Below are 72,089 nucleotides of genomic sequence, written 5' to 3' on the forward strand. Positions count from 1 at the left end.
AGCTTGGCTATTATGAACAGTGCTGCTATCAAAATGGGTGTTCAGGTGTCTCTCATGTATCCTTAGAGATTCTTGAGAGTGAGTCAGATTGGCCCAGCTCACACCCTTTCATCAAGTCTATTCCTTGGCCAGCCTATGAAATAGGTGCTCTTGGGTCATGGCCACCCCAATCCAAGAACCCATGGCTAGGGAAGGTTGACACATAGTAAGGAACACATGTCTGGGGTCAGCACAAGTAAGCAGAAGGCACAGAGGTAAAGGGAGAAGTATGAGATGGAGCCACCATGGCAAGAAATAGAAGAGGAAGATTCCATGAGGAGGGGAGGATTTTTCTCCTGGCTTCCTTATTTCCATCCCTGGGAGGAAAATGAGTCCTGGTAGCAGACAGTGAAACCATCTCTTCATGCTAAAACCACGTTTTCATGGCAAATTGTGGAGGGGGGAAGGGATTTGATTTTGAATTCTATCTTTAAAAAATAATACTAAGCCTTATCAATATAACAAAATTTAGGTTACCATTTCAACCACACATGAATTCTGATAAAGAACAGAAAATGAATTAAATAGTGGATACTGGGGTGTAATTTTTCTGACAAACCCTTCACCTCAGGTTTGGCTTTCATAGCATGAGAGCAAAAGGGTCATTTAAAAAATATTCTAGGGATTTACCAGTTTTTCCTAAGGCCTCCTCGGATCTTTTGATATTTAAATCTTTCTCTTTTGAAGTGCTCACCATGTCATTTTTCTTATCGCTTTTTTTTTTTGACTGTTAACTCTTCTTAGGATAATTAAAATATTGAATACCACTTCTGGATATCTACCCAAAAGAATCAAAGTCACTTTACTAGGGATATCTGCATCCATCTTTATCACTATTCACAGGAGCCAAATTATGGAATCAGCCTAGGTGCCTATCAACAGATGAACAGACAAAAAATGGGGTACATATACACAATGGAGTATTATCCAGGTATAAAGAAGAATGAAATTATGTCTGTTGCAGGAAAAATGGACAGAAGTGGAAATCACCACGTGAAGTGAAATAGGCCAGTCCCACAAAGACAAGTATCACGTGTTTCCTTCCATATGTGGAAGGTAGCGGGGAAAGGATATGAAAGTAAAAGAGGCCATTAGGGATGTAAAAGGGGAGAGGCAAGAAGGGAAGAGTGGGAGGCAGGGTAAGAAAGAGTAATAGAGGGGATAAATATGAGCAAAATACATTAAATGTATGTATGGAAATGTAATGAAACATCTTACTTTGTATAAATGACATACTCTAATAAAAAAATTTTAAATATTGAATAGCCAGTGTCAATACAGGCATCAATCAGACCCATCACCATGACAACCAGCATGGCTGCACCTGTGGACTCCAGCAGAATGATCAACATTGACTTCTCAGGCTGCTAGATTCTCACGGGTTTGTTCTTTACGACATTTCAACATCACTTCTGTCAATTTCAGGGAATATTGAGTCTTAAGTGAGATTGTCATTCAATCATTTGCACCAGGTTCAGTAAGTGAGACACTGATTCTCCTTGACAGGTCTCACTGGTTGTAAGAAACAGCAATTCATTCAAGGCCCTGTGATGAGCACCCAAAACATGGGGAAGGGGGTGTCCCCAAGAGACTGAGTCTCCAAGGAAGTCGACGTGGTAGAAAAGGATTAGTGCTGCTGTTGAGGAGGGAAGATCACTTGCTCATGAAAATTTCCAATAGTAAAAGTCGCATAATTATTGAGGAAAAAAAAAACTTTTAAAACTTTTTCTTCTCCACATAACTTCGTGGCCACAAGAATTCAGACAACAAATACTCAACAGCCAGAGCCCCTGGGATTTTGTTTTGAAACCAGCTTGCTTGGGTTGCCTTTCCTTGAAATCAGTAAGTATTGCCAGAGACAATGTGAATTTATAAACAGGGTCACCAGATGGTTTCAACAGAAATGTCATACCCAATGGGAAAAAAAAGTGGGATGAGTATGTATGAATCTAGAATTTTCCAAATTGTTTCCCAAACAAAATGTTCAGATATCAACCTGCATGGTCAAACTAGACATCCTGTTTATGAGATTTGAGACAAGTTTCCTACTCAGCTACATCACCACCCAGCAGCCAATCTGTGATGCAGGTAAGAGACTCACCTACTAATCCTGTGATGGAAAACAGTAATATGCACAGGAGGAAGCAACAGAGGAAGGGACGTGTTTCTCCATCTTCCCTCATGTTCTGATCTCAAGAGCTCAGGAGTCAGGGCTAGGATGGTTTCAGGTAAGCGGAGCTCCCTTGTCCCCAGTTTTGAGGCACAAGAGTAAAGACTGTGTTCTGCAATGTTGATCCACTTGAATCAGACAAAGTTTTGTCCAAATCAAAAACAGCTCTGAAAATGAACTTGGGAATTCTGTAGACTGCACAATTTCCTTAATTAAATCTAAAAACATGTCCTTTCCAAGCTGCAAGTCAGACCTTTTTCATTCTTAGAGAGAAAAAAAGCAGCAGAATCCAAAACTAGACATCATTAGCTCTTGAAAAAGTGTAGTGCGGCTGGGGTTGTGGCTCAGTGGTAGAGCACTTGCCTAACACGAATGAGGCCCTGGGTTTGGTTTCCAGCACTGAATTAAGTAAAATATTTGTTTAAAGTATAGTGAAAAATCTGAGATCCTGAGACAAGCTGGTACAGATGTAAATCCTGGTTCTGTTGCTTACTGACTGCATGATCTTGGGTAGGTCACCTAACCTATATGTGCTTCAGTTTCCTCACCTGAAAAGAAAGACAGTAATATCTACCTCACTGGGTTTTTGTGTTACAAATAAGGTACTTTTGGGATCCAACACATAATGAATGTTTAATAGTTCTTGTGACTCTAATCCAGTGGTGAGTAATCTATCATTTTTTCCTGACCAGGCATTCACTATCTGTTTATATTATAACAGTCCCTTGGGTTTCCACTGGGAAACCCACTCTCTTCTACTCATAGGATGGTTCATGTGGGACTAAATAAAACCACTGACCACTCCAGAGCTAAATCTAGGTATCCATTTGCTATGTAGGTCTTAATAGAGCCAACAGCCTGGATGCTTTAAGCAACAGAAATTTATTTCCTCACCCTTCTGGAGGCTGAAGTCTGAGATAAAGGTGTATTAGTTACTTCTTCATAGCTGTGACCAAAATACCCAAAAGAACAGCTTAAAGGAGGAAGGACTTTACTTTGGTTCATGGTTTCAGAGGGTTCAGTCCCTGGTTGCTTGGCCCTGTGTGCTTGGGCAGAGCATCATCAGGGTGGACAGAGTGTCATGGAGGAGAGAGCATCACGGAGGAGCATGTGACAGAGCAGCTTCCTTACCTTATGGTGGACAGGAAGCAGAGAGAGTGAGGAAGGGACTGGGGACCAGGTATAACTTTCAAAGCCGTGTCTTCAGTGACCTACTTCCTCCAGGTAGGCCAACCTCCCAATGTTTCCAGAACTTCCCAAAATGACTCTACCAGCTGGGGACCAAGCATTCCATGCATGAGCCTGTGGGAGGCAGTTCACATTCAAATCATTGCACATGTATCAGCAGGGTTGGTTTCTTCTGCATCCTCGCTCCTTGGCTTGTAGATGGCAGTCTTCTCCCTGTGTCAGCATACAGGATGTGTGTGTGCACGCACGTGTGTGTGTGCATGCGTGTGTGTGTGTGTGTGTGTACATGTGTGTGTGTGTGTGTGTGTGTCTGTGTCTGTGTGTCTGTGTCCTAATCTCCTCTTTTTTTGAGGGGAAAGGGGTGGGACTCAGAACTCAGAACTTCAAGCTTGCAAAGCAGGAGCTCTACCGTTTGAGCACACCTCCAGTCAATTTTGTTTTGGTATCTTGGAGATGGGATCTTGAAAACTATTTGCCTGGGCTGGCCTGTGATCCTCTCAAGTAGCTGGGGTTTGAACTTACAATCTCTCACTTGCTAGGCAGGTGTTTTATCACTTGGGCCACATCCCCAGTTTGAACTCATTTAATCTTAATTAACTCTTTAATTAAGATTCTCCATTCTAAATTACATTCTAAGTCATATTCTAAGCTACTGGGGGTTAGAATATCAAGCACATAAGTTGGGTGGGGGACAAATTTCCATCCATTACCATCTGTGATGCAGACCTGGCCAAAACATTCCCCTCTTCCTAATCAAAATGATTGACTCTACTGTGTGACCCAGTCTGGCCTTGAACTTGCAACTCTCCTTCCTCAGTCTCCCAAGCACTTGGATTATAGGCATGCACCACCATGCCTGGTTCAATGTTTTAATTTAAAAAACAGATAATTTCTTCATTTGTATGACTGTGTATTATGAAAGTAATCTGGGAGTTGTTGGAGTCACCATGAAGCAAAGACCAATATAGAAAAAAAGATGATAAAAGGACTGAGTTCTGATGTCATTATCTGAGCCCCTAGACCCAGCTGAGCCTGAAGCAAGGCCCATGCCCTTTGACAGGTCAAAGTTCTAAACTCCCTTTTGTAGCTTTTGAACCAGCTTGAGTTAAGTTTTTGTCATTTGCATCCAAAGAAGTCTTGATTGGTATATCCCCTTCCTAATTAATAAGGGGTTTGTAGATCTTAAGGAATTAAGAAGACAAGGAGAGAATCAATAAACAGAGCTGGAAAATGGGGAAAAAATATTTATAGAAAAAAATTCAGGGAGTAATCATGAATATATAACACAGGAATCAGTAGGCTTCAGAACAGATGTGTCACCCTTTAATCTCACCTGCAAAAAAAAAAAAAGCTACATATAAAACAAAGTTAGAGCACAGAGCACGGTTGACAAACTCTAGTTCACGGGCCAATCTGACCTGCCCATTCCTTTAAGTACTGGCTAAGGCTATCTTTGACCAAGAGCATCAGGATGGAGGATGGAGAGTTTGCAAAGTCTCAGACATTTTCTGTCTGGACTTTAAAAAAGAAGTTTCCCAACCCATAGCATTAAAAATAAATAAGTAAAAACGAAAACACCTTCAGGGTTAAATAAACAGCATCACTCCATCCCATGGCACATCAAAATAGAGCACACTCCCCTAGTCATGCTCCTGCTAGTCTAACTGGGTTGCAGACCATGGAACCTCTCCATGGCTCTCGTTCTTTCCATGCATACAAAGCAAACATGCACTCATGTACCCAATTCTAACTTGTTCCACATGGTATTCTCTGTCTTGAAACTATTGTGTGACTATTGTGTCAACTCCTATAGTAAGCTCCAAATGATAATGGCGAGATGGGACTTGGGACAGGACAGATCATGGAAAATTTATCACCTTACAAGTGACAGTGTCTAAAAGCCAGGCCACAGCCATCCTGGCATACATCCCCCCCAGTCAGCACATTCAAATGTCACCAGACCTCCTGGTTCATGCACATCCATGCTTGAGCCAAAACCGTGAATGACTTTCACACTAGTTTAGACATTTTTAGTTCATCTTAAGCTCAATTACAGCTAAACCAATAATGGGCCCCAAACATCATGATTGGAAAATCAACAACCAAGCTGGCTAATTGTATTTGCCACTTCTTCATCATATTAGAACAGTCGTAAGTACAGCTCGATCCTCCCAGGGGAGAACCATTCTCAAGGCCAATTTCCTTAGCGTGAGACTTTCATATTGCATCAGTTTGGAACTAATGTGTCTTGGGAAATAAACTGTCAGATCAATAATATTTGCAACTGGGAAATATTTGGAGCAAATATAGGAGTGGAGCCTGAAATGGAGGTTGACGTGATCCTTACCTGACACTGGAAGCTGGACTGACTCAGAATTTCTAAGATTTTCCAAGGGCTCGATTTGGAGGAACTGTTCACATCCCTGCCAAGACATTAAAAAAAAGACTTGTTATATTACTTTGCGACTCTTTCCTGGGAAGTTCAACACATTACTGCTAAATTGGAAAAAGCAAATGGTATTTAGTAAGTACCTTCTGTGTTCCAAGCTTGATGCTTTGAGCAATGCATGCAGAAATAAGCAATCTCTGTAGGAATCTATAAAGCGAGTTCAAATTCTGGATCTGAAACTCCCTAAGTCAAGTTCTTCACTCCTCTGGGTCTCAATTTCCAAATCCATACAATGGAAATAATAACAGCTACTTCCCCAGGCTGTGTTAATGATTGAAGGTAAGGTATGCCTAGCCTAGTGCACGACACACAGGAAGTGCTCAACAAATGATAGTTACAGCTGTGACTATAAGTACCTCTTTTAATTGCAATTAGTTTGCGTTTGAAGTTAACAGAAAAAAGTAGCTAGTTTCTCTTATTTTTTTTCCTTTGTTCCCACCCTTTTGGGAAATTCCCTTGATCTAAATTTCTGAATATTTTTGCCCTCTCCCCAAATTCATATGGGAAACCTGATCCCCAGTGTGATGGTGTTAGGAGGTGCGGCCTTTGAGAGATGATTAGGTCATGAGGACAGAGCCCCCAAGAATGAGATCAGTGCCCTTATAAAAGAAGCCCCAGGGAACTGCCTTGCTCCTTCTACAATGTGAGGATACAGTGAAAATGTCCCATCTGTGAACCAAGAAGCCCTCACCAGACAGTGAGTTTACCAGCACCCTGATCTTGATTTCCCAGCCTTAGAACTGAGAAATAAGTTTCTGGTGTCCATGAGCTACCCAATTTATATTTTGTACCAGTAACTTAAAGGGACAACAATCTTAACCTAGCATTCTGTGAGTATCAGAACAAGATTAAAAAGTCAATAAAGAAAGTAGAAGAGGACAAAAACCACAGAGTGAGAATATTTAACAATTCAAAGCTGGGTGCACTGACTCAAGCCTGTAATCCTAGCCACTCAGGAGGCAGAGACCTAAAGGATCATGATTTAAGGCCAGCCAGGGCAAAAAGTTCACAAGATCCCATCTCAACCAATGGCTGGGGGTGGTGGCACACACCTGCCATACCAGTTACATAAGAAAGAACAGATGGAAGGGTCATGGTCCAGGCGTGCCCAGACAAAATCACAATAAAAAAAAACAAGAGAGCCCCTGCCTAACAAGCACAAGGTCCTGATGCTTCAAAACCCAATACCACCGAAAAAATACATGAATAAAAATAAAGAAGCAACTATATAAGAACTGACTTCTCAAGACAGATGAAATGAAGACAATGAAAGGAAAAAAAAATCCAAATTAGAATTCTATATGAATGAGAGACATCCTTAAACGTGAAGGTAGAACAAAGATATTTTCAACTAAATAAAACAGAGAATTTATCACCAGCAGAGCCAATTAAAAACAAATACTAAAGGAGACTCCAGAAGAGTGGAAAAATGACTCCAGACAGAACATAGGAAGGACTGAAGAGCCACCAGAAAAGTATCTGAGAAAATTCAAATGAATATTGAAAACTGTATCAATGATTCTTAAAAGGTTTCAAATATGTAGATTTAAATGAAAAATATGAAGACAAAAGGCAAAAGAAAGATAATTTATAGTCATAAATATATTGTAATAGGCCTTAGCACGGTCTGAAAAGTGGTAAAAATATTGATTTATATTAGATTCAAATGAATAAGGGAGACATGTCTTAATCTCCGGGGTAGTTACTAAAAGAAAGTATGATTAACAGGTTAATAGAAGAAACACCAATTTAATTTAAAAAGCTGATTGGTCCTTGTGAAGGTAAAAATGGAGGAAAGGAAAATAAAAAGCCAGTGACACAAACAGAAAAAATACTAATATCATAGATATAAAAGCAAATTATCAGTAATGCATTAAATAAAATAGATGAAATATTCCAATTAAATTTCAGACTACATTAGAATAAAACATTGATGTGCTTCCTACATGAGACATACCCTAAATAAAAAAACAAAGAAAGTTGAAAGTAAAAAGGGGGGAAGCAAAAGAAAGCTGGAATAGTTATACTAATATCAGAGCAAGAAAATGTGAAGGCAACAGACTCTAGTATGCACACAGAGAAAATTTTCAGTGAAAGAGTTAATTCACCAGGAAGATAAAACAATTTTATATTTGCATGTACATAACAGCCATCTTTCAAAATATATAAATCAAGAATTTAAATAAAAAGTAGATAAATCCATAATATAATAGTTGAATATTTTAAAACGCTTTCTTACTCAGAAAGTAAATAAAACAAGTAGACAAAAAGTGGTGGGAATGTAAAATACCTAAACAGTACAATTAGTGAATTTGACTTGTTTGATCTTTATATAATGTTACCAAAGAGTGGAGAGCTACATTTGTTTTAAAACAATCAAATATAAAGGGGTAGGATGTAGCTGAGTGGTAGAGCACTTGCCTCATATATGCAAGTCCCTGTATTGGAAAAAATGTATATATACATAAAATAGAGAAAGAGAGAGAGAGAGGGAGCTGGATAGATAGATTGGTGGATAGATAGATTGATAGATAAATGAACAAGGCAGATAGATAGATAGATAGATAGACAACTAGATAGATAGACGGGTGGATGGATAGATGATAGATAGATTGTTGGTGGTACTGGCACTTGAACTCAGGGCCACAAAGAGTACATTCTTAAAAGAGCCAAATATAAATCTTAGAACCTAAAAATACAAGACCTGAATAAAAAATTTAGTAGAATATTTAACAGAGATTGGATGCAGCTTTTTAAAAAAGGATTAGCAGAACGGAAATAAATGTCCACTTTTCAAGTCACACAGAACACTTCCTAATTAATCAAACCCCGGATCACAAAGCAAATTTAAACAAATTTCAAACGATTCATATTACTCAGAACACATATTCTGGCCACAATGCAATTATGCTGGAAATCAGTAATGATAACTAAACACCTTTATAAACTCTGCTTGTATGTGGATAAGGAATCACAAAAGAAATTAGGAAATTTTTTTAACTGAATGTGGTATGCAGAAAAATCTCTGGTTTGACAAAAGCTTACCATTTTCAATGGGTAAATTAGGAAAAAAAGAGAGAGGATGAAAATCAATTGTATAAATAGCTATCTCAAGTAGTTTGAAGAGAACAAATCAAACTCAAAGAAAGCAGAGGAAGAAAGTAATAAAGATAAAAGGAGAAATCAATAAAATAGAAAGTAAACTTACAATACAGAAAATCAGCAAAGCCCAAAATTGGTTCTTTGAAAGTTGATAAATGCAAGAAAGATTCAAACAAAAAAAAACACACCTTACAAAAAATTGTCACAAGAAGAAACACAACATCAGAATACTTCTGTATCTGTTTTTAAAATTGAGTCTGTAATTAACTTCCCCACAAAGAAATCTCTAGCCCTGGATAGCTTCACCGGGTGAATTCTTCCAAGTATTTAAAAAAGAAACAATCTTGACTTTACCCAGCCTCTAATAGGAAATGGAAAAAGATGAAATGCTCCTCAATTCATTTTTTTAAAGTCAGCATACTCTCACTACAAACACACAGATATCAAAACTTGGCAAGGAAATTACAAGAAAAGAAAAATTATGGCTAACCTCTCTCATGGAGCCAACTGCAAAAGGCTTCAACAAAATACTGACTCAAATGCAGCAGTGAAAAGGATTTTGTGTCTTGATCAAGTTTGGCTTGTTCCAAAAATACAAAGTTAGTTTCATATTGGAAAAGAATGATTATAAGTCCCCACATTAATGGAGTAAAGAACAAAAGAGCACAGAATTGTCTCCATAGATGAGGAAATCATCCAAGAAATCTAGGAATAGTTTGGATAAAGGGTAGCTACAAAAACAATCACACATTAACTATGAAAGATTGACAATTTGCTCTGTGAGGTTGAGAACAAGTTGAGGAATTACCTTATCACCACTTTTGCTGACCAGATCAAAATCTGTAGACTCTATTTGGCCTTGACCCTCCAGCAGTCTCTACAAAACCATGGCAGTCCAGTCCTACAAGAAAGCTGTGGCCAGCACCTTTCTGTGTCTTCACCACTAGTGGACTGTGGGTTTTATGGCAGCCACACCTTCCCACAAAGATCCTTGGCAATGGGCAGGGGACATTTTTAAGTTCCCAAATATCTTCAGTAAACAGAGGAACTATTTACTGTTCCTCTGCCTCAACAATTGCTGTCTGCAGTTGCTTCTTTTGTGACCCTTAGAGTCCTTCCTTTTGCTAGGCAAGCACTCTACCACATGAGCCATGCCCCCAGCCCTTTGGGCTTTCATTTATTATTCAGATAGGGTCTCACACTTTTGCCTGGGACTTGCCTTGGACAGTGATTCTCCTACCTCTGAGGAGGTAGAAGATTTCAGGCATGTGCTGCTATACCTGACCCTAGATAACAAATTTTGATATTAGATTTTTCTCTGTCCAAATTATGTATCTGATTTGTCCCCTCACTGGACACTAAGTGATACAAAACCTAAATAAATGTAGAAGTAAATAATTCTCATGGATTGGAAGACTCTATATTATTAAAAACAGTCATTCTCCCTAAACAGATCTATAGATTTAATGAAACTCCAATCAAAATCTCCACGGGTTTCTTTTGTTGTTATTCTCAACAATATCCAAGATGATCCAAGAATATACAAGACCATCTTGATTATTGACCAAGTTGAAAGATCTATACCTCCATATTTGAAGACTTTCATAAAGATTACAGTACTTAAGACAGTGGGGAAAATGGTGAAAAGATAGACAAATCGGTCAATATAAGAGAATATGGAGTCCAGAAACAGACCCACAAAGTGTATGGTTACTTGTGTTAGGGCAAAGACATCAATCTGTGCAATAGGGAACAGATGGCATTTTCAAAAGTTGATCTCTTTATTTATCATGCATTAATAATACAGGGTATTTTATTATGATAATTCCATGCATACAGTATACCTGAACAAGTTCCCCCTCCATTATATTCCCATTCCCTCTCTTTCTCTTCTCCCCTCTTTCAAACAGTATTTAGTGGGTTTCATTCTGCTGTCTTCATATGCATATGTGCAGTGTACCTAAAAGCTGACACTTCATTGTGAGGAGCCGACAGGTGTACCAAATAAGCTGCAGGTTGGAGTTTGGCACAACCCCAAACCACAGAAGGGAGCAAGCATATTTATGCCCAATAAATTGCATGCTTGAGTTGGCACAGCCTCAGCTGCAGAAGTGGGCAAGATGCAGTACAGCTGTTTTTTCCTTTAATGTTTATGTTCAGAGAGAAGCTGTCACAAGTTCCTCCTGTTCCTGAGGTTACAATTGTCATGCCCCCTTGCCAGAGAACTGCCTTTCCACCTCATTTGCCACTGTATATAGTAAACTCGCTGGAGGTAGAGAGGGCTGGTGTGTCTCTGAGTGTCCAGCCTACCAGGCCCTAGCTTTATGCATGTTTGGTCTTCGGTCTGTTGTCTTTTCTGGCATCTCCCATCACCCCTAGTTAGGTTTCTAGGACAAGTTTGTGCAGCATGTGAGAGCTGATGCCTGAACAGGGACCTGAGAGTGAGGTGACATACAAGAGGTGGCACCTAAACAGGGACTTGAGAGCAAGGTGATGCTAGGACAGGAACTAACTATGGGGGAACTTAAAGCCTGAGATGAAGAGACACTCTCCAAGGAGCACGTGTGTAAGAGATAAGAAACAAGTAAGGTGGAGGGGGAGAGTGAATTGAATACAGCCAGGTCCTTAGACAGGGTGAGTCTAAGGACCAAGAACTCTAAGCTTTAAAAAAGCTATGCTAAAAATTATAAGGTAGAAATTAGAATTATAAGGTAGAAATTATATGGTAGAAAAATTATAAGGTAGAAATTATACAATAGAATACAGTAGAGACTTACGGTAGAGCGGTAGAAGACTTACGGCAGAGCTGCAGAAGTAAGAAGTAAAAAATGTTCCTCCTTGGTAGCCAAGCCAAGATGTGGGACTCACCCCTTAAAGCAGTCATACAGGAGTGTGAGAGGCAGTAACAAGGTGCTGTGGGCGGTGGAAGCGCTGAACCATCAGCCCCACCTTAAAAGCAAAGTTCAGTCCAGAGATTCTGATTTAGTGTCAGAAGGACACTCTGGCTCATCTAGCACTGGGAACCATGTATTTGGGGATCCTGCCACAGATTTCCTGCTCTTTCTAAGAGTCCCTTGCAGGAAAAGATACAGCTGGTTTTTTATTTTACCCTGTGCTTGAGACAGGACCCTAACGACCCTGGCATGCAACAGACATTTCATGACCAGGCCATCGACTGGTGCCAATGGGCCCAGGACCTGACTCCCCAAGCGGTGTCAGAGGGGAGGAATGGGATTTGCAGAGCACACCGCCACTGCCAAGAATAGGCAGCCCAAGAGGGACTGAGTCACAGGCACCAGTGGAGCCACAGTGCTCAGCCCCGGCCAGGCCCAGACCCAGTCTTGCACCACTGCTGCTGCAGGAGCACTCTGGAATAGCTGGTGCAAACCTGCCTCTATCCCTGTTTTGTGAGCCATTTGTGCTCACATTCTAACCTCCCTGGCCCACTTGCTGACAGTAATGCTTGGGCAGATAGCCTAGTCTCTGGGTTCTCTTTGGGCTTGCCCACACAAACTGCCCTACCTATAGAAGCTGCCAACTCAGTCATGCTGTGTACCACCAAAATGCTTCAGCCTTGCATAGGCAATTTATATCTATGCCTCTGCACACACTGGTGAGGACACTAAGCATGTCATCACTCATTGTTAGGCTATGTGGGGTCGAGGGCATGTTTGTGTTTTTCCTGAAGATGAAGAACACCCAGTGTGGGTACCATCACAGTTTATCAAGCCTCATGAACCCTCTGGTCCCAAAGATGAGGAGGCTGAGACTGGAAGACTCACCCCGGGACAGGGAGCTGCTAAGGCTGACTCTCCACTGACCAGAAGGTGGTCAAGGAAACAGCCACCGGCGAGACAGACATGGAACAGTGAGCCACCCACCTGGGGTCAAATTAAGAAACTAATAGACATGGTGATGATGGTAACCAGTAGCCTGGGGATGGCTGGGAATCCCACAGCCACATTGCTGGTGGCATTAGTCATAATTACAATATAGTGGGTATTGTCCAGGGCGATGCACACTGGACTTTCAAGGCCACCCTCCCAATGGTGCAGCCTATCACCTGGTAGAGCCACCCTGTATCTATCTTTACCTATGATACAGTGCACATGGGAGGTCATTCCTCAGGACATTTGGTGCCTCAATATAGTGACTATAGCTTTACAGGAAAAGCTATCTTATGGGCGCACGAGAATGAAGCAGCGATACTGTGGACTTATGGCTATTAAGACAACAAATATTGACCTGCAAAAGGCCTATGATGATGTTGTTTCTCCAGCTACTATTGCAAACACCATCCTGGATGAAGTCAAGGGGTTCAATCCATTTACGTTGCTAAAGCCCTCCTTCTGGTATTGTTTACCTGTTTTCTTTGGGTTTTTTTTTTTAAGTCAAATGCTGAATGGTGTGAAGACAATTCCTTGGATTAAGGGACAGGCTTCATCGCGAACACTTAAGAAATTAAAAAAGGGGAAGATGTGGGGAGCTGACAGGTGTAGCGAATAAGCTGCAGGTTTGGGTTTGGCACAGCCCCAAACCGCAGAGGGGAGCAAGCATAGTTATGCCCAATAATTTGCAAGATTGAGTTGGCACAGCCTCAGCTGCAGAAGTGGGCAAGATGCAGTACAGCTGTTTTTTCCTTTAATGATTACGTTCAGAGAGAAGCTGTCACAGGTTCCTCCTATTCCCAAGGATCACAGTGTCACGCCACCTCCTCCCCCGAGAAATGCCCCTCCACTTCGTTTTTCCTCAATACTGCAAGAAAAAAATTCTGAAAAGTAAACCCGGACTAGGCAAAGAATTTTTTTCCAACAGGACATAAGAGTCGCTGAAAACCAAGTACAATGATTGATAAATTCGACGAAAGTGAATTGATAATCACTTTATCAATTAATGAATTGATAAATTCATTAAAGTGAAGAACTTCTGTTCATCAAAGTCATCAATAGAGAAACTGCCTGCCACACTCTTCCACAGTGGCTTTACCATTTTATATCCCCACTATTAATGCATGAACATTGTGATTCCTCCACACCATCACCATCGCTTGTTATTTTATTATTATTGCTATTATTATTATTATTACTATCATTGCCATCCTCATGGGTGTAAAGTGGTGTCACACTATACTTTCGATTTGCAATCTTCTAATGACTCCTGAGAACAAGGATGCAGGTCTGACACCTGCTACAACACAGTAAAGCCTGAAACCATGATGCTAAGTGAAAGAAGTCAATCAAAAAAGGCCACATATTGTAGGATTCCATTTATGTGAACTGTCTGGAATAGACAAATCCATAGATGGCCATCAGGTGAGTGGATACCAGCAGCTAAGGGGAAGAGAGGAACAGGGAGAGACTGCTTAATGGATCCAGAGTCTCTCCTTGGGGTAATGAAGACGTTTGGGAGTGGATTGTGATGCCTGTGCCAATGCTGTAACTGTACATGTGCACTGTAAAACAACTAAAACAATGTACTGTGTGTTCGCTGTATTTCACCACAATAAAAATGACTCATCAAACAGAAACGAAGGGTAAACCGCAGGACGGGGGCAGATGTCCACCATACACGCAACAAATGTTTCAGAGTTGGAATGTTTACATTCAAATATGCAAATTAATGACAAAAGGCAGACAACTCCTTTTATAAATGGCAAAAAGCTTGAACAGGCCACTCAAAAGGAATATGTATACCATTTGGGAGCAAGAAAAGGTGTCCACTGTTTGGGGGCTGGAACCAGTAGGAGGAGGGAAAATACAAGGAAAGAGGGCAGGAGAGTGAATATGGTGGAAATACTCATATGTAAATGGAAATAAGAGAGCTGTTCCTATTCCAGGAATGGGGGAAGGGCATAAAGCAGAATGGTGGAGGGGCGACTTCAACTATGACACACTGAAAGAACGTTTGTAAATGTCACAATGTACCCCCAGTACAACAATAATAAAAAGAGGGAGGGAGGGAAGGAGGGAGGGAGGAAGGAAGGTTGGTTAGCGGGAAGGGAGTAGCACTGAACACCGACAGCACTGGCAAAGTCTGGTTCTTAATTGGAGGTGTGTGTGTGCTATGACGACTCATTGCTTTGTACACATACAACTCATGCATGTGGTGGTTGACTGTTACTCCTCCACGGAAATGTTGCATTTAGGGAGTGGCAGACTGGCTCAAGTGCACCTGCCTAGCAAGAGTGAGGCCCTGAGTTCAAACTACAGTACCACCAAAAAATACATTTAAAATGTTTCTTTTTTAAAAAGTGGATGGATAAGCAAACTTGTACCTCCACGTAAGCGAATGCTACTCAGCAATGAAAATGGAACAAACTACTCTTACATCCAAGAAGTTGAATGAATCTCAAAGGCAGTATTCTGAGTGAAATATATCAATCTCAAGTTACATATTGCACAATTGTAGTTATATGAAAATCTCAAAAAAACAAAAACCTTCAAGATGGGAATTAGGGATGGGAAACACAGAGTGTCTTGGGATCATGGAGCAGTTTTTTCTGATTGCGATGGTAGCTATCCAAATTTACATATGTGTTAACATTTATAGAATTGTATATTCTCCACTCCTCCCTCAAACTCAGCTTTATATAATTTTTAAATAAAAAAATAAAATGCAGGCTTTGGAGTCAGACTTCCTGGGTTGGAAAAGCTTGCTAGCTACTTGTCCTGAGCTAGGCTACTTAATTTCCTGGGGTTGACAGTGACACCTCTCTCACAGAGTGTGTGTAAGCAGTAAGTGGGATAGACATACAAAGAATTTAGAACACCTGGTACGTAGGAAGTACTCAATCAGTATTAGGATACCTACCCGGCACGTGGAATTTCTGTCCTAGGCTAGGTAATCTTCAGAGTATTACTTTTCAACAACCCACATGTGCATCAGCTGATGAACAGCTAGACAAGAGGTGGTCTATCCACACAGTGGAATATTATTTGGTCATTAAAAGAAACGAAGTCCTCATCCATTATGTTACAACAAGCAGTATGGTAAGTGAAAGAAGCCAGTCACAAAAGGACATGTATTGTAGAGCCCCATTTATATAAAGTGCCCAGCATAGGAAAATGTAATAGGAACGGAAAGTGGATTAGTGCTAGCACCTGTGCAGAGGGGAGAATGTGGATGGACTGCTAATAGGTATGGGGTTCCTTTGGGGGGAAGCAACAGAAATGTTCTGGAATCATATAATGACAACAGTCATACAAATCTATGAATATACTAAAAACCACTGAATTGCATACTTTAAAGGGCAAATTTTATGGTATGTGAATTATATCTCAATAAAGCCGTTATTAAAAATATAATAGCACTTAAATATGAGCTCCATGTGCAGTCAACTTCATCTGTCTACTTTCTCAATGCCTTGTATTGTCTATAGAACCCTTAAATGTATTTTTGGGGCGCTCCTTGGAGGATTGTGTATGTTTATTCTTCCATAATAAATTAGTTTGCAAGTGACCACGGATTTTTAAAAAGCAAATTATTTTAACTTCAAAGGGTTTAAGTGTGATTGGATACAAATGAGGCTTTAAATAACCGAAAATATTTTAAACAATATTAACCAAAAAGAGGTGTGGTTTAAAGAAAAGCCATTTAATGGCTATTAATCTGAATAAATAGGTTTTAAATCATAAAGTGGCAATTAATTGACCTGTAATCACTGGCTTGTTAAACCTAAATTAAGTCATTATCTGAGACACTTTCAAAGAAAAGAGAAAGTTCCCAAAGATTTGCAGGTAGTATTAGTGAAACCCCAGAAGTCGTAATGATGGTTGGATACAGAACCAGTTGTTGAAGAAACCCATAAACCTGTGCATTACTGATTTGCCAATCTGGCTTCATAAAGACTTGCTCTTGCTACATGGCAGGTGTTGCACCAGACAACAAAGGAACAAGCAGGAAGCAGGAAGCCCAGATCTCTGCCCTCCTGGGGCTCACACGGTCTAGCTATTGGCGTTATCCAACAGAAAAGGAATACGAGACACTTCTGTAATTTTACACTTTCTACTGCCCACATTAAAGAAGTAAAAAGAGCTGGGTGCTGGTGGCTCATGCCCATAATCCTAGCTTCTTGGGAGGCAGAGATTGGGAGGGTCACAGTTTGAGGCCAGTTAGGAGGAAGTGGGTATGGTGGTGCTGTCATCCCAGCTATATGGGAAGCATAAATAGGAGAATCGAGGTCCAGACTGGCCCAGATATAAACACAAGACTCAATTAGAAAAACACCTAAAGCAAAGGGGGCTGAGGCATGACAGCACCCACCTAGCAAGCTCAAGGCCCTGAGTTCAAATCTCAGTACTGCCAAAAAAAGAAAGAACTAAATTAATTTTAGTAATGTATTTCATTTAACCAAGTATATCTCAAATACAATATCAACATGCTATAACAAATGGGATATTTTACTCTTACTAAGTTTTTATTCAAGTTTCATTCTTGAGGGTATAGCTCAATGGCAGGGCATTTAACTGCATACTAAGTCTTTGAAAACCATGTTATATTCTACATATACAGCATATATCAATTAATACCAAACAACTTACACTATTTATGTATTTCTTTAAATTGAGTTGCATCTTCTTACTTGGCAAAACTATAATTTATAACATATGAGAGGAAAGCCACCATTCCTTGCCATTATTAGAAGTTAGCTGCAAGCTGGGCACAGAGGCTCATGCCTGTAATCCCAGCACCAGGAGGGTAAGGCAGGAGGATCATGAGTACCAGGCCAGCCTGTGCTAAAAAGCAAGTTCTAGGCCAACCTAGGCTACATAGCAAAACCTTTCTCAAAAAAAAAAAAAGTCAACTGCAAAAATAAAATATATTTATTGCAGCAAATACCATTCAGTAAATGTACTGAATTCTCTATCGACATGTTGTCCACTGAAGATTCTCATGCTGACATTTTTTCTTGCTCAGTGATAGACTGACAAGTGTTAGAGATATACTAGCACTAAACGAATACTTTCTCCCAATTGCCAGCAGCTGAGTAAGCATACAAAGAAGATGATTCAACTATATTTTCTGTTCAAAGTTATCCCAGAATCATCCTGAGCACAGCCGGGGGTCCACATACCACACTTAATGCACACTGGTCCAGAGGAGACTCCCTTGAACTTGAACATCAGAGCCTCCTGCACCAGCCTGGCTCACACCCTGCACAATGCACACCACAGGCTGACAAAGAGGACTGCAGACAGGCAGCATGCATGGTCCAAGCCATCGCAACTTACCTTTCCTTGGAATGGGGATGTTAACTCTTCTTTCAAATGCAGGCACATCTGAGAGCTGATGCCTTCCAGCAGGACGCCAGGCACAAAGGCTCTTTAACAGTCAATGGAAACACCACCCTTGATGTAAACCTGGAAGACATCGTGTCCTTCGAGATGCATCCTGTTTCCATAGCAACCGTGCTGTCCTCTTTCCCTCTGCAGCTGAGGGTGCCCCAGGGTCCACACCAGAGTGTCCCTAAGACAGAGTCCCAGTAGTAAGTGTGGCTGGGATTCATTTTCAGGACCAAGCTCTGGGGTCACACAAACCCAGGCTATCACGCCAGCTCTGCCATTCTCTAGTTCTGGGATGTCAGGCAAGTGACTTACTGTCTCTACACTTGTGCTCCCAGCTGGGAAATAGGGACAAGTGTCTTGACTAGTAGAATTACTGGAAAGTAATTCTTTACATATGTGTAAAGTCCTTTGCACAGGCCTGACACCTAACAAGCACTCGGTAAGTGTTATGGTTGGTGTTACAGTTGCTGTCATTACTCAGTGAAAATCCTTCTAGAGCAACAGAGATTCAGAGAAACAAAACTTCTAGGAGATAGATTAATTTTCATGTGGTTTATGTAAAACATATGCTTGACATATATTTTATATATGCATATATAACATATCTTTAACATATTTTAAATATGAGCATTATAACTATATAACTGCATTTAAAATATGAAATACCACCTATATAAATAATTATCCCTCTTTATATAAATATCTACAAAGTAACTGACCTTATACTAATTAGTCTTTTTTTTTTTAATCGGTGGGACTGGGATTTGAACTCAGGGATCCAGACTTGCAAAGCTAGACTTTAACCACTTGAGCCACACCTCCGGTTCCACCAATCAAGTCTTTGTAAGGCTGTTGTCTTCACATTTAATGCTGGAACTTGACAGATTCAGGGAGGGGAGCTGAGAAGGCAGGAGAGATATGGAGAGGGGTGCAGTGTTGGGCTGGAGCTGTGGATGAAGTGTGGGTGATCCAGGTGTCCGTGGTGGCCCCAAGTACCTGCCTGTCCTGTCTCTTGTCCACAGAACCCTGACTCTCTTCACATCCTCAGCATTATGTGATCACATGCCCTCCCCAGCCCTGGATGCTGCATGAATCCTGACTGGTCTCAGGCAATCATGGTGGGTACAGCTTAGTGTTACTTGTGGGATACAATCCTGCCCAATGGGACTGGGGAGAAGAAAGCGGATGGAGACTCTGGAAAATATTTCCCTACTGATTAAAAAAAGAAAAACCAACAGGAGAGGACAGAGCCTCCATTCATTCAGTAGAATGGCAGTGTAGAAATGGGGGGAGGGAACCTTGAGTTCCTGGCAAAATCCAGGAGTTACTTAATTAGCCACTCTACAACTACCTCACTCCAGAATTCCTGTGATGCACCATAACCTTTCCTTGATGTGTGAGCCATTTCTGGAAGGGCTTTCTCTTTCTCTTACTTGCAGATCAAAGCATCCTAACTAATATAGCCCTAGTCCCAACCCTGTGTGGACTATGTCGGCATATGACTCTCTCGTCCTCACATGTGCCACCAACACCCTCCTCTCCATCCTCTCAGCATTCTCACTCCACCTGCTCTTCCTTGGACTCTTACCTGGAAATCCTGGTCACCCCCAACAGTCCAAGCTAACCCTTCTCCCAGAGCTTCTGCAAACCCCTGGCTCTGGCCCATGTTAATTGTTCCGTCTTCCATTCTCCCATCACATCCTACAAAATCTTCTTTTCAGCACTTGCTTCCCTAAATGTGTGTGAGTCTAACTCCCTGGCTACCTAATCCTCAGGACAGAAAGGATACCCTAGCCATCTCTGAATTCCCAGCAAAGCTTTGCTGAACTGAATCAATGTCTTAGTCATTTCCTGTGACCTCCAGCCCCTCCTCCATCTCTAAAAGGAGACCACTGAACTATTGATGGACTCTACATAGGACTCAACCTAAAGACAGAGAGGATTCAAGGACACTCCAAGCCTCCTTCTGGCTCTAACAATTTTAAGATTTTCGGATCAAGATGTTGGCATCCAGTCCTAAGAAGAATGGACAACTGTCAGCGGCTTACATTCACTAAGGATCCTGAGAGTTCCATTCACTCATTTGTTCATCCACCCAACGCTGACTTACTGTGCACTGACCACTCTGTGCCTGGCATTATGCCCTGGGGAGTTATAACGGGAGTCAGGACATTAGCCATCCTTAAGGGAACTCAACCTTTAGCAGGAAAGACAGACAGAAATGTCTGTGATACATGCTGTGGAAGCCAGAGAGACCATGAAGGCAAGTAAGAATGTCTAACTCAAGCATGAGAAGTCAGAAGATTTCCCCAAGAGGGGTGTTTTTTAAGATAATATCTAAAACTGGAGTAAAAGGAGGCTGGATAATATTCTAGGTAGCGGGAAGAGCATTATAAAAAGTTCAGAAGGGGGAGAGAGAGAGAGAACATAAGAAGCTTTAAAAGCTCAGTTTAGCTAGAACATAAGGTGGGAGGGTAGATGAGAGGATAGACAGAAGGCATATTGCGAAGCATATGGTAAAGGCCTGAGAAGTATTTGGAATTTATCCTGAAGGCAATGGGGAGCCATTGAAGGCTTTAGGCAAGGTAGAGGCAGTCAGGTTGTCCTATAAGCTCTGTCTCACTCAGTGTGGAGATGTGCTTGAGATGGGCTGGAGGCAGGAACTCTAGGTAAACAGAATACAAGGGTGTCTTGTATTCTGGGGACAGACTTGGAGGTGGAAAGAGGAAAAGCATGGCTATCAGAATTTGGAAAACTGCACAGCTTCAAGTTCTACAGACTTCTTGCACACACACACACATACACATGCACGCACGCAATTCTAACATACTATCACTGAGCATTATTCAAGAAAAGTCTGCAGAACCTTACCACATATTTTGTGGAGCAAAGACAGATAAAAAATGACTTGATCAGATAAGTTCGTGAAGTGCTGTGTTAACCAGGTATCATTATTGCAGGACATCTCAGAACCTTTAATACACCACTGTGAAGATGCTAAAGGAAATGCAAAAGGAGAGGTGTTTAAATTTAGTTGAATACAGATGCTTCTTCCTGGACTTTCCCATCATAGGAGCTAATCCCTTCATTCATTCTCTTTTCCTCACATTAACAGGCAAGTCCTGTAGGCTCTCCTTTCCAGACAGATGTCAAATGCAACCCCTTCTAACCACCTCTACAGCTGCCTTCATCATCATCAAACCATCGTCATCTCTTGCTTGCATTGTTTCAATACCTCCTGACTCAGCTCTCAGCTCCCACACCTGACCTTCCAGTCAGTTCTCCCAGCAGCAGCCACAGTGATTGAAAGCATTAAGGTGAATCTTGTTCTTGTGTACTTGGAACCATCCATCCATTTTTTTTTTAGGAATAGATTTCACATACGAGAGAAAACATGCAAGGGGAACCAGTGAAGTGGGTTCACTGGTTTGGATTAAGCAAAGTGACATTTGTAAATGCTGACAAATGTCCCTTCCCCAGCTCTAAAATGGCTCTAAAGGGTATGGTGACGAAGGAATAAATATGATCAAGATATTTTACATCTATTGTGAAAACAGAATAACGAAACCCATTAAAATTTTAAAAAGGGGGGGAGGACAAGAAAGAGTAATAAAGAGGGTGAATATCATCAAAGTACATTATACACATGCATGGAACTATCACATTGAAAAACCCCTTAGTACAATTAATGTACAGTAATAATATTAATTAGTGAACAATCACCCATCCAAAGGCTTTCTCTCTCAGTCAGAAGAGCATTCCAGTGCCTGATCCTGGCTCCAAGGCTTCTGTGATCTGACCCTTACTCAGTCCCAACTCAGGCCCTACACTTGCTGTCCCCTCTGCCACCAATGCTGGTCCTCCAGATGTAACATTTGGGTCTCTGTAGGTAAAGGGGCTGTGCCACTTTTTAATGCATCTCCCATCCCCTACATAAGTGCCAGGCAGGCACCTAGCAGGAGCTGAAAAAGAACTGGACAGATGTGTATTATAGGTATGGCTTCCAAACATCATTATTCAGGAGCACGTTAGGCTGGAGAAATACAATGGAATTCCCTTCCTCATGCTGCCTCCCAGATACGAAGAAAAAAGAACTTGCAAAAAAAAAGTCACCATTCTTCCCTTTGGTGCTGCAACTATTCACTTCCATTCATTTTACAGGGAGCAAAAAACCAAACCCCAAGTTCTGTAGGTTAATTCAAGCTTTGGAGGGTACTGACTAGTGAGTGATGGATGCCCCCAAACTGCCCTTGTCTCTCTTGTGTCTCTGGAGCAGAGCACAATAAATATTTGAGGGAGAGAGAAGTGACCACCAAGTCCAAAAGTCTTGCTCCATTATTGCCTGGAAAGTCTGATCCTTGGCCCTAATTGCTCCACACCATCCCTTCATATTTTCTAGATGATCACAAAGAGCCCACCAAGATACTAAAACCAGATTAGCCCTGGAGAAGACAAAGATGGGATTCTCAGGAATCACCCAGACTGGATTTTGCATAAAAGGGAGGTTTGAATCCACATTCAAATCTCAACACAATCTAATCCTAACCCGAGCACTGCCTTCTGCCCTGCATGTGATCTCTTGCTAGTAAGGGGACCTTAGGCTGCTTATGCACTTCCATACCTCCATTTGCTCATCCATATGGGGTGGAGAATGCTACTACATGGGTTTCTTGTGAAGACTAAATAAATCATTTCAATCTCAATATTTGCCACACCTTAAAATCACTGGGGAGATTGTAAACCTGATGCTAAGGCCACCCACCCCTCCAGACCAGTCCCATAATCCCTGGGAGTGGGGACAGAGCACCAAGATTTTCAGCTCGCTGGATGATTCCAACATGCAGAGAAACTCGGGAACCAGTGGATTAAGCTAAGTGACATTTGTAAACACTGACAAATGTCCCTTCCCCCAGCTCTAAAATGGCTCTGGGGGAATGAGTCCCTTGATGCCTGGAGATCTTTGCCACTTCTATGATTATATAAACAGAAATGGCACAGCTTTTGGAAATCAGGTAATATACGACTGTACAGACCAAGATAGGTGATGCAAATCATATGCAAATTGGCATCTAATTATGCAAATGATCTCATGGCCTTTCTGATGGTTCCTAGGCCTGAATGATTCCCCAGGAAGAGTTCAGTTGAAATACCTGCCTTAAACGATAGATACACTGAGAGGAATTTTCTGCCTCAGCTGCAGATGTTCCCAAAACAAGGCAGCTCACCTGAGTGTGAGGAAGATGGAGCAGTCCAGCAGAGAGGAAACAGCTTGTTTTTGCTCTCATCAAGAAGTAGATGATCTTTATATGAGGCTCAGTGATCTCAAACCTAGGTGCTACTTCTTCCTGTTTCAAGCAGCATATCTGAAAGCCCTGGTTGGGGTATGGTATTAAATTATTAATACCACAGCACAAGGCATGTGTAGCTAGCTTTTCATCTGTGGCTCCAAGGCACTTCATAAATATTGGTTAATGAAGCCACCCTACAGCTTTGCAAGGAATATATTATTATCCCCATCCTTCAGATGGATGAAATCCCCCTCATTGGAAGACAATGCTCATCCATTATCCCAGGGCCAGCCTTGTAAATGCTCATAGCAAACTCTACACCTGGTTTGGACAGGCAGGGGATACATCCATTCGCTCTTTGCATTCATTCATGCATCCATTCATTCATTCAACAGGCATTTCTTCAGGGCCTAAGATGGGCTCCAGGCTTGGTAAGGAAATGTTAGACTCTAAGGATAGGAATTGCGTCTTAGTCACAGCTGCATGTGTAGGGGTTACAACAGCACCTGATACATACCAAGTGCACAGCTAAAGGACCTCAGGATGCAGCCTGGGCTGAGTTTTAGACCCTGGGGCTACATGACACACTGTGATAAAGCTCAGAGGGAGATTCTATTTCTTGGGTGGACTGGACGAAACACTGGTCCAACCCTTTCTCAAGATTGTTACCTCCTAACACATTCTGCAGTTATTCTTGAAAACTACAAGAGTAGAAAAGGGGGTGGTTCAAGACCACCTGGAAGCTGTCCTGCAATATGGGGCAAGTTAATTAACTTCTCTTAAGCCTCAGCATCCTCATTTGTAAAGTGACCCACCCTCAGAGCATCATCTGAGAATTAGATGAGATAATACAGTACAGTTCAGAACCCAGTACACACCAAATGCATACACTAAGAGTCAGATATTGTTGTCACTATAATATCCACCCAAGGCCACACCAACATTCCAGCCCAGGTCTTCTCAGCACAACTCACAATTCTCTGCTTAATAAATGATCCACACCCCACGGTCATCCCAAACAGCTCTTCTTGAACCAACAGCTCCTCCTCCACCCTCCTGCCTTCCCTTCTAGCCATCCTCCTTTTGCACTTCTCATTCTAACACAGTACCACTCACCCCAATGGTCTTCACGTCAGTGCCATTGTCTCCTGAGCACATAAAAGCATTCACAATTTGCCAAGTCACTCCTCTAACTCAACTCACAGTAGTTATAAAAACATGAATCTGCGTTTAAAAAAAATACCTAACCCCTGTACTGACTGGATAGAGGTAATAATTATAGCACCTATTTGTCAGGTTCGTTGCAAGGTGCGAATGCAATCAAGCAATCATAGTGAGGGGCACAGAATGAGTACTTGTAATGATCAGTATGAATTTGTAATGATCATTCTCCACCTGTGGTTCTAAACCAGGAGTGACTTTGCCCCCTAGGTAGGGCAGCCATACTTGGCAAAACAGCAATAACAGGATGACCAGTATAAACAGTGCATATTTTTTCATTAATTTTCTATTAGGATATATTTGTTGTACAAGGGGGATTCATTGTGACAATTCCCAATAGGCTTATATTGTACATTGGTTAGCTCACTCCCACTGTCTCTCCTCCTTGATCTTATCCTCGCCCCACCTAAAGCTATTGCAAGTGGTTTCTTTGTTCTATTTCGTGTAAGTATATGAAGACCATCAACCATATTCCCTCACCTTAATTGTCTTCTTTCATCCTTCCCCCTTCCACAAGTAGCACCCACCCACATGCTGTACCTATTTTATAGTCCTGTCTTTCATTATTAATATCTAAGTCAATGTTCACAGGGGTGTCTCAATGTGTCCCCGCTGTGAGTACACTTTAGTCAGTTCAACGCCTTCCATTGCTCTCCCTGACCCATTTACTTCCACTCCCCATTTTTCAACAGTTTTCAAAACATATCCTATATCCTCTACCTTCACAGATGTGATGTTTTACGATATTGTTGATGCTCTGTCATTCTCTTTTCCTTTCCCTCCTTCCCTGAGTGCCATAGAGTCGTTCCAGTATTGCAAACATGACCTACATATGAGTTTGTGTATGATCATGCTTGTTTTTGTGTATATGTTTATTTGTGGATCTATCTTCCACATATGAGAGAAACCATGGCAGCCTTTGTCTTTCTGAGCCTGGCTCACTTCACTTACCATGATGTCCTCCAATTGATCAATGCATATTTTTTAATATAAGCATGTCCCATGTAGTATTTGCAATACACTAAAAGTTAGTTTATCTGAAACTTATATTTAACTGGAGGTCCTATATTTGACCTTAAGACCTTACTTAGGAGAGATCTGGCAAAATCTGGAGACATTTTTGGTACTGATGTTGATGGAGGATGCAAACTGCATCTACTGGGTGGAGGCCAGGGAGACTACTAAACCTCTTTCTTTCAGGGCACAGGAAAGTCCCCTATGATAATGAATTAGCCAATGCAACGTGGTTGTAGTGCAGAGAGTGAGAAAAGCTGCAGTGAGCAGTGAATCATAATAACATCGAGAGAAAGGATTGATGGGCAGAGTTTTTTACCTCTACAGCGGGCTGACTTTTGTCCCCCAAAGACAAGTCTAAGTCCTAACCCCCAAGACCTGCAAATGTAAATGTATTTGGAAATGAGGTCACTAAGGATGTAATTAAGGATTTCCAGATGAGCTCATGCTTGAGTTAGGGTGAGCCTTAAATGCAGTGACTACTGTCCTTTTCCATTGAAAAGAGAGGATGACTGGAGACACAAAGACAAGACCACATGAAGATGGAGGCAGATGTAGAATTTCAGGGCCTCTCACCCAGAGTTGACAGCAGTTGTCAGAGGCTAGAAGAGAGGCATAGACCAATTCTCCTTCAGAGCCTCCAGAGAACCAACCCCACTGACCACTTGATTTCACACTCCTGGGCTTCAGCATTGGGGAAGGATAAATTCACATGCGTTAACCACCAAGTTTTCAGTACTTTGTTATAGCAGTTCTAGGAAGCTATTATTATAACTCCCTACAAATTTCAGCCCAAGAACTTCCTTTGTTTTTCTTTCTCTTTTTCTAATTGTAATTATTATGAAATGCCTCAAGCCTACAAAAGAAAAGGGTGGGGATTAATGTAATGAGCACTGTGAACTCATCACCCATCTTGGGAAATGAGGTTTATATATACTAATGAGCCTGAAGGTCTCTGCCTTCCATTCCACTCACCCCCAGCAGGCAAATACTCCCCTCATCTGGGTATTATCACTCCCTTAAGTGCTTTTATATCTTTACTACCTAGATATGAATTCCTAAGGAACAAATCCAATTCCTTTGCCTGTTTCCAAACGCAACACATCTCCTTTGGCAGCTTGTATTTTGACTTAACATTGTTTTAGAGAGACATGCTGATTCGTGCAGTTCAAATGCATTCCTTTTCACTGTTCGACTGTGCACGTAATCACGGATCTATTGATACGCTCTTCTGTGGGTAGGCATTTCAGGTTATTGGTTCTGTTTTGTTTTTTCCAATTTTTTTGTTATTACAAACCATGCATCAGTGAAACTTCCTGTCTCCAGGTCTGCATTGTAGGAGCATATCTCTAGGGCTCTGTTTCTCAAGTGTTTGTTGCTCGAGAACCACTGGTGAAAAAAAAAATGAAATCATTCTGGTGGGTTTGTAGTCAGCACTGCTGTTTTTTTCTGTGCAAAACAGAAGATAAACTATTAGAGTGTGTCATATAGTAAGTATTGCCTCATAAAACTTTTGTTTCAATTATAGTTAAGTATATATACTGGATTGCAATATGCAACATATTTCTTACTACCAGTCACAGCCAAAATTTAAAAGAAAGGAAAAGAAAACCTTTAGAAAACAGTTCTCTAGGGCCTCACTGCACAAAGTGGGGTCAGAGGACCAGCTGTCACATCCCATGGGAGCTGCAGAGTCTCGGGCTCCATCCCAGACTTCAGATTCCCCAGATCCTCATATCTCAAGTCTGAGAAGCAGCTCTCTGGGACAGACCAACAAGAGGAATTTTCCTCTATAGACAGTGCCCATGTCTTTTTCAGTTTGGTAGGTATTACCAGATTGCTATTCAAAATGGTTGTACCAAGGAGTTCCTTTAAAGATCTGCTTTCTATGTTAAAGTTTATAGTAAGATATCATTTGATTGAAGCACTCTGCAGCTACAAATTTTGGGGTTGGGGACATTTCTTAAATCATAGTCCTTGTTTGCTGCTTTCTTGTGACTATGACATTCCCTACCCCTTCCTGGCTTTCTCTGAAGAGCACAGAAGAGCTGGGACAGACCAGGCCTCTGCTCTAGAAGAACAAGACTTCACCCAGAGATAGAGCAAGGGACAGCTGTTATCACATGGGACCACCTGAGGTGTTCCAACACCATGTCCCAGAAAGCAACCAGCCCCAGGAAACAACAGTCCTTACCAACAGCTGCTGGCTTTCCAGGGGCTGAGGACATCCAGCAGCCTTTCTCAGTGAAACTGACATTGTTTCCTGGCTGGAGCAGCCCCACTCCCGGATGCAAAGTTTAATTTGATTTTTTCAGTCGAGTAACCAAGACATTTCTGACGCACTGCTTCTCACAAGGTCCTGGCACTGCATTAGGAGAGCCATTTCCTCGGGCCTCCTCTCCACTCTGGCACTTCTCACTAGCCTGACTCACTAGTCTGCATTCACTTCCTTCTGCAATCCCGGTAATAATATGCTTCTGAGCAGGAAGTCACTGCATACTGAGAGCCTGTCATGGGCCTGTGGCTGTACTGAGCACTTGCACCACAACACAAATAGACACGATTATCCCCATTTTAATGGCTGATAGCATCATTCCAAGTCGACAATGTGTTACAGTGATGGAGGTGGGACTCAGAATCAATGGTGTCTCACCGTCATGGGGACCTGATGGCAATTGTGATGCAGGGGACACCTTTGTGATGTAATGGGAAAACTTGGTTGGTTTTCCTTGTGATCTTAGTGGCTTTCAATATTGCAATGTAACAATTTGTATCATGACCACCAAGCAAGGCCCATGGGCCCTGGTATTACTGGACTCAGGTCACCTTGTTGGGGACAGAAAGTTCTTGGTCTCATCAGAGAAAGAATTCAAACACAGAGGAGATTTAAGCTGGAATGGGTTTATTGAGGTAAAGCAAAGCAAAAGTATACTCTCAATGCGGGGAGAGAGGGTACGATCAAGAACGAGGGGCTACCCTGAGGGCCCCAAGACAACAAGCTTTCACTCGGATCTGTGACGTAGTGGGTGGTCATTCCTAGGAAACTGAATTATGTGTCATTAACTTCTGGTGCCTGGTTATACATCATTAATTCCTCCCACACATCAGGAGGGAGAGTTTTAACTGATAGTTAGACTGGAGTTTTTCATTTTCTGTGGGTTATGGGGGCTGTGGACCCACAAGACCCGGCTGTATGTCATGACTCCTTCTGTTTATGTCAGTGGGCCAGGATGTGATTTTTTTAAATCAACATCAAAGTCATCATTCTCAACCATTGGGTTTCCTAACTCCCCACCTAACCCTATGTCACTGGCTTTTGCCTGAGGACCCTCCTTTGACATTTTATGGTAAGAATAAGAAAGTACCAATATTACAACCTGCAGAATGTATTGTCAGAGGCTTGCGTGCAAACCTTGGAGTCCATAGTGGGGCCCTCTCTCAGGAAATGCTGCAGCACTAATGCACTTGATAACATGATCTGGTTTTCTACTGCTGCATAGCAGACCTCCCTCAAACAGTGGTTTAAAACAACAGCAACCATTGTGCTCTGTAGGCTCAGCCAGGAAGCTTCTGCCTAGAGTCTCTCATGCCGTTGCAGTCCTTGTGACCAGAGCTTCATCATCTCAAAGACTTTTTTGTTCATATGCCCAGTACTTGCTCTGGGAAGACTTAGACAACTGAGGCCTGGAACACCTGGGGCTCTTTGAACAACTCTTCTTCTCCATGTGATCTCTCTTTGCAGTCTCTCTTCATAGTCCTTTCAGAGCAGCACATTTCTTATATGGTGGCTGAAAATTCTGAGAATGCATCCCAAGAGAAACTGACAGAGGCCACATTACCTTTTGGTTCTAACCTAGCCTTAAGTCACACAGTGTCACCTCTACTGCATTCTATTTGTTAAGATGGTCACAAAGATACACTCAGATTGAAGGACAAGAGAAACAGACTTCACCTCTTGGCTATAGGAAATGTGTACGACTGCATGTTTTTAAACTCCTATCATCTACACATTCATCCCACAGGCAACATATACCCTTCCCAAGCACCCTCAAAGATCTCTTGATGCTATCACAACATCCAGCTCCACTCCAGGATTCTGTTGTCTAAATCATGTTCAACTCAGACTCCTTAACTGAAATTCTGCAAGTAAACACCATGAGTACAGTTTCTCCTGATCTGAAGACCTGTGAACTCAAAAGACTGACACACCCAATCTGCAACAGTGAGACAGGCATACTGCTATAGGCATCTTAAAAAGAATAAAATGGGGTAATCATGATTGTGCACACCTGTAACCCTAGCACTTAGGAGACTGAAGTAGGAGGATTGCAAGCTCAAGGGCAACCTGGGCTACATAATGAGTTTAAAGCCATCGTGGACTACATAGCAGGCCCTTCCCACACACACACCAAAAAAAAAAAAAAAAAAGGAAGGAAGTGGACACTCATGACCCACTGCAACTCTAAAACCCAAATCGGCTATGTTGCTTGCCAGGGTCTTGATTAGGGCTCAGTCCTGCACAGTTGTTGGCTCTCTACCTGGGCTCTTGGCTCCACCTTCTAAATCCTCCCTTTTCCATTGGAAATGGGAGGTATTGGCAGACAAGTCATTTTTAGCCCATTTCTTCCCTGTACTAGTTTAAGCTATCACTTGCCTCTTCTTTATATTGTCTCTGTCCGACTTAACTCTAAACTGGTGGTGCTTCCATTAGTACGATTATCCCTAAAACTTCGTGAGTTTCCTGTTAATCATATTGGGGTTCATGCTATATAAAATCACAGCCGTAATTATCTCAAGATAAATTTTTCCTTACCTTGCTCCCTTAGATGCTCTATTGTTTAAGGGAGAGGATTTACAGGACATACACTAAGATCCCAAAGGCCTATTTGCCCATTCAGAAGGTACCCTAATCTTTCTGTGGTCTCAAAAAAGGATTTTACAATCCCACTCAGGATTTGGTTTTTAACCTGAGCCCTTCTTAACTTGAGAGTTCTTTGCCATCTATAAACCCAACCAGCTCTAGTTCCTTTTTATTTTCTCCAGGTTTTTCTTGAAAATTAAAGCATTCTTTTTTTTAATTCAGTTATCTTTATCTTTGATCTTCCCATATAAATCTATAAGGAACACGTTGGTACATTCAACATTCTTCCTAGAAATCCCCTTAAGTGAAATCCGTCAACTCGGTGTATTTATTCTGTCTTCCACACTATGCAGACAATGCTGGTGTTAAACTTCCCACCACTACAGAGCAAGAGTCCCATTTCCTCCAGCTTCCAGGAATATTCCCTCACTTTTCCCTAAGCCATCACCAACCACCTCGTCAGGGCCCATCAGACTCTCACTGAACATGTCTTCAAGACCTGTCTTTCATTATTTGTTCAGTTTATGTCACCAAGATGGGAAGAATTTTGTCCATTTTGTTCGTAATGCTATCCTCAATTGGCAAGACCTACACTTGGCATACAGTAGACAGTCAACAAATATTAGTTAAGTGAATAATGAACAATGGTTTATATAGACATGGTAGAGTTTGGGCTGAAATCTAAGCAAAACCATTGCCCCCCTCCCAAAGCCCAGGCACTTAACCACTTGACTGTACTACCTCTTGACTTAGCAGAAGATTGGCTGCTAAAACTGACACATTCACCTTCATAAGGGCTTTTCAATTTGTGAGGAGGAAGTGTGAAGAGGAAGACAAAAGACCCCAGCCAATAGCAGAAGCCCAAACTCTGCCACTCGTCATGAGACCCTCTATGATTTAGCATCAGACAAAACTTCCTGATTCGTTTCTCATGACTCTTCATCTGGGTGTCCTCCTTCTTCCTGAGTGCTTTCCTCCAATCTCACTGAAAATGACAGAAAATCCATCTCAAACTGACTGAAGTAAGAAAATTAGTTTATTGGCTCATAGAACAGGATGAACTATCATAGAACTAGTTTCTGGCTGGATCCAGAAACTCAATCCATTCTATCAGGATTCTGACCCTCTCTGCATCTCAGGTGTGTGATCTTTAACATAGATTTCCCTCCAATCTTAGACAAGTTTTCCAAATGTGGTGACAAGATGGCCCCAGCAACTCAGGGTTTATAGTCTATCAGCTTATAGTCTATCAGTCTTATCAGCTTAGAAGGGGAGCTGCTTTTCTCCTGCAAAAGCAGCTCTCCTTCCCCATAGTTTCAAATGATTTGGCCACACTTCTATCACGTGCTCACTTCTTGACCAATCACTGAGAGTAGGAGAGATGGACTGTTCTGATTGCTCTGACCTGAGTCACATCCTATCTCCTATCTCTATCTGGGGCAGGGAGGGTCAGCCCATTCAGAACTTTAAGGACTGAGAGTGGGGTCAGTGGTTGACCAAGGAATACTCAGGTTTCACAACTAGAGAAAAAAGGTATGAATGTTAGTAGGAAAAACATCAGATCACCTCACATCTTGAACATCTTGCAATTCTTCAAAATATCTACTAAAAATAAGAACATTGGCATTAAAACCAAGTAATATGCAATCATAAAACAAGCCCACTACCTTTTCTATTGGGCAGGAGGAAGAAGAGGGTGTGTGGAGCTCATTTGTCCAGTTCTCCACTTGGGCTCAGGCAATGTAACTTCATGATTTGTGACTTTGGATGGTTGTTTGTTGTGCCTTAATTGTCTCATCTGTAATATGGGGCTGATATTAGTACAGAGTCCATAAAGTTGATACAGGGAAAGAACATAGCAGGACATCTTGCCCGTTGTAAGCACTCAATAAATCTTTGTCATTTTCATGTTGTTTTTGTTTGGCCGGTGGGCAGCCACCCCATGGTGATCAGGGACTCTCTGTTCACTTTCCACTCCATCCCCTCCTTCCCTTCATGATTACCATGGCAACTCTTGCTGGCAGGCAATGGGTCCTGACCCATATTACCCCGAGTTCCTCCCCACCAAACCTCGACCTATCCCGATGCCCCATAATACCTTAAGCTCTTGACTTCACCCAGGATATAAAAACTGGGCTGCCATTTCTCCGGCGCGACTTCTCCGCCGGAGGGGACGGTGAACCTCGCCTGAGAGCGCGCTCTCAATAAAGCCTGCTTAAAGCCTGCTTGCTTTATTATTTGGCTCCAATTTGGCCTTCCCATCAGCGTCGACCTAACAGTTTTCTTACAGCTGGAGAAACTAAGTCCCACAGAGAGCAAAGCACTTGTGTGAGGTTACATGGTGAGAAAGAGGCAGTGCCAAGATTCAAACACATGATCTCTGACTCCCAAATCTGTGTTTTGCCTGCTGTCCACACACAGCCACAATAGCACAGAAGATATCAAGTCCTGGACTTGGGCTTACTGGAGTCAAGAAAATATTGATGCAAGAACATGCAGCTTTTCGGCACAACCTTCAAAGGAGCCCTGGATCCTGGCTGAGGGATATTCACAGCAAGAGACCTGGGACCTACAGGGGATCCCAGCAACTCTGTCCTCAGAGCTGGTCAAACCACCAAGCTCCACTGGAAGCCTGTCAGTGAGATCCCCTTCAAGCCCAAACATTCTTTTATTGATGACTTTTTCCTCCTCTTTCATTCCTGGGATTTTAAACATACCATATTGTGATTGTCTTTCCTGCTCTTATCTTTTATTTCTCCTTCAATGACTTTGGTTTTTTTACTATCATATTATTGTTGTACTGGTGGTTTGTTGTGTCATTTACAAAAGTTCTTACAATATATCAGAGTTAAATTCACCCCCTCCATCATTCTCCCACATTGTGATTTTTTTTCAGTTGTACCGTGAAGGCTGAGATAACAAACCTAGTGGTTTGGGTAAAAGCAGCCTTCATGGAAGGCACAAGCATCTTGAGACTATCACTCACCTTTGAATTGGGAGAATGATCAAAAGGTTCAGTTTAAAGAAAATCTACTCAATATCTACAATGGCCAGCATCACACATATCCAGAAATACATTGCACAATGTCTACCATACAGAAAGTATTCAAAATCTTTACTGAAACAATGAATGAATGAGTGAGTGAATGAATGAAATCTAGGCATGCCTGCAAGAGAAAACAGCCTCATATCATTGCGATATCACGGAACAGGGATACTCAATTCAATCCACAGGAAAAGTCATGCTAAGCAGAAGTAATATCAGGGGTAGAGGTGTTTTCACTTCCAATTTGCTACCCTCTGAAGCAGACAGAAGTGATGACACTCTGCCCTATGTGTAGATGTGGAAACTGAGCTCCCAAGCCCAGTTAAGTATGCCCAAAATCCCATTCCTAACAACTTGCAGCTTGGAAGTAGCAGCCATGCCTTCACTCCTGACCCAGGGCTCGTTTCCAATACATGGAAATACCCCATCACTTCAGAGACTCTAAGAACATGCTCCCTCATCAAAGCAGCAACCTGGGGTGGTAGCCCAGAGTGAACTTGAATCAAACTCTATCAGTTTCCAGTAACCACCCTGCCACTTACCAGATGTGCGGTCTTGAGAAAATTATTAACTCTATCCAAACCTCTGTTTTTCACCCATATGTGAATAATAATAATACATAAACTCCTAATGGACTTCTCACGCTTTATTTATCCTTCCCAGGACCTGAACTCCTCTTGGAGATTTTTCCCTCTGGGGAATCTTTGCTCCCCATTCTCAGACTCTGTGTTTCAGATGATATCAACTCCATCCCCAGCTCCAGAGGAAGGCACATGACCAAGGCTTGGCCAATCAGAGCATTCCACACCTGCCTGTACTCGGTGACTGGTTCAGAGATCAAGGTAGGATCTAAGCTGGAGATGCAGATACAGTATGAACCTCTCCTCCCATTGAGTTTGCTGAGTTGGTCACTAGCAGCCCTACAACTGGCCAGCGAGGGCTGAATGAAGGTAACAGAGAAGCTGCTTGAGAACGAAGCCAATGAGAAAGATGGAAAAAGATGTGATGTAACTGACGTGAAATAAACGCTTGGATCCAACTATACCTAGTTTTCCTGGACTTGCCATGCTATGAGCCAGCAAGTCTTTTCTCCTTCAAGGTAGTTTGGCTTGGGTTTCTGTGACTTGTGACCAAGACCCCCAAAATACCAATTCCTATGACTACTGGATGTGATGCCATGAGCAGATGTTTGTGGAACACATAGCACACACAGCCTGGCGCATAACAGGGGCTCTTGTTATTTGATCATCTCCGGCCTGATCCACCTCACTACCCTCAAAATACTTAGCAGAGTAAGCCGCCATGTCCCTAAGGATGCAGGTGCAGACGTGGCCTGCTGCGTCCACTTGCTTTCCTCTTGCAGCTGCCGCTCAACACCCTTTATGAAGCTCTAATCTCAGATGGTTTGGGAAAGACAGAGTCAGATGAAAACTGATGCACAAAGTTGGTAGATCCTTGATAGATGGAGAAGCCACTGGAGGTAAGAGGTGGGTAGGAGGCCAAGTGAGCCCAAGAGACTTCTAAACCCCTACACTTCCAGCAGCTACGGGGTCAGCCTTGGTATGGGCAGGTCCCAGGGCTCCTCTGGGACCCACGGACCTCTTGCCAACTTCACCCATCCAGCCGGAGCTGAGCAGCACCTCTGGCTTCCCTGCTACCTGTGCTTTGTTGAATCACCCCTCATTTGTGTCTGCGCAGTGAAGTCTCAGCACACAGTCTGTAAGCGGCACCATGATGATGGATATTGTCCACAGCAATGTGAAGGAGGGATTAGAGGAGGGAGCAGCATTGCACCCTGCTTCTTGGTTTTTGCTCCTCAACCCTGATCAGGATTTGAGATCATCTCATTTACCCAGCTCTTCACTGGTTTCCATTCTTTCCCATTCCCTCACCTCCTCTTCTTTCCTCCTGCATCTCCTTCTGTTCCGGATGGCTGCAATTTTCCCTGCTCGGGTGGGCTTTACTGGTGCCACAGCCAGTGTCCCTGGATCCCTCTTACCATGGCTAAGCTTCTGCTTTACACATGTGACCATACTCGGAATGTTGTTCTTCAGCTGTTAGAGCTACATACCTCATTTGGAAACTCAGAAGTCCCTAGGAATGTACAAACCCAGGGAAGCCCGTTTTCCATGACCGGTTCATGGGTACAAACACCCAGTTCTCTTGGCTGGAGGCGGGCTGCACTGTGAGGTGTGATTTACATTCCAGAACTTCCCCCACAAGATTAGACCAAGACTAAAACCTCACCACAAATCACATCTTTTCTTTATCTTGCTTGCCTCACTCCTTTACCAGTTTCTCCCATAAGCATATCTTAATCAATAAATTATTTGTGCACAAATCTTCATCCCTAGTCTGGCTCTGGAAGAAGCCAGTCTAACACACCTGTCCAGTGTCCATTCTGTTTCTAGTAACAGGATCTAGATTTTCCTCTGGAAAACCTGCCTTCTCCCACTCCTAGCTCCTGTGGTTTGTTTAAAGCTAATGACTCCAGACTTGGTCAATCAATTTATTTGTCTATCCATGACCTTGGTGATTAGTTCAAGGATAAGCACATGACCCAAGTTGGTCCAATAGGACTCAAGCCCATGGATTTTGCTGTAGCTATGGAGAGAAAGAAGATCCCATTCCATTGGGTTCATGGGTATCTGATTCTTGAGCTGCAAGGAACCATCTTGCCATCAGGACATGAATGAAATCAGAGCTTAGAGGAGTATGGAGAGAGACCAGGTGGTACATCACATAAGCACCTAGATCCATTTGTGTCTGATCTTCAAGTCTGCCTCAGATGTTGACCCATTCTTGGACTCTCAAATACTTTTGCTCCCCACATACCTCCATCTCTAGAAACCATCGTTATCCCCTTTCAACAGATAAGGACACTGGGGCTCAGAGGAGTAAAGTCACTTACTCCAGATCACACACAGAGGCTTTAGCTGAAATCAGGGGCCTGGAGAAAAGAATTTCAGAGGGAGATTATCTCAACCCCATTCATTCATGCTGACAGTATCTAGCACAGAACAGGAGTAGTAAATGCCGATGAACGAATGAATGAATGAATGACAGGGAAGGGAGGAAAAGCAAACAATATGTTCTTATTTTCAGTATTTCTAGAGGGTGAGAGATGCCAATGACTAATGAGAAATAATTTTCCCAGGTAAAACTCTCAAGGACAAGGACAGGGGACTGGCTTGGTCTATGAACCAAGAAAGTGAAGCTCTGACTGTGCCTTTATTTCTACAGCACCCCACTTAATTACATAAAAGAAAAACTAAAGGCCTTAGAAGCGAAACCAGGGTCAAATCTACGGTCAATCGCTTACAAGCAATGTAACCTTGACCCAGTCACTTGGCTTCTCTGAACCTTTTTTTCCTCAATCCACAAAAAAGGACAATCCACGGATACACCTTCCGGGGTTGGCAAGAGAAGTTGCACATGGTGGGCATTCATTAAACACCAGCCCCCATTAGCATGTCCTGTACTCTCCCGTGACTCAGTTTCTCTCACATTTAAGACAGAGATGATAATAACCCTTCAAGTTTAAAGAGTACTGAATAGTTCTAGAAGGCCTTTCACATCATAGGCAGCAGCCAGCAGCCTCCCTGGGGTACTGGGAGCTTAAATGGGACATGGCATATGAATGCTTTGAGGGCCTTGGAAGGAGAGGGCAAAGCAAATCCAGAGGGCTATTATTAGACATGGAAAGGAGAGAGCGAGAGCCCACACACACGCCTCTGGTATAATCAAACCGACACTGAGGTTTCCAGTGCATTGAACACTGCGTTCCAGTCCAGGGAGCTAAAAATGGAAACTTATGAAAACAGCGCTGGGTTAAAACGGGAGCAGGGGGGGTTGTGCTGAGTGGACTCCCGAGGGCCAGAGAGCAGAAAAGATGCCAGGCAAGCCCTCACCACTCAAGCTGGAATGACAGTGGGCCTTGGGCAGGTGGGGACCCACACTCCACCTACCACAGACTCACACAGAGGTCTCAGATTCTGCAGCCTTGTGGACTCTGGGAAACAGTCAGTCAGGCTGACAGCGTGTCCTTGGGAAAATTATTTCACTGCTCTGGGCCTCAGTTTTCTCACCTGTAAAGTGGAAAAAAGGTTTGTTACAAGGATCTAATTAGCTAATACTAATTGAGTATCCCTTATTCAAAATGCTTGAGCCCAGAAGTGTTTCAGATTTTGGAATATTTACATGAGGTATCTTGGGGAAGGTGGGACCCAAGTCGAAACACAAATTTCATTCATGTTTTATATATGACTTATAACGAGAGCCTGGAGATGATTTTGTGCAATAGTCTCAGTGAGCCAGAATTTTGACAGCAACTTGTCACATGAGGTAAAGTGTGGAATTTTCCACTTGTGACATCAGGTTAACATTCAAATCTTTTCAGATTTTTTTTCCAGGCAGAGTGGGTCATACCTGTAATCCCAGCACTTAGGAGGCAGAGGCAGGAGGGTTATGAGTTTGAGACTAGCCTGGGCTCCATAGCGAGACCCCATCTCAAAACTCAAAGGGCTGACAATATAGCTGATGGTTAAGAGATTTGTTTAGCATGTACAAGGTCCTGGGTTTAAGCTGAGCACTGGAAAAAAATTGTATTTTTTGGATTAGGAATGTCTAATCTGTTGATGAAAGTGAGGCAGAAAGGCTGCAGCAGGCACTCCCCCAAGACACTCCCTACTGCGCCAGCCTCTCTTCACTACCCCAAAATCTCACTTACATCTTCCTCACTGAATCCTACCTATCTCATAAGCCTGACTTCCAGATTCATTTTCTGTAAAACCACACATGTGCTGGGAGACTCATTCGTTTATTTACTGGACACCCACTGTGTACCAGGTACTGTCCAAGGAGCCAGAGGACAGTAAGGGACAAAACAGACCAAAGCCCCTGTCCTTCCAGTTAGCACATAGTTACAACGTGGCTTTTTGTTTAATATAACTCCTTTACAATGAACCTTTTTTTCCAGTGCTGGGGGTGGAAGAGGGGTCCTCATCCATGCTAGGCAAATGCCCTACCACTGAGCTACATCCCCAGCCTAACAAAGAACATGTTTTAGAAATATCTTTGCACCTCCTAAAATCTGCTCATGCACTCTGAGAATCCCTGCACTGATATTTCAAATATGCAAAGCTTCCCCAACTGCTCCTGGACAGCCAGGTCCCTCCTCCTCTCCGGAGAGCTCCCAGATGGTTACTCTTTTAAAGCTAAAAAAAAAAAAATTTTTTTTAATTAAAACTGGAGAAACCAGGCCACCCATATCTCACATTTCTCTTCCCACACCTCCCTTCCCCCCCACAAAAAAAATCAAATTCTGCTACAAGAATCACTTGTACAAGCCTGTTCTGCAAGACCCCATGACTCTGTACCTTGGATGACATTTTCCCCAACCTGATTGGCCCTGTCCAGGTCTCTCCCTCCGAGGGAAAGAGGCTGTTTTAGAGTCTGGCAGTGCTGAGTGTATGTCCTCTGATGGTGCAGGCCTTGGGGACCCCAGGGCAGGTGCTCTAAATGAACAGCATCCTTGTGTCGGTGATCATCTTGGCCTTTGTAACCCTGGAGCAGCACAACCGTCTGGAGAAAAAGCCCACAGCGAAGCTCTTGGCTTCTGCAGGAAGCAATGCTGAGAGGCCCAAGTTCTGGGGACGGATGCAAAGCACGTCAAAGCCGATGCACCTCAAACCTCTTCAAGGGGACATTTTCTGTCCTCCTCCATAACCTAATAGATGCCACACAATGACTGGGAGTCAGAAGAGCAAATTCCCCATCTAGGACAGTGGCCACAGACCATGGGAACATCATTAACGACCTTGAACCCCACCCTCACTGTCCACAAAATGAGGACCAAGGTCAAGTTCCTCCTAATGTTACAGGTTGCTCTGAGAGGAAGTGAAATCATGGTCATGGAAATACCTTATAAACCTCAGTCACTGGTGACCAATACACTCTGTGCCTCACTTTCTCCATTTGCAACATGGGTTTCACAAGAGAACTTTCCTCAGATGTTCACTGCAAAATAAGTGAATGCGCTCAATAAAAAGCATACATTTATCTGGATGCCAGTGGCTCATGCCTGTAATCCTAATTACTCAGGAGGCAGAGATCAGGAGGTTCCTGGTTCAAAGCCAACCTGGGCAAATAGTTCCAGAGACACTATCTCCAAAATACCCAACCCAAAAACAGGACTGGAGGAATGGCTCAAGTGGTAGTGTGCCTGCATAGCAAGCAATAGGCCCTAAATTCAAACCCCAGGACTGCCAGAAAAAAGGAAAAAAAGCACAGGTTTAGGGAAGAATTCAACAGGGTGACCCACCACACTGGTCTACCTGCATCTGACCTGAGGGCATTCTTGGAGTAGAAAATCCCTACAAAACCAGAATGAACGCATCACTCCAGAAATCTATACTTTACCGCACTGTCTGATACCTGGTAAGGTCCAAAAGGCGTTATGTGGCTTTGGAGTAAAGTTTATGCTGAATCCCCTCTCTCAAACTAACACACTCAGAATCCAGAAGCTCCCAGATGATTCTGCTGAGCAGCCAAGGTTGAGAATGATCCCTGGAGAGGATGTAAGACCTCTCTTTACGAGGTTCTCAACTCTGCTTGCAGGCTGGAGTCACCAGAGTGCTTTCAAAACTCTCCCTGCGGGGCCCTCACCCCCAGAGTGATGGAATCAGAAACTCTGATGTGAGGCCTAGTATAGGTTTTTCTTCTTTCATTTTGTTTTTATGGTGCTAGGGATTGAACCCAGGGCCATATGCATGCTAGATAAGCTCTACCACAAAGCCCCACCCCCAGCCCCTGGTGTCATCATTTTTCTTTTAAACAATTCCCTGCATGAAGCAAATGTGCAAGCAATTGTGAGGACTAACACCACCCCCCATAAAAAAAAAAGTAGGCTCCCTCCTGAGGTGAACAGAGTTCTTGCATACCAGCTAGGTGACCTTCAGGGTCAGTCGCTTAACCAAGGAGTTAAAACAACGATTAAAGGGGAAGAAAGCATTGCTTAACAAGAAGCTCCAGAAGAGGCAGCCTTATCATTATTATTATTATTATTATTATCCACCTCACGCCCAAGCATGGTGGTGCACACCTGTGGTCCCAGATAATTGGGAGGAAGAGATAGAAGGATCTTGGTCTGAGGCCATCCTGGGCAAAGTAAGCACAACACCCTATCTGAAAAACAAACTAAAAACCAAAGGACTGGGATGTGGCTCAAGTGGTAGAGCACCTGCCTAGCAAACAGGAGACCCTGAATTCAAAAAAAAAAAAAAACAGACTCTAGAGTCACTTGGATTCCAATTCCAGCCCTTCCACTTTCCAAGTGGGTGGATTTGACAAGGCAACTCACCTTCCTGTGCCTCAGTGTCCTCCTCTGTGGAATGGGACATTAATTTTGAAGCTCATAACTGGTTGTTATAAGGATGGAAGAAGGGAAGGTGGGTGAGAGCTGAGTAACTAAGGTAGGGCATGTTGTCCCTCACCCCTGTTATTGTACTCACTTTGCAGATGAGAAAATGAGGCTTAAACAGCTTGTTCAAATTCACCCAGCTACTAAGGGGTGAAGGCCACAGCTGTCAGTCACCCTCTGTCAGCATCCCACAACTTGGCTGCATGCTTTCCCTCACCCTGGTCCCACGTATGAACCTTGTTCCTCTCACCATTCTCATGATTGTCATTTCTAAGCCCTCGGCTATAAGCAGCTATTCGACACGGATCCCTGAAATGAGTTCTAAGTAAACTCACAAATGGACACAGGGGGCTTGCATCCAAGTGTGTTTACCAGGTGAGTCTCATGCCATCTTCTGCTTCTCTGTAGAGTCCAGACCCTGTGAATACTTGCTGGTGGCCTAAAGACTTCCCATGGATTATTATAACCCCCATAGCAATGAAGGAGGCAGGTACTCTTAGCCCCATCTGATGACTGGGGAAACTAAGGCTCAGAGAAAAATCAAGAAATTTTCCCAAGGAGCCTGGTGACACATGCCCTGTAATTCCAGCTACCCAGGAGGCACAGGTAGGAGGATCATGGTCTGAAGCCGCCCCAGGCAAAAATGAGACCCTACCTGAAAAATAAACTAAAGCAAGAGCTGTGGGTGGTAGAGAGCTCTCAAGTGGTAGAGAGCTTGCCTAACAAGTGCAAGGCCCTGAGTTCAAACCCCAATACTGCCCTCCCCCCAAGAAAAAAGCAAGAAATCTGCCCAAGGAACCCAGGAGGTCTGGCTGCACAGCTATGCTCTGAACTTTCTCCTTCCTCCAGAGGAGCCAAAGATCGGCTCTCAGTGGAGGGAGGACAGAGCTTGTCAAAGAGACATAGGATTACCTGTTTGGATTTTTGTTTGTTTTGGTTTTGCCTTTTTGTTTGTTTGGTTGGTTGATTTTGTTCTTCCTTTTTTCCCTAGCTCTATAAAGAAAGCTGAGGGTCCAGAGTAAAGGACAGAAACAATTTCAAAACAACATAAAGAAGAGCTTTCAACCCTTAAAAGAGAGACTGCCTCAGCTGTTACAAAGCACCTAGGAATTACTAAGAGTACTTAGCCCCAAGGAGGTGGTGGCAGGGGCAATTGGAACAGTCCCAAAGCACTAACTTAAAACCTCTGGATGCCCTGAGCACTGAGATTACATAATTTAATATAAAAAAATCAATCCAGAAAATCAGCATAAGGAATGCTAACAAATTTCTCTGAAATACCAAATTCTTTCTCTTAACAAGAAAAAATGAGGGACGAGAAAAAAAGGGGAAGTTTCTTGCTTCATCTTGTCTTTATACTTTTGTACAAGAAACACATGTTACTTTGTAGAAAAGGTTATTTACAAAGTAATAATTATTCTAAATGCTTTGGAAGAGTATTTATGATGGCAGGATATTCATGATGTCATGTGTGGTGAAACATGACATAAAGAACACCATGATGCAACCTTTTTCTTTCTTACATTTATTTTTATAATTTAAAGGATTCATTGTGGCTGGTAGGGAGTGGTATTATGAATGGCTTTTATTTTCTCCTTTCTGCTTTTCTATTTCTCTAGTGTTTCTACATTCACAAGTCAGCTGCGCAGTAAGAAAAATAAAGATATCTTCAAAAGGAGCTGATCTTTGCTGAGGGTTGAGTTTCATGGCTACAAAGATTCAAGCTGAGGCAGGAAATGGGGAAAAAAGGGGTTCCAACTTAAGGCAGAGGACAGAGATTTGAGCCCAATGAACCCTGGATGCTGGGTGCAATGGTTTGGGTGTATTCACCAGGACTCATATACTGGAAACTCCTATGTGCTGTAGAAGTGAAGAAAAAGGAGAAGTGAGGAAAAGAAGAATGGAGAGTTTTCTGGTGCCGGTTCAGGTGAATGAATAAAGAGAATGTGGTCTATACTCGTAATGGAGTATTATTCAGTCATAAAGAACAATAAAATTATGTCATCTGCAGAAAATGGATGGAGCTGGAGATCATCATGTTAAGCAAAGTAAGCCAGACTGAGAAAGACAAACTTTGCAAGTTTTCTCTCATATGGGGAATCTAGATTTGAAAGAGAAAAGACATGAAAGTACAATGGAGCAGGGGACATGGCTCAAGTAGTATAGTGCCTGCCTAGCAAGTGCAAGGCCCTGAGTTTAAACCCCAGTACTTCCTCCAAAAACTTCTTTAAACGATCTTTGGTGGCCTTTAAATGTTCATGTTTAACAGAGTGGGGTGGGGGTCAGGGTGGAATAGGCAGTGACGTGAAGATTGCAAATACTTGCTGAAGAAGAAAAGAACGAGAATAAGGTGGCCCAAAAGAAGAGGAAGCTCAAGGAGTCTTCATTCTCTTTTTTAAACAAACAGTATGTGCAGATGAACATGACTGATTGTAGCCAAGTTGGATGCTGGTGGCTCACACTTGTAATCTTTCCTACTTGGGAGGCTGAGGTTGGGAGAATTGCAGTTCTAGACCAGCCTGGGCAAAAAGCCCATCTCAGCCAATAGCTGGGCACAGCAGTACATGACTGTCATCTCAGCTATGGCAAGAAGTGTAAAATAGGAGGACCACAGTTCAGGCCACTCTAGGCAAAAAGTGAGATCCCCGTCTTCAAAATAACCAGAGCAAAAAGGGCTGGAGTGTGGCTCAAGTGTTAGAGCACCTGCCTAGAAAGCGTGAACCCCTGAGTTCAAACCCCAGTACTGACCCTTGCCAAATAAAATTTAAAAGACCATAGGCAAAGAAAGAATCTGTGAAGAGGCATAAGTGGAAGAGAATTCTTGGGGTGAGGTCATGAAAGCCCGAAATGTGAGGAAGACCAGAGGTGGGTTCACTTGTAGACGAAAAACAAAACCCTCCCACCTCCAAGGCTAGAAGGACAGAAGAAATGGTGAAGACATGATTTAAGGTAGAGAGGTCATCTGAAGAAGTCCCTGTCTGATGACCTCACTCTCTAAAGCAAAGTAGAGGGCAAGTTCACCTGCCAGGACCTGAGAAGAAAGGCTGGATGGAAGATAGGACTTGGGGACTTGAATAAGAGTAGAAGAGAGGAAGAGCCCTTAGAAGAATTTCAAGAGCCTTTGAACAATGGCTGACACTTAGTTTAATACACACTAGTTAGTAACTTTGTTAGTTGCTTGGCTGGTTGGTTGGTTTATCAGTAGGTTAATTTTAAGAGGAAAGGATGCAATTTTCTAAATTTGGTAGTTTTCAGTCAAAGGATAAGACCAGATTACATATATTATCCATATGCAAGATTAATTTCCTTGTTATTTCTCTCACAGACTCTATCTTCCCTAAAGAAGTGAGAGCCCTTGCCACACGACCCACCTGTGATTTCAGGAGACAGTGACCATGTCCTCTGGCAATATTCCACACTGGACGATCCCTTGACCTTGGTTTTCTGCTTTGAAGTTATCAGAAAAGCCTCCACAGGTGTGCTCTGTAAGTCCAGAGTTCAGGCCCCCAGGGAGTAGGCACGAAAGTCAGTGCATGCCCTGACCTCACTTCCTGTCACCCCTCATTGCTTGAAGGACTGCCCATGGTGTTTATCTGCTTAATAATGCACCCCATACCATGTCTTGTACTCCCCTGCATCATCCTCCCAATTGTCGTATTCTTGCACTCTGAGATCAGCTCCTGAATAAACTACCTGCACTGAAGTCCTCACTCCTTGCTTTGGAGTGAACCCAAATGGAGACACTCTCTATTCACTGCCTTGTGAGCTCCATGAAGGTACAGGACTTAGTGCTACACCAGCCACATTCTCCGTCAGTGTTAAATGATCTGAATGTGCTGCTCTCAACTCTGACTCCCCAACAGGAAGTGCTTCACTAGAAGAGAGTTGTTTTGGCCAAGGTTACTTTGTGGCACTACCCACAATCAATGACCTGTGGCCACATCCAGTAACCTGTTGGCATGGTCCACTCACCACCTAACTGGGACAGTCCTAAAGAATCCCCCAGTTTCAAGATTCCCTGGAGGGCTGAGCAAGGCTTCCACTTAGACTGCCTTGTTGCTCATGACCCACTCTGTCTAGCCCAAAGATACTAATCCAAGAGCTCTCTCTAATATTAACACTTGTTGCACATTAGTGTGTCTGTCTCAGAGTCTTCTTCATGGGAATTTCTCTGCAACATCCACCAATGCATTCTCAGGGCCTAAACAGTGTCTGGATCCCAAGCACTCAATGCAGGCTTTTGAATTGGTTGGTTAGTTGATTGATTGATTGGGTTGGGTTGGGGTGGGGGGACTATGGAAGCTCTACTAGTCTCATCTGTGATAACAAGCCAAGGGAAGTCCTTCTTCCACATGTTGTCAGCATCTCTCCACCCTCTGAAGTCTGGGCTGAAGGCTTGCTATCGGATAGGATCTTCTGCTAGACAATGGCCTAAGTGTGACTAAAGTACTTCCCAGTTCACATCTTGTGGGCTTTGCACCTTCCTCCAGCAACAAACCCAGTGCTACAATAGCAAAAGCCAACCTAGTCCGTGAACATCTCAAACCAAGAGTAAACAAATGTGTTGCACTTGGCTCCCTGCTCATGATTCAGATAGTGTTTGGAAGAGTCCAGGTGTGCCCCCAAAAGATAAAAGGCAATTGCAAAATGTACCTGGGGCTAAAAGGAATATTGAGCTGTATTGGTTTATTAACCAGTTTTTCCTGTACATGTCTCTGTACATTTGATTAATTGTCCAAGGCTGGGATCTGACTATATTCTGGCTCCTGCCTGTTGAGACGAATTTCGCTCCTCCTGCCCTTTGGCCCAGTAGCAGAGACCTGGCAGACTAATGATGGGCTTCAGTGCACTGACCTTTGTAGCAACATCTGCTCAAGATAAGACCACAGCAGGCAGCACAGTGGAAGCAATGGCCAATAGCTACGCCCAACCCCGAAGAGTTTCCCGGCTCTGGGTAATGAAGTCACAATGCTTACTGTCTCATTTTAGCAGACATGTCTGAGCATAAGCATCAAACTTTTATGATGAGCAGATCCTTTTGGCCAGCAATTCCTCTTCTGAAAATGTGTCCCAAAGGTGAATTAGCTGTAAGGATGCTCATGACAGCACTTTTTAAACAATGGCAAAAGACTGGAAATAAGCTAAATGTCCACCTGAAGGGGATTTGCTGTATAAATCATGGTCTAACGTGTCAGAAAACATAGCCATTAAAATGAGGCTGTGATATATAATTATATTTATTGGTAAGTAATGACATGTCCCTAAAGTGTTGTTAAATAAAAAGGTGCTATGTACACTCTATTTTCATTGAAAGAAGGAAGGGAAGAGGAAGAGGGAAAAAGAAAGGGAAAGTACACATGTAGTCCAGACCTGGAATCTCAAATTGCCTGAACGAAAAATGGCTAAAGCCCCAAAACGTAGAAGCTGATCTCAGGGGAGTTTCTTCAAGGGCTCGCTTTTTTTAAAAGGAAGCTCAGAAAGAGCAGCAGGAGCAAAGGAAGACAGAGCGGTGTGGTCAACTAAGACCCAAGGACTCCTGCTTTCTATTCAGAGGTCTGCCACCAAGCAGACCTGTTTCCCAACAGCGAAGGAGTTGGCCTGAGTGATCACTGAGTTCCTTCTAAGTCTGAGAAGCCTGACTACAGAATGGCTCTGAGACTCTCTAATGGATCTTGGATCCTTCACTGTGCCTCCTCCTGGTCCTCTGTGGCCTCTACTAGTGCTCCCTAGTTATGCTTAATTTTCTTAAGGGTATAGAGTAGTAGATATGTGTCAGGGGCCTCTATACCCCACCCCCAACATTCCTTATCTGAGGACAAACCCCATAATATGGAGAACAGGTCTAGGAAGTCATCTTGTTTCAGACTACCAGCCTCCTATAGTCACAGATGATTGGTCTAGGTCAATAATATTTTTTTTTCTCTCTCTCCCTTTCCTCCTGCTCCCCTTATCTGACGGACAATGGAGAAATCAGGTCAAACAGAGCAAAGCCAGCAGCTATGTTGAGTCATGGGTAAACAGAGAAGGCCACCAACAGAAAGAGAACATAGGAGCACAGAGAAGAGAGAACATGCACGTAGGAGACAGTGAGGACTGCTCTGAGTACATGTTGCCAGGTACCTTCAAGGGATTATTATTTACCCTTCATACTAAACCTATGAAAGTTTTAAGCCATAGCCATTTAGTAAAACCAAAGCTCAGGGTTTCTGAGTCGGGATTAACCTTGCATTTCTAATATTTAGGACCACACAATTCGTTACTGTGGGAGTTATGGGGTTGACCTGTGCACTGTAGGATGTTTCCCAGCATCTCTGGTCTCAAGATGACAGTAACAGTTTCCTCCTCCCACCCTATCACCACCACCCAAGTTGTAACAAGCACCCAGAACATTACCAAATAGCTCTGGGTGGCAGACCTGTGGTGTGTGGTAGATTCTGATCACAGAGGATTGTGGGAGTTGAGACCACAGGGTTAGGAGGTCGCCTGTGGACACACAGTTGGCAAATGCGGGTACAAGCATTCCAAGCTCATCTATATATGTTGAAGACAAATCTCTACAACTGCACCACCCACCTCTGATTTAAAATTATTTTTAATGATGTTGAGAAATAACCATGACATAAGATTAAACAAAAAACAAAACTATGAACCCCAAATTGAATAATCTCACCAAGATAAGAGTCATAGGAAAAAGAGATACCCTAAAACATTGACCATAATTTGGTCTGGTAGGTGAAACTGCCCTTCTTGACCTTTTTCTGTATTTTCCAACATTTCTGAAATGAACATCTAAGCTTTTGTAATCAGCAAATATTAAAAAATGATATTAAATTACACTTACCAAGAAAAATTAGCAAAACCTGTTTGAAAGGGGTACCATGACTTTTGTTTTGGTTTTAATTATACCTGTTTGTTCAATTGCTGATTTTTCTAAACCCCATGAATATTCACACCACAGGACCTTACACTCACAAAAGCCAGGTCTGTTCGCTGCATTTCTTAATAAGCCTGGGTCTGTGCTCCAGCCAGGAGCAATCACTCTATTCTCCTGGTCCCCTCCTGCCAAATGGAGAATTGTGCACATGGAACAGACAATTTAATTGTCCCAGAAGAAATTTAAGGAGCATTGGGGAGGTTTGTGCCTCTCCATTTTCAGGGAAGAAAATTGAGCCTCCAAATAACATGCCCAGATGAAATTAAACATGGTGCAAAACTCCACTCTCCTACACAAACCAATGCACCTAAAAAGATGCTGATGTCCCACTCCAGGAGGGGTGAGTCTGAGGTCTGACATTGCATAAGGGATTGTTTGCAAGTTTGGGATCTGGATGCCTCCCCAGAACCCTCTCCAAATGGTCCCTTCTGAAGGCAAAAGAGCAATGATGACAAGATAGGGAAGAAATCTATCCTTATCATCAAATAGCCACAGTTGGTCATGGTACTGCTAACAGCTTGTACACTTGAGGACTTAAAGTTGTCTTAACTGGTGCAGTAGTTCACTGAGAACTTGCCATATGCCAGGCTCCCCAGAAGGGCCCCAGGTACTTCTAAAGGGGATGATGAAGTTGGGGGACCCTCCACAGGCTACTAGACACTCCTATCTGCTTTATGTATATCAACTGCATTTTCAAAAACGATTCCACTATATTAAAACATTTTCAGAAATCTCTGATCAGTCAAGTGCTCTCATTTTAATGATGAACTGATATCTAGGGAATCCAGTGACCCACCTGTAAGGTGAAGAAGATAAAACTAAAAGCAAGTGGTGGTTCTCTCATACCCTGGTGTCCACTGAGTCCTTGTTCTAAGCCTGTGGTTCTCTGAGCAATCATTCAAGAAGGAAGAGGTCACAGCAGTAAGGACATGAAGTTCAGGTGCACACACAAGTTCATGTCCAGACGCTTGCTGGGCAGTGTGTTTCTACACCTGTTATGGAGTAGGTGGAATGAGGTAATAAACACAAACCACTCAGCATAGCACGTGGTCAACCATGTAGGCTGCCGCTGTTGGCTACATTATTATTCTTATTTACCTCTCGAGTTACACTGTGAGTTCTTTGACAGTAGAACCTAATGTGTGCTGACTATGTCAGACACCTGGGTGACTCATTCCCTCTCCATGCCTGACTAGTTTCTATGCGTCCCTTAGGTCTCTTCAGATATAAAACCCTTCTCTATGGAAACCATCCCAGACCACCTACAAGGAATTAAGTCTCCTGTTTTACACTCTCCTAGGACCCTGAAGTCTCTTTGTAGCATAATCCCAATTATTAAGTAATTATTTATGCATTAATTTGTTTGATCCCTCGCTTCTACAATGCACACTACCATGCAAGCTCTCTGGGGACATCAGCTAGTTGGGGCCGTGTGACTAATTCTGTATCTGGGCTCACACATGTCACCTCTGGCTGAAGAACAGAAAGATTGGCATGGTAATCTCTTATTACTGATTTCCCTAAGGCAGCAATAAGACAATGCTCCATCACCTTGGGCCCCCAAGTGACTAGGTGGAGAGCACCCTCTGTTGACCCATGTTGAATGTGTAACATGAATCAGAAAAAAAAATACTTTGTTAAGTGTCTGGGATTTCAAAGTTAACATACTAGTATTAATGTATATAACCTAGCCTATTCTGATCAATATTTCACTATATTCCCGCTATCCAGCATAGGGTTGAACACATAGAAAGTGCTCCATAAATATTTGATAAAAGAATGAATGGCTTCTGAAAAACATGGTATTATTATATATTCTGAAATACATGATATTATTCTGAACACGTGATAATTCCTAAATCAGTGGGGACAGACCTTCACTATCAAAAAGCCACAAAAAAACAAACCTAGGTTACTACTTAGCTCCAAAAGTGAAATAGCAGGATTCCTGTCACCCAGTATAAAAGCAGTAAGTACAGACTCTTTGACCTTGAAGCTGCTGGGCTCTGAGTCACCATTTTGGTTTTGGAGGTTACAAAAACACTCTGGGAGGCTGAGGACAATTAGGTACTCAACAAAGTGTTAAAATCCACTACAACCAGAGCCATTAGTCACAGGGCATTGTTTAGAAATTGTTTCCATTTATAATATTTATGAACTGATCTGCAAGAACCCATAAACATTGCTCATCAATATAACTAATTGGCTTTATGAGTTTGTTTGGTTGGCTGATACACTCAGGCTTGAGTCATCATGGTCTTAAAGGAAACAGGAACCCAAGCATGCCGAGTCTTTGACTGGAATGTTGACATTCTGATAATTCCACTGTACTGGACAAGGAATTGAGTGAAATTTGCATATTTGAGAAGTAGAGGGCATGGTGGTTAACACCTGGAATCCCAGCATTCGGAAAGCTGAGGTGGGAGAATCATGAATTGAGGCTAGCCTGAGATACATACTGAGAAGAAAGGGAAGAGGAACAGTCAGTACAGAATTAGGGAAGGTATGACAAATATATGGTGTCGTATTAAGCAAGCTACTACAGAGGGCAATAGGAGCTTAGCCCCATTAGAAAACTCTAGGAAAAGATACAAAACACAACTTTCCCTCCTATTCATTTCTCATAGCTCAGCTGAAATAAAGCTCCCAAGGTGCAAAGGAGAAAGGGAACTAACTTGATTGTTACACATCAACTCCTGAGAGTCTTTGATTGAGTGGTTGGTGGCATTCTAGCAGGAATGCCAATGCCTTGACACAGTGGCCTGCCACTCATGGGCTGCTTGGAATCCAGAAGTTCTGGCAGTGACACATATATTGGTGACTGGAAGTTGGCCCAAGCAGACTGAGTAGTAGGGGGGTGGTGATTACGGGATGGACAGTGTTTGCTGCATTCACTTTTCGTCCTTCAATCGAAACAGAAATGCACCTAAGCCCACACTATTGAGTGCCCTCCATGTGCCAGGCACTTTGTAAGGAGTTGGGGAAACAGCCTTGTGTGTAATGTCATGTAGACTCATGAACCTACAGTCCAGAGGGGACCCTGATGATCCCAATTGGGTGATGCGGTTTTCTAATGGGGGCTTTGAGAAGGCAATGGAAGACCATCTTGTTGAGTCACCAGGAAGGCCATGGAAGGGGAGGTTTCTGAAAGGAATAGAATCCACCTGGGTTGGTTGGTTAAAAAGAGGAACTTCCCAGAAATACTTGTGAATGAGCCCTTCAAATTCTGATAATGTTAAGGTTTGAACTCCATATAGTGTCTATGGTTGAAAATGGCTCATTTTGTGATTTATTTTATGATGATCTGTTCAGCCAGGGCTAACACTATTCTTTAAGCTGCAGACCCCAGTGTGACAGTACTCTGTACCCAGCAGAATTCAGCAGAGAAGTTGGATTTGGGGACAAAGCAGAGCTCTACATCCCTCACCATCAGCCCCTCATCTCAAAACTTGGCCTCCCAACTCTACTGTCAAAGAAGACAGCAGACCCATGGGACACACACATGAGCCTACAGATGACTTCCCATTTCCAGCTCAGCTGAAATGCCTTTCTCTGCATCACACAGAGATGGCCCTGGCTCTGAGTACAGCTCTTGTTTGAGCCACAGATGGCAAATGGGAAGCTCATCCCCGCCCCTTTCTCCCTGGCCTGGCTGCTTCCACATTCCTTGACAATAATGCTGGTTCAGAAGCTGGCACTTGGAGCCAACCCTTGCTAGGCACAGCAGGGTGGGCAAGGCAGAAGAGAAGCTGGCAAGGAGTGAAGTAGGGTCTATTTATTTTATGCTGGCCGCAGCAGTCTGGAAGGTACCATGAAGAGTGGGCAACAAAACTGCAGCATATGACAGAGCTTTATCAGGTAAGGGGTGGCAGTGGGGAGCACAGGAAAATTACAACCCCACTTGCCAAATCTCAGGAACACCTGCATCTAATTTAGCATAAGGAAGATTTTATGGAAAAATGTTGCCACCTTCCCCAGATGCAGACCCTCACTAAATCTAGTCTATTCTGTCTGCTAAAGCTCTCTCCAGCTTACTTCCCTCCATCTCCATCCCACCGGCTCCAAGCCACCATCATCTCTTGCCTGGAAAAGCTCCAGGCCTCCCAAATGCTCTGTCTGTATTCACACTTTGGCCACAACGGTTCATTACCCATCCAGTGACCAGAGTGATCTTTCTAAGTTATAGGTCTGGTTGTGCCTCACTTCTGCTTAAAACCCAACAGCAATTCCCCCAAGGTTAAAATCCTTTAGGACAGCTCATAAGCACCTTTACAAGCTGATCATGGCCCAACCCACTTATGCACTGCAAGATGCAACATGTGAGGAAATTAATGTCTTCAAATAGGGAGCCAGCCTGAATGAAGGATGGAAGATAGTATAAGTACCCCAGCTCCATCGCCCTTTGGGTGTGATAACTGAGGTGCATATTGACATTGACCCCCCAGAGTTCCCCAGCTGCCCACCAGTGGTAATCTGCTTAATGAATCACCCAGGTCTTTCCCTGTCATCTCACTCTCCCATCCTTTACCACTATTCAAGATGGCCTCCTACCTTAAACTATTGCATTTAAATCAACCTCAGTGTCTTCTTTGGGAAGATCCCAGAAAAAGCAATTATATTCCACAACCAGATTTTTCAGCTAAGTGCATTTTTATACATTTTAATCATGGCTAGGCATGATCTCTGCAGCCTCTGGACTTTTGCACAAGCTGTCCCCTTAACTTAGCATACTCTCTCCTCACCCTTCCCCATTGCCCCTTCCATCTCCCTGATGGATCTTACTCTACCCTTAACTTAGATCTACATTCTTGGGTAGAACTTCTCTGGTCTCACCTACATACATGTGAGCACACACACACACATACACACACAATTTTGTTTCCCTTATCCCCCTTGCACCTAGTTTTCTTTCAACTTTTCTAAACCCACCTCTAATCATGTCTTCAGAGCCTAAAATGTAACTCCCTTGAGAACAGGGATTCTTTCTGTAAGCTCATTTATATCTTCCCACAGTAGAATATAATATAGAGGTTCAGTAGAGAGTTGAATAAATGGTGCTTTAACTTAAAAAAAAATAGAAAAAGAAAGAAGGTGTAAAACCACCCAGAAATGGAAATGCTCAACACATGCTAATTGGATAATCACAGCCACCATCACTCAGCACACCCAGTGGGCCAGGCATCCTGCCAAGAGTTTCTCAAGCATCATTTCAATTGACCCTCACAGACTGGTACTGATGAGATCCCTATTTGACAAAAGAGGAAAGAGTCACACATGTGCTATAGGGCATGCAGCAACAAGGTGGCAGAGCTAGAACTTGAACCAGAGGGTCTGGCACAGAGGGCACATATCTAACCTCTAGGCTTTCCCACCTCTTGCCTGGCTGGAGTGATTTATAGAGTGCTTCACAGCACCTGTATGCAGGACGTCTCCCCCTCACAGGAAGTGAAGACTAACAGACTCTCCTTCATGCCAGAATCTTCATGAATGAATGCCAACAGGTAGGGAAACATCCAGATATTCTGTAGAGAAAGATAGAAGCTGTACTCCACCTCATGACAGTAAGAATGAGCAGTGTCCTGATGACTCACACCTGTAATCCTAGCTACTTTGGAGGATGAGATTGGGAGACAACAATTTGAGACCAGCCCAGGCAAAACGCAAGACCCCATCACAACCAATAGCTGGGCACAGTGGCGCTTGCCTGTCATCCCATGCTACATGGGAAGCTGTGATCAGGAGGACCACAGTTCCAGGACAGCCCAGGCAAAAAAAGTTTGCAAGACCCAATCTTAAGGGGAAAAGCTGAGCATAGTGGGATGCACCTGTCATCCCAGCTACAGCAGGAAGTGTAAAATAGGAGTGTCAAGGTCCAGGCTGGCCTGGGCAAAAAGTGAAACCCTATCTCCAAAATAAGCAGAGCAAAAAGGACTAAACATTTAGCCCAGGTGGTAAAGTACCTGCCTAGCAAGCACAAACCCCTGAGTTTAAATTTGAGTATTGTCCCCCAAAGAAAAGAAGTAAGAATGAAAGCTAGCATTGGTTGCATGCTCACCGTGTGACTGGCACATACATCATGTAGTTTTCTCAAACATTCTGTGATCAAAGGTTGATCACCATTTTACTGATCAAAGTTAGAGAAGCTAGCTAACTTGTCCAAGGATCACCAGCTAATAAATGACAGTGAGAGTTCAAACTCAGGACTCACAGATGTTAAAGTCATATCCCACTCCACTGCACTCCATTTGGCAGGAGAGCCAGCTGTTGATCTTTCTTTGTCTTGTTGGGTCCTTAGTTTCCTACCAACAGTTGCTTGTGAGATCTGGGGTGCCCCTGACCTCCTGGCCCTGACACCATTGCCTAGAGACCTATGGCCTTGCTAGCATCCAGCAAATACTCCACAGTTCTATACACCCTGTTCACCTCAGGCCAGACAAGAAAGCCTCAGTCACAACTGAAAAATCCCAAGGATATAAAAGGGATGAGGATATCATCAGGCACCACCAAGAAGGAAAGAGAAAAGAATGCAGGCCTGAAATACATACTGACAATAAGCGTCCTTGCTCTGTCCCAACAGTTCTCCTCTGGGCCTCTGCTTCCGGAAATGCTTTCACATACATTACCTCAGAAGTCTTCACAAGCATGCAGGTGGGCACATATCATTCCACCCACTCTCACTGATAAGTAAACTGAGGCTCAGCAAAGTGAAGTAACCTGCAAGCTCCAAGCCAGGGCCTCTCGGCCTAAGTCCAGCAGTCTTTCCAATACCTTCTTGTTTTTTTTATTGATTTTGTTCTAGATGCATTTTTACCATCTCAGTATCCACCAAGAAAGAGCTGGAGAGGGAACAGAAGGAGGATGGGGAAAGGCTTGAAAAGAGTAAGGGTATGAACCTAAGAGAAGCTCTGATTTGAATCAGCTAGAAATTGGTTCCCTGTTATCTTTGTCACTACTACCTTTGCAATTTAGGACCTGGTGCCCATGTATTAGACCAAATGCTGCCACTGTTTTCTGATCAAATCTCCTTTTTTATCATTTAAAAAATTTCTCCAGAGCAATTGAAGCTCCTCTAAATTATACCTACTGCCCAATAAATTCATTCAGGACTCAAACCCCAATGAGTATGCACCAAAACATATACAAGTAGTAAGGTGAATTTACAAAGGCTTTTGTGAAGCCCAAAGGAAATACAAAACGTACTGAAACACCAATCAGTGCCTCCCACCCATACCCTGGCTACAAGAATTCACCTCCAGTCACAGCCCCTGCTTCTTGTTGGCCTCTAGACTCATACTCAGCCATTATTCACAGATGCAGCCACACTGGGGGTTATAATACTGTAATCTGTGTAATCTGTCTGTGCACCTTGATCAATTACCTTCCTGCATACCCCCAAGAAACTCCCATCTAAAACAACAAGGAAATGTGTCATCTCACCCAGTAAGAAAGCCCTACGTAAGGACGGGTTCCAGTCTGGTTGATTCAGATGCTTGAAAGGAACCCAGTTCTTGCTGTACCTCTGCTCTGCGACCTACAGTGTATTTAGAATCCATTCAGAGTCTGATTGTTGCCATCACAGTAAGGTAGCTGCCAATAGCACTTGGGCAAATTCTTTCTTATTGAAGTCTAAGAAGAGAGAGAAGGTTACTTAGAATAGTTTGGGTCATGTGACTATACCTGGACAGTTTCAGTCCCTAGGGAAATGCTCCCTTGAGTGTAATGTCTGGAGATACGTTTGGTTGTCACAACTTGGGAGTGGGAGAGGCAACAGTGGTATCTAGCAGGTGAAGCTCAGATATGCTGCTACACATCTGCCTCCTGCCACAAAGAACTATCCTGTTCAAAGTGTCAACAATGCTGAAATTAAAAAACTCTGTCTTAGATTAATCTATATTAGGACTGTCAAAACTACAAGCCATAGAAAAATTGACCCTACTGGCCTGTTTTTGTAAATAGAGTTATTCATTGTTTAGCCACAAGGACTACTTGAGAAATGTGTCTTTAGTCAACATCATCATTGTGTGAACACCTTGGAGTATCCTCCCATAAACTAAGACAGTTATGATGTCACTAAGCCACATAACCCTATGGAACCACCACCATATATGTGGCCCAATGTTAGCACTATACAGTGCATGACTGTAACATGTTACCAGACTATACTCACTGTTTTCATGCTACCATGGCAGAATTGTCACAGCAGCTACTTGTTAGAAACCATCTGCCCCATCCCCATCCAAACTTAAAATATTTACTCTCTGGCACTTGTCCTGAAAAAGTTTGTTGCCCTTTGCTCTGAAAGCTGGGGATGAACAACAGAATTTGTCAACAAAATTCAGGTTCTGTTAGGAAAGAAGAGAAAACTGATTTTGAGAAGGAATAAACTATAAACCTGCAAAGTCTGTTTCTGCAGGTCACACCACATTCTGTTTATCTTGCAGAGCTTTCCAGGTGAGAATGTATTTCCACATAAAGGACTTGTGACCAAGTTAAGACTTAAGCCTTTCACAATTTTTAAGCTGGTGAAAGGTGTGAAGCCCCTGACACCCCACCCAAGATTTGAATTTTTCCCTCTCCAACTCTTACCATAAAGAGATAGAAATGAGCACGGTGTGCGGAGTCCTGAGCACTCAGAATTCAAAGGCAGGCCTGGTGTTGGCTCTGCAGCAGTCAAAATCCAGTCAGAAATCAAGGAAGAGGAAAACACAGGAGGAAGCAGAGCCAGTTACTTAGCAGGGAGAATTATGGGAGGGATGAAGAGAGGTACAAAAACTTGCATCCCCAGAGGGACATGGAAAAATGGCTGTCCTGATCCAATCCAAAGATGTACTATGGTCCTATGAGAAGTCACAACCATCTGATAAGTCCTTTTCCTTGAACACATCCAAGTGGGTTTCTATTGCTCGGAACCAAAAGACTCCTGAAGAAGATGAGACCCCCCTCTCTGAAGGGCAGGCCAAATGATTGCTCGGGAGGTTGACCCACTTTTCTTCCCTCCTTTAATCCTTGTCATCCAGGAATTCCCAGCCCACTTGGCAGGAAGTTGAGCAGACCCCAAGGCCTAATAGAACATTTAAGACTTAAAAACTAAGAAACCTAAAGGAAACGAGCACTTGACTTGTAATAGCAACTATAAATGGTTACCGGACCTGTCAAACATAAATCAATATCAACTCTTAAAAAGGACTAAGAAGGGAAAAGATTTTTTTTAAGTGGAGAAAACTCATGGCCATTTCTTTCCACCTGTGATAATGTGACTTTGATCTTCCTGTGCACTCAGCCTGATTTAAGTTATCGGAAGCCCACCGCTAAATGCCCTGTTCCTATTACTTCCCCATTTGATATTTTAATTGAATGAGAATCATCATAGTCTTACCAATATTTCCCATTTGTAGCTTCTCCATTTTTTTTTCTGGAAGTGCCTGAGGCAACACTCCTCCTTGGAACAAAATCTACTCTCTCTGGCTTCCTCTGGAATAGATTTTCTTTCCTGGAGCCAAAACTATTTGCCTCCTGGAGGCAAATCTGTCCTCGAGGTGTCTCTCTGGAGGCTACCATCTGGGTTTCTGAGCTGCCCTTATGGAGTGGAAGACAGCAGTACTGAGCTTCTGCCTGTCCTGTTTTCAATCCATCCACCACATGCTATGGCCTTTGGAAAGGGGATCCCCCCCCCTTCTATTTGAGCAACAGCCAATGCAGAATCAATCAAATGATGGTTCTGAATGAAAGCAGTTTCTTCCCAGCCCCATTTTGCAGAGAGAAAGCTACTAGAAGAAGCTTCCTCTACAGCAAAGCTAAACACTCCATGTAAACATATTCAGCAAACATGGTCCTAGTATGGGCTGGGGTCTATAGATAGAAACAGGAATGATACAATCCATGCCTCAAAGGAAGCCTCATTCTTAAACAGAGTACAACATGCGCTACGGTAGTAATTTTAAGGTTTCTAGTAGCCACATCAAGATAAGTAAAAATAAATAGGTCAAAATTATTTAACAATACGTTATGTAATCCAAAATATCATCATTCTGTTATAAGAACTGAATGAAAGCTTAGAAGAGTGCATGGTATGTGGTTAGCACCTTCTATCACAAATACCCACTGATGGATGTATTCTTCCAATTTAACATCTGATTTTAGGACAGCGCCTCTGCTTCAAGCACCATGCTCACTGGATACAACAGCAACCCAGCCGATGGGATCCCTGGCCAAGGAATGAGTCTAATGCAAAGCCAGGCACTGGGGAAATTTAGTGTGGCCCATTACTCTTTCAAGAGGAAATGGTACTGGAAACAACCCAAATGCTGACCAACTAATGAGTGTGCTGTATCCTTGCAATAGGAAAAAGGAATTAAGTAATTATTTATGCTGCAACATGAATGAACCTTGAAAACATCGTGCTAAGGGAAAAAAGCCAGTGACAAAAGGCCACTTATTGTGTGATTCCGTTCATAGGTAGTATCCAGACAGGCAAATCTACAGTAAGTAGAGTCCTGGAGAGCAGATGGGATGTAACTGATAATAGATATGGGGTTTCTTTTTGGGCTCATGAAAATGTTCTAAAACTAGATGGTGATGGTGGCTGCACAACTTTGTGATATACAATTTAAAAGAGTAAATTTATGATATGTGAATTATATCTCAATTTTAAAAGAAAAGAGAATGGTTTTCTAATAGGGAAACCAAATTGAACTAAAAAAAAATTCAGGGGTGCTAGTTCAGGTATTGGGTATGAATATAATATAACAGTATAACATGCTTGAGCCCATAGGATCTCATCAAGGATCTCCAAGACCATACCATGTAGAACGCCATCAGAAGCAATGCTGCCAGGGGCTGGAGCAGTGGCTCAAGTGGCAGAGCGCCTGCCTAGCAAGAATGAAGCCCTGAGTTTAAAACCTAGTGCCACCAAAAAAACAGTTAATTAAAAAAAAAAAAAAGAAGCAATGTTGCTGGCCTCTATACCAATGGCAGATTTAAGTGAAACATAAAGATGGTATTGTTGGAATTTGTTGAGGCTGGAAAGACTTTGGGTCTGAAGACTAATTACCACAGGAACTCAAGTCTCTGGCATCTTTTTGCTAGAATCTGTGTCATTGGACTGATTTTTTTTAATCCAGATAATTCTGTTAGCTACTCAGCAAAGAGCGATGATTTAGTACATGCCCAATATTGTGCAAAAAGCAAGGTAGGGTAGTGTTTCTAGTGAACTGGTTCAGCTAGGATAAAACCTCTGTTTGAGAAACTGGACAGGAAGGTGTATTTTAAATTCATTCATTTTTCTCATTCTACCCTATTACTGATCAAATACAAGGGGCCCAGTGCCGTCCTAGGTGCTGAAAGTGCCCTGGCCTTGGGTGCTCTTAGAACTACAGAGGAGGCAGATAATGAAACAAGTGCCAAAAACACAAATGTGTGATGAGAATCACAATGCAGGAGGAGAGGCAGTGAGAACCCAGTCCAGAGAGAATAATGTCCTCCTGGCATTGATCTTGAAGGATGATTTTGAATTTATCAGAAAAGTAGGGAAAGAGAAGGGGGAAGGGAGTAGTTCAGGCAGAGATAGCATGTGCACAGGCCAAGAGGCAGAAGAGCAGCATGTACCAGCAAAGAAAAGAATTCCACAGAGCCAGGATGGCAGTGGGAGGAAGGCAAGGGATGGGGCCTGTGGTCACTTGACCCCCAGGAAATGAACCAGTAAATGGGGTCAGTGAATGATTCACCACAGCTATGAACACAGAGGGTATTCCCATTCCACAAACATGTAAGTGATTCCCCATGAGTGCCAGGTAACACCCCCACACCTGTCAGGTCCCCAGGACAGAAATACAGATATTGACTGAATTTTATCCCCCCAAAATTTATATGTTGAAACCCTAATCCCCCAACGAGGCTGTGTTTGGAGACAGGGTCTTTAGGAAGGTCACTGAGGACAAATTGGGTCAAAAGAGTGGGACCTTAACCAAACAGGACTGATATCCTTCAAAGTAGAGGAGAAGACACCAGAGGTGGGCAGGCCCAAGATAAAGGTCATGTGAGGACACAGCAAGAAGAAAGCCATCTATAAAATAAGAAGAAAGGCCTCAGCAGAAATTCCACCAGTGCCTTGACCTTAAACTGTCAGCCTCCAGAATTGTAAGAAAATAAATCTCAAATGTTTAAACCATTCAGTCTGTGGTACTCTGTTTTAGCAGCCTGAGCAGACTGATAGAAATATAAACAGAAGCTCTGGCTGCAGCACTGTGGGTGAGTGCAATATAAGGATCTGTGGCAACCCAGGGCAGGCAAAGCACATAACCCTGTCCCTGGTGGTAGGGAATGGGGGAGAGAGGTGTTGAAAGAAAACTCCCCAAAGAAAGAGGTACCTAAACTTAGTCTTGAAAATGGGTACAAAAAGACAATAGATAGAGATGTCAGCAATATATGAGGCTAGAGAGAGGCAGACCCAGGTCACAAAAGGCCTGATTATCCAGCTACAGCCACTTCCTAGAAGACAATAAGAAACAGTGCCTCAGCATCCACATCTAAAATGATATACTCAGAAAATAAATAAATAAATAAGATACACGAATATTCATCTCACAGGGATGCTGGGAGATGACAATGTTTAGCAAAATGGTTGGGTCATATTAAGTGCTCAATAAATGATCAATAATAATAATTATTATTGAGAGATTGGGCGAAGTCTAATTACATGATAATACTAATGACTGCTAACATGACACTTACCATTAGTTAAACACTTACATGAACCAGTCATGGCACTAGTGTTTTATGTACATTCTTCTTCTTCTAAACATTAATCACTACTTGGACTTGCACCATGTATTATTTATTTGGTTGTGCAGTTACTGCCTGCCTCTCCCACTAGAATGGAAGTTCCACAAGGGCAGGAACCTGTTTGTCTTGTTCTGCTGCTATATCCCCCAGTGCCTATTGTGGATACTGACATAAAAACTAAGAGCTGAATAAATAATGATCCCTCTTGCAATAATACAGAGAAATAAATTTTACAAGCTTGATCACTTCAAATGTGGGCAGTAAAGTGTAGAGAGATCATTCAGACTGTAATGTAGAGGGAAAAAAATGTGAGATTTGGACATCTAAAGACAGGGAGACAACTGTAGATATGTAGTGAAGAAACCTGGGTTGGAGAAAAGTCTAGATTGGAAAGACATTCAGAAGGTGAGTAGGTTAAGTGGGTGAATGAATAGGTGAGTATATGGATGGATTCAGGGATGGATGGATGGGTGGATGGATGGATGGATGGATAGATGGATAATGGATGGGTGGATGGGTGGGGTATATGGGTCGGGTCGGTTGGATGAATGGATGGATGGATGTGTGGATAGGTAGATGGGACAGATGGATGGTGGATGGATAAATGGACATAAGCATGGACAGATCAATGAGTACATGTGTAGATGGTTGGATGAATGGATATGTAGGAAGATGAGTGCACAGATCATGGATGAGTAGATCTTCAGAGGCACCCAGTGCCCTTGCATGGGGCATTTTACACATACAATAAAATTTTTCTATGACTAGTAATCAGAATAGATATTAAAAACACTGTCCAAGTAATAAGAGCAGAGCCTGTAACATCATGAAATTCAGAGAATATAACAATCCTCTTCAAGAGGCCTTCACACCAATTTTTCCAAGCCCCATGTGCTCAATTATTCTTCCTTTTATCCTCCCAAGTCAAATAAAACATAAATCAGCCTTTAGCCTGTCATTCCTTCTGCAGATTTCCAAATCCAGAGTGCTGAGGCTTTAAATTATTCTGTGCCTAACTTGGTTAAGCAGTACCTGAATCTAGCTAGGATAATCTTATTGTCAGGGAAACAGAGTTGGCCTGACCTGCAAAAACTCCTGCTGATGCTGTTGCTATTCTGGAGAGAGTGCAGAAAGGAATTCGGAGTGGCTTTGAAAGATGATTCCTGTCCAATCGAGTTCAGACACCCAGTCATGAAACTCCCGGTTGGGTCTTTCTTCCTTATTAACGGCATTACATGGACAAGTCTGCCCCATTCTTTCTTTTTTCTTCAGCCGCCTCCTCCCAGCTTTCCTCTGTTTTTTAAAAACACACAAACACTCATTGCCATGTTCAAGCCAACAGCAGGTGAAATATAATATTATAATTTAAGAGAAAACCCCACCCCAAAACAGTATCTTCCCAATCTTTCTTTGCTATTCTCCCACTGGTAATGAATTTCTTTGTGTTAGGGATTGCCCTCTGGTGGCCTAATCATCTCTTGTTAAAACACAGTCAAGATTTCTACTGGCTAGACTAGAGCGAGTCCGAATGTCCCTATGAGAACTTCCCCTACCCAAGGACTCTAAGTAGTTCAGGGAAGCATCTTAGCCAACATTTACATCTCAATGAGATGGGTGCTGGTTGATTCTGATGCTTGACATTCCAGAGAAAATGGACTCCCATATGTGCCTGGTAATGCTAGGCCATTCTGCAATGGGTCTTTGGGGGGCTATCTCCTAGTATAAGCCATTGATTCTCATCTAAGGAAGACTGCAACCTTCCCAGGTGGCAATCAGGCTGAGCATGCCACCAGTAAGCTCCTTCTTCAATTAGCTAATCTCTCAAGGAGACAACACTAGGGTGTTCTAGGGTGGGTGGGTCCAGAGGTAACTTTTTTATTCTTATTAAATATACATAACATAAAATTTTCCACTATCACCATTTTAGATGTCCAATTCAGTGGCATTTGCATATTTACACCATCCATCTCCAGAATGTTTCTTTGTTTTTGTGGGTTTTGACAGTACTAGGGTTTGAACTCAGGGCCTTGTGCTTGTTAGACAGGCACTCTACCACTTGAGCCACTCCACCAGCCCTTTTTTTGTATTGGGTATTTTCAAGATAGGGTCTCATAAACTATTTGCATGGGTGGCTTTGAACTAAAATCCTCCTGATCTCTGCCTTCTGCATAGCAAGGATTACAGGCGTAAGCCACCAGCGCCTTGCTCATCTCCAGAATGTTTATGTCATCCTAAACAGAAACTCTGTATCATTAAACAGTAACTCCTCATTCTCCCTTTCCCCCAGTCCCTGGTAGCCTGTATTGTACTTTTTGCCTCAGTGAATTTCCCTTTTCTAAGTACCTCATATCGGTGGAACCATACATTTGTTCTTTGGGATTGGCTTCTTTCGTTTGACACGATACTTCCAAAATTCATTCATATTATAGCATGTATCACAATTACATTCCTTTCAAACACTGAATAACATTCCATTGGATGGATGAACCAATCCACTCATTTGTTGATGGATGTTTGGGTTGTTTCCACCTGTTGAATTTTGTGAATAATACTGCTATGGAGATAGGTTGTACATATATCTATTTGAGGCCTTGCTTTCAATTCCAGAGAAACACTACTTCACGTTGACCCTAGGTCATCAAAATCCATTCTTCTCCTCTCTAACTAGATTTTACTTCATGGTTCCCAAAGTTCTTCTCTCTACCACAGGGTTTTAATCAGGATCCTCCCACCAGTCCCTCACAGATCTCTTTACCTATTAATGTGGGAGACTAGAAAATGCTGTATTGATTCTTGTCTTCCCAGAAAGCCCCAGAAGCCTATGGAAAGTAATCTCTCTTTTCCCTTTAAAGTAGTGAGCTTTGCATGCAGGCAACCTGAAAGGTGACCTTGATTGAGTCCCAAAAGTTTTCCCAATATGCTAATCCCTGGAAAATATCCAGATTACACCCTCTATTTGCCCAACAAAATCCAAAGAAGATTAGCTTCTCTCCATTAAAAACAGAACTATAATCCTATACATGACAGCTACCAAACAAATATTTAGTGAATGGCTAAAGAGCAAGATACTAAAATAATTTTCTTTCTTGGAACTGAGTCAACATCTCCACATCACAAATTAAGTTATTTCATCACCCATACAGGATAAGCCAAAGAACCAATAAACTGGATTGGCAGATGCATTACCTTATCTCACATCTCTGAGCTACAAAAATAAGGTTAGGGATTAAGGTGGAGGGAGTGAGCATTTTGTGATGGGTATTTGTTGAGAGGCTGTGCTCTCCCACATCTTACCACAAGAGGAGGGGAGTATGTACCCTCACCTCAACTCAAAAGGAAGAGGCTCAGAGAACGTGACATAAGCCTACTAGAGTCTAGTGAATTCAGAGGGTGTGTTAGATTTTCATCACTATGACAAATACCTGATGGGGGGGGTGGGAGGAAGAACTTACAAGCAGGAAAGATTTATTTTGTCTCATGGTCTCAGAGGTTACAGTCCATGGTCAGCTGGCTGCACTGTTTTGGGTCCAAAGCAATGCCATGGTGGAGTGTGCAGGATAGAACAAATCAACTCAGGAAGACCAGGAAGCAGAGAGAGAGAAGGAGCAAGGCATATCCCCCAGGCACATCCCCCCACCCCAGTGACCTACTTCATCTAACTAGGCTCCATTCCTACTTCTTGCCACTTCTCAATAATGCCATCATACTATGAATGCATTGATCAGATCAGAGTTTTCAGGATCCAATCATTTCCCCAAAGCCCATCAGCTGGCAACCAAGCTTTTAACACATGAGCCTGTAGGGGACATTCCATATGCAAATCAGAATAGGGGGTACTGGAACCTCAGCAGGAGTCCAACAGGGAAAGAGGTTGGTGTTTGGGTGGAGTTTCCCCTGCTTGAGGGCAAGCTTCCTTGCCCTGATAGGGGGAGTGCAAAAGAATGAGGTTCCTGGACTCTAAGATGGATGACACAAAGGGAGCTGGCTAGCATCACTGTAAAGGGCATTCTGCAGATGTGAAGGGACCAAGGGCAGGGGAAGCAAAAAAGAACTCTGGAGTTAGAGACCCAAGTAGGAGCCTTTCTTGAGAACTCATGAAGATGACTCAAGAGAAAGAGTCAGTGCTGACCTCCACCCTGGCAATAATAGGTCCTCCAACACTGCTCCCACCCGTCTCTCCTGCTGTTGAACTGATAAGCATCTGCCCATGCTCCTTCTTCCAGCTCTCCTTCGAAAGAAGGAAGAAAAAAAGATTTGATTTAAATAACAGGCCAGGTTTGGTAGCTACCAAAAAAGGACCTGCCCTCATGCTTGAATGCTTCCTGAAAGCTATGGAATCTTAGCTGGACATGGTGGCACATGCCTATAATTCCAGCATTCAGGAGGCTGAGGCAGGAGGAAGATACGTTTGAGTGAGGACAGGAAGGAAAAGAGAGAGAGAGAGACAGAGAGAGAGAGAGGGAGGGAGGGAGGGAGGGAGGCAGGGAGGGAGGAGACTTGTCAGAGATTTCTTTCAAGAACAAGAAAGAACAAGTCCATGGATGGTAGACAACTTTCCTTTGTTCTCAAGTCAAGCCTATCCCATGAGTCAGTTACACTTACCACACATACTCCAGGAGGCACTGAAGGCATAAAACTAAGCAGATATAAAAGTCTTGCCTCAAGAAAATCATTATATAATTTTAATTTATTATTGTAAGATTCTGAAAAAGCATGGATTGGGTGTTTTCTGGAGGAAGAAAGACTACACCAAAAAAAAAATCCAGGTTCTAGAAAGGCGACAAAGACAATGTGTGGTTCTAAAATCCCCCCAACTCTCCCTAGATGAGAGTTGAACAACTACAAGTATAGTGGGTACTGCAAGATGCTTGGTGTCCCCAGACTCTCTTTACTAACACCTCCCTAAGAGGAGACCACAGCCAAAGACTGACTGATTTGGAGACAAAGGCTGGCCCCCTTCCTAAGATGGGAATATGAGGGAATGTTAACTGTGGTGCAAGTCACAGTCAGAGCTCTCTGAGGTCAAGCCTGATGCTGAATGATTGTTCCCAACTGAGACCACACCTTTGTTCAGCTGCCTCTGCCTTCTGCTTCCCTCCCCACTTGTCTTCTAAGACCACTTCCCTGGCTAATCACATGCACAAAAGTCCCCACATCAGGCTGAATTTCTGGAAAACATAACCCAGAGAACAAAACCAGAAAATCACAGAAATCGTCTGCAACAGTTACAAGGTATGCCCACAAATCCCAAAATAGGAGTGGGTGGGGATAAACCACCTACAGTTTCTGGATACATGTGGTATTAGCATCTTTTGTAAGAAAAAGCAGGGGGCAAGAAAAGGGGTCCTCCTGAGATCCCCCCCCCAAGCCACCAACTGATGCTCATAGGAAAGCAAGACAGCCACTCTGACAGCACTGGCCACACTGGGCGTGGCAGCTCCCAGGAGAACACAGGGGACCACCAGGGGAGAGTCTGTACCCTGGCGAGGTCTCATCTCTTGAATCCTCAAGTCTAGCAGGTCAAACTTCTCTTGTAGGACAAAGGCTGACAAAGAGGAGGAACTGCTGATAGTAGAATCCAAATAGGACAGAAACCAGATGGGCGAGGGAAAGAGAGGGTCTGGATAGAAGCAGAAGAGGGGAAAAGAATAAGGACACAGCTGAAAACATTAGGACCATCTTTGGATCACTTGGTAAAAAAAAAATGGTGTGGCTCAAGTGGTAGATCACCTGCCTAGCAAGTTCAGAACACCAAAAAATAAAAATAAATCCAAATGATGAAACAGAATATTAAGGGATGTAATTCAAGAAAATCAACCCAGAATGGCTAACAAAGACATTCTTCAAAAATAAAAAGTATCAGAGTTTAAGTAATAATAATATCTTGAGCACTAGACAAAAAAGACCAAATCACTTATAAATGACCCAATCTAAATCTGTATTCAGTTAGTATCATAACCACATAGACAGGAATTTTTCAAGTATCTTTAAAACAAAAACTTGACTCATACTCCAAGAATAAAAATAACAATGGAGTCACAAGAGTTGAAAATGGAGCCAGGTACCTGTGACTCAAGCCTGTAATCCTAGCTTCTTGGAAGTCTGAGATCAGGAGACCAGACGGGGCAAATAGTTTGTGAGACCCCCCCACCTCCAAAATAACTAGGGCATAATGGACTGGAGGTATGGTTCAAGCTGTAGCATGCCTGCTTTGCGAGTGCAAGGCCCTGAGTTCAAACCCCAGTCCCACAAAAAACCAAGAGCTGAAAATGGGTGTTCAAAATTTGGACGTGTAACACCTGTATGCACAGCAGCCCCAAAGTAGAAACAACTCAAATACCCAACAACTGATGAATGGACAAACAAAATGGGGTATATCCATACAAGGGAATATGTTTCAGGCAAAAAAAACATGCCACCGTGTAGATGAACTTGGAAATATTATGCTGAGTGAAAGAAGCCAGGCACCAAAGACCACGTGGCATATGATTCCACATCCATGAAATGTCCACACAGAAACATACAGTAGGTTAGTGGTTTTCAGAGGCTGGGAGAGGGGAGGACAGGAAGAGACTGGTTTTTTGGGGAGGTGATGAAATGTTTTAGAAATAGTGATGATGGGCTACAACATTGTGAATGTACTTGATCCACTGAATTGTACACTGTCAAATGCTTAAAAGGATAAATTTTATGTAACATAAATTTCACCTCAATAAATAAGAAAACCTTAGACTCTTTTTCACTAGTCATATTGATGGAATAAATGATGATACTGTTAGTTCTGGACTGTTGAGTGGGCATTGTGGGATATTGAGAAATGAATCTAAAGAATAATGGTGTTGCTAGCTCTGGGAACCAAGATTCCCAGCAGTGGGGAATGGAGATACAGAAATAAGAGTGCTGAGGTTAAACAAAAACCCTACAGCTATGATTTAATTGGAAGTATCGGTATGAATTTATTATGTGTTTTGTTTTTTTAAACACACACTTACTCTGTCTACTGAAAATTCCTAAGAAAGATCACCAACCCCATATGTCCTGGCAGGACTGGCACTTGGAAAATATTTGTAGAAGAGGGAAAGAAGAAAGGAAAGAAGGGAAAGAGGAAGCGTTGGCAAAATGAAGGACGAGGAGGAGGAAAAGAAATCAATTAATCTTTATATATGTTTGGGTGGATGCCTGACCTGTGCTTACACAGAAAAAAGTTTGAAAGGGTATATTAACATTGTTAACAGAAATTACCTTAAGGGGGAATGGATGGGATCTTTTTCTATTTTCTCAATACCCTTTTGTAACTTTAGAGTGTTTTTTAAACTATATATGGACTTCATAATAAAATGCATATTTGAAAATAAAAGACTTAAAGCAAATTGGTAATATGTCTTATAAACATTTAAAACTCTGCTTGAGACAAATTAATATGGCTGTGTTTATGCATATTTGATTCAAAATTATTTAGGATATAGGAAATTTTCAAACTATCAGTACCTCCAGTAATAGGGCACTGGTTAAGTTAATTACACTATCTACATATATTGAATGATATGAAGTCATTAAAATTCATATTTTCTAAAAGCACTTAATGAACAGGAAAATGCTGATGATATACTGTTAAGTAGGAGAAAAAAACAAATTCCAAAGAGAAAGATCTAAAATTTTTTAATATGTGTTATACACAACCAATATATTTGCATATGCAGAAAAAATACAGGATGAAAAAAAACCCAAAATGTTAAGGGATTACCTCTGGATTATAAAATTGTGAGTAATTTTAATGTTCATTTCTCCAGTAACCTCATAATTATTGTATACCTACCAGATATTCTCTGTATTTCCATTTTTATTAATGTTTCATTCGTAATTAAAAATAGTAATAAATGTTTATTTTAAAGAAATAGAAAAAGGATCTCTGAGAATAAAATGGCATACCAGCTTCCATCTACTTCCCCTAAATTTGAACTGTTGTTTGTACCTGACCTGAGCACATGGACCCATACAGCAGCTTTAAAGGAACAGGGAGTAAGTGGGAAGCTAAGCATTATCTGCTTACTACCAGAACCGTCATCACACCAAGTGGCCACTCACCATCACTTTCGTGGCTATCCTTCAAATGCACAAAACCAAGCCTATGGTCCCAGGTACTCAGGAGGCTGACACAGGAGGATCACTTGAGCCCAGGAGTTCAAGACCAGCCTGGGCTTCATAGGGACACCCCATCTCAAAAAAAAAAAAAATAAGTATAAAACTAATTCACTGCTTTCCTACCTACTTCTTCTCTTTCCCATGGAAGTCTTCACGTTTCCCACATGAATACTCGGGATCATGCTCTTTGGTAGCCCCAAAGTGTTAGATGTCTACAGTTTTTACCCTCCTACACCCAGTCACTCTCTGGCGAAGTATCTTGAATTTCCTCTGAGAAATATCATCAATCCTCTCTCAGCCAATGTGCTGCAGATGAGGCTCCATCATCAGAACATGTGACCCAGGCTCCAGCCAATCAGAATATTAAATACCCTTGGTCCAATACTTCCTTCCGGGATAGTCATGTGACCCAATCACAGCCCATGAGATACAGATGAGACTTTTGCTGAGAATGCTGAGACAGACTAGCTTGCTTTTTCTGTTGGATATTCCTGGGAACTCCTGGAAGTTATTAAGACCATAAGGGAAAAACTCATTGTGAATGGAACCACTCAAAAAAGTCGGAACAATGAGACAGAAGTGGAGAGAGAATACATTTTGATGATACTACTTAAGCCCCTGGATCCAGCCATCCCTGAAATCTGTTCTACTCCTGGGCTTTTCACTTACCAATGTCAATAAAGACCTTTCTTTTCCTAAGCCAGTTTGAGATGATTGGCTTCCAAACAACCACTAACAATTAAACTAGTTTCTTCTAATTGTCTGAGAAAAGAATGTCTTGCAGTCACATGCATTGAAGTGGTTGGATGGTTTAGGTAAAACAGACAGAAACCTAGGACCTGAGGACCTGGGTTTGAATTCTTCCTCTGCTACTTATTAGCTGTGTAGACTTGAACTAGTCACTTCCTTCTGTGTAAAATAAGGATATCAGCTCATACGTCACAGACCTTCTTGAATCAAATGTGAAGAATTCTCATTTGGAAGTGGAAGATGTAATTCAATTGTGGAGCACATACCTAACATGCACTAGGCCCTACATTTGATCCCCTGTACCACACACACCCAAAAGAATTTTGATTTTTATCTTAAGAACAATGGGGGACTGGTGGCATGGTTCCAGGGACAGCACACCTGCCTAGCAATCAGAAGGCCCTGAATTCAAACTCCAGTACCACAAAAAAAAAAAAAAGAAGAAGAATCAACAAGTGTTATGAGGAGAGTTCTCCGACTTCTATTTTTTTAAAAAATCACTTTGGCAGCTGTGTGAAGATGAGTTTCTGGAGAGCAAAAGTGACAGCAGAGAGACCTGGTAGGAAGGGACTTTAGAAGTACAGGCAAAGGATGATGGCTTGAGCCAGGATGACATTTACCCAAAATCAATTACCAGGGAACAGTTGTGAAATCATCTGATTTACCAAATGCCAAATTCCAACCCAACTGTTACTTTTTGTCATGCTGTTTTCATACAAATGAATTTTGTGATCAAATAAATAATCTATGAATCTCCAGTTTCATTTACAAGGTATGCAGATTCAGATTTGTAGATAGAGGGTGGGCTTTCATTTGTTTGTTTCAGTTTGGTTTGGTTTTTGGTTTTGTGAGATATGGTCTTGCTATATAGCCCAGGCTAGACTCTAATTCATGATCCTCCTGCCTCAGCCTCCCATAGTGCTGGGATTACAGGTTTGCACCACCATGATCAGCTCAATAAGATATTTCAAATCCACATTAAAGTAAATGTGTATCTTAATTTTTTAACTATTATGTACAAATCACTTAAATTCATCTCAAATACTATCAGCAGATGTCAATAAACCCAATCATGGGTGGTAGAAGAAACAGAGAAGTATTTTTTCTCGTTATTCAGAGAAAAAGTATTACTTGGCACTGAGTGAAGTGATAGAAGAAGGCTAGCAGGGAAGGTTATTTTTATTTTTTTTACCTATAGATGGACTTTAAGAAAGAACTCAATTTATGGGGGAAAGAACTCAGCCTAGCAGAAAAATTAGAGGGTGATTATTTGAATGACATTCTTCCCTTTAACAAAATGGCTCACCACAGAGACCCTTTAAACTGAGAGCTCCCCTACTGAATAAGTGCCTGGTATGATCATTAACTACTTGACAGAGAGCTGGGGGGCGGGGGGCAGGAGCAGGAGGAATAAGGAGGTGGAGAGGAATCTTAAAGCCAAGCCTGGCCCATTTAGGACCAATTTGAAATGAAGATTTCAGAAAGTCTGAAAGTATAATTGAAGTGAATGGGCTAAGTAGGTTCCCATGAATAACTCTTCCACTTAGACAGTGTTTCTCAAGAATATCCTACTCTGTAGCCAATAAAAAGTGTGGTTTAGGAGAATATTTAATGATGCTGGAAACATCTCAAAAGCAGGTGGCAAATGAGCATGTATACCGTAATTCCTATTTCAGATTTTTAAAAAGAAATTCTATACTAGAAGTTAAAAAAAAGACTATGAGTCTACATAAAGAATGTTAACAGTAGTTATATTTAGATGGTAGGATGAGATGTATGATTTTCCCTTTTGTCCTTATTTTTTGCCTGTATTTACCCAAGTTTCCGATTATTTCTAAGCAGAGAGTGATAATTAATGGGTGTTTCCCTAAAAAAAGTAAGAATTCATTGATGGTCTATTGCAAATTACACCAATCACTTATTGACTGAAAGCGCAAAGCAGGCAGTCTCTTAGGAGACGGGTGAGTCTCTTATTTTGAATGATGATTTAATGTAGTTAACATTTCACAACCACTTAGTATGTGTGAGGCACTGGGCTCACCACCACATACATAATCAAGACACTCACTCCTCACGTGCCTCTCTATGAGACGGGCATTTTATTATCCTCATCTCCAATATTCCAAATGAACAAACCAGGGCTCAGTGCAATGATGTGACCTGTTCAAGGTCACTAGCTGGCAGGTGGCAGAGAATCCAGGCCTCCTAATTTCAAATTCAGGGCTCTTTCTCCTCCATAGCACTGGGCTTCTACAGATGCCCTAGTTTATGGGCTGAAAATATCCCATAATTACCCCATAAATAAGTCATCAAACTTATTTATCCCTTGCATTTAACTTATTATTTAGCATTTAAAGGACGCATTGCGTGGAGCCAGGACCATCAATCTTTCACATAACAC

General features: G+C 42.5%; 1 long non-coding RNA gene across 1 annotated transcript; it reads right to left on the bottom strand.

Moving 5' to 3' along the window:
* Window positions 1-4,587: 4,587 nt before the first annotated feature.
* Window positions 4,588-39,759, bottom strand: LOC141418875 (uncharacterized). Its single transcript, XR_012443537.1, has 5 exons — window positions 38,745-39,759; window positions 37,642-37,750; window positions 18,179-18,307; window positions 5,745-5,820; window positions 4,588-4,730 (listed from the first exon to the last, which is right to left on the bottom strand). It is a non-coding gene; the product is annotated as an uncharacterized lncRNA (long non-coding RNA).
* Window positions 39,760-72,089: the final 32,330 nt, after the last annotated feature.

The sequence above is a fragment of the Castor canadensis genome, chromosome 18 (genome assembly GCF_047511655.1).
Source record: "Castor canadensis chromosome 18, mCasCan1.hap1v2, whole genome shotgun sequence".
NCBI classification, from domain to species: domain Eukaryota; kingdom Metazoa; phylum Chordata; class Mammalia; order Rodentia; family Castoridae; genus Castor; species Castor canadensis.